At 33.8% G+C, this 72,089-nt stretch overlaps 1 protein-coding gene and 2 long non-coding RNA genes across 14 annotated transcripts; all 3 read right to left on the reverse strand.

Moving 5' to 3' along the window:
* Window positions 1–6,345: 6,345 nt before the first annotated feature.
* Window positions 6,346–11,913, reverse strand: LOC108486803 (uncharacterized). 12 transcript variants are annotated; one of them, XR_008284066.1, is made up of 10 exons: window positions 11,753–11,913; window positions 11,431–11,516; window positions 11,254–11,312; window positions 10,363–11,143; window positions 10,165–10,206; window positions 9,928–9,968; window positions 9,794–9,818; window positions 9,143–9,236; window positions 8,739–8,847; window positions 6,346–6,749 (listed from the first exon to the last, which is right to left on the reverse strand). It is a non-coding gene; the product is annotated as an uncharacterized LOC108486803 (long non-coding RNA). The 12 variants fall into 12 exon arrangements; XR_008284067.1 differs by lacking the exon at window positions 11,753–11,913 and adding an exon at window positions 11,617–11,750; XR_008284070.1 differs by lacking the exon at window positions 11,753–11,913 and having other exon boundaries at window positions 10,363–10,442; window positions 11,022–11,143; window positions 11,431–11,746.
* An 18,733-nt stretch (window positions 11,914–30,646) lies between these two features.
* LOC128293977 (uncharacterized) lies at window positions 30,647–37,205 on the reverse strand. The gene is made up of 3 exons (XR_008284142.1): window positions 37,073–37,205; window positions 36,319–36,366; window positions 30,647–30,728 (listed from the first exon to the last, which is right to left on the reverse strand). It is a non-coding gene; the product is annotated as an uncharacterized LOC128293977 (long non-coding RNA).
* Window positions 37,206–40,007: 2,802 nt separating this feature from the next.
* Window positions 40,008–47,698, reverse strand: LOC108486440 (cullin-4). The gene is made up of 17 exons (XM_017790495.2): window positions 47,045–47,698; window positions 45,824–45,939; window positions 45,379–45,725; window positions 44,360–44,540; window positions 44,038–44,160; window positions 43,667–43,954; window positions 43,407–43,532; window positions 43,169–43,270; window positions 42,918–42,971; window positions 41,955–42,061; window positions 41,777–41,837; window positions 41,555–41,686; window positions 41,301–41,438; window positions 41,121–41,201; window positions 40,861–40,941; window positions 40,668–40,748; window positions 40,008–40,399 (listed from the first exon to the last, which is right to left on the reverse strand). Exons 1-17 carry the CDS (start codon window positions 47,355–47,357, stop codon window positions 40,286–40,288), a joined length of 2,445 nt encoding a protein of 814 aa, XP_017645984.1. The 5' UTR covers window positions 47,358–47,698; the 3' UTR covers window positions 40,008–40,285.
* Between the last annotated feature and the right edge of the window lie 24,391 nt (window positions 47,699–72,089).

Raw genomic sequence — 72,089 nt, forward strand, 5'->3', positions numbered from 1 at the left:
ATTTGACATGCAAGTCCTCCTTTGACTACATGCACTATTAGGTCCTTATAGATTAGCCTTTCACTTTTCAAAAGTGTCACACAAGTCCTACTAACTGAATTCACATGCAATCGGCTAAATCGGAACTTGAAATTTTCACACATTCATAATTACATATCCTAGACAATAAATATTACATTCAAACATTTCGGTGACTCGGTTTAGCGGTCCCGAAACCACTTCCCGACTAGGGTCAATTTTGGGCTGTCACACAGAGAGTTACACGGCTGGAAGACACGGGCGTGTCTAGAGCACACAGGCGGTGTCCCCTGTCTCACACGGGCGTGTGGCGCTGTATTAGGGAAAATTTCTCAAACTTTTCTAAAAGTTCCCGATTTATTCCTGGTCTTTTTTTTTATGGTTGTTTTGGGCCTTGTAGGCCCATGTTAGGGACGAACTGTGTATGTATGAATGAAGTTGTTTTAAGGAAAAATTTTATAGCCTGGCTATTGCATGAATATATGAGTACAAGTTTGGTAATGCGTCGTACCTTGTCCCGGGGTCGGATACAAGTAAGGGTTGTTACATGAATCAACCAGACTTATAGTAATTCCATCTAATATACTTAGCCAGCTTTCAAATATGATAACTATTGCATCTGAACATGAAAAATTTCATAAGCCTCTAAAAATAATAGAACTTATAGAGTACCCAAAAGATATCGCCGTAATATCCCTGATTATAACAACTGCATTTAAATATTTGAGCAATTTCCTCACTATTCCACTGACTAATAAAGTCATCAATAATCTTACATTATTCAGTTCACTAAAAGAGTCAATTTGAAAGAATTTTCGGCTAATCCATTCTGTAAATATCATATCTGGATAAGTCGTTCATTCATGAATAACTTTTTCCTTAGCAATGACATCACATATTCAGAATAATCTTCAGAAAAATTTGATATCTCTTTTAATACCGTCTTTACTTACTAACCCATTCTCATTCTGACTACGTCATTAATCATTCAGCCTTTGAACTCTTTAGTTCCACATTCACAAGCCTAATCCATATAAATATTGTGAATTTCTTGTATAACACTATACTGGTAAGGGGGTGGAGATCGTAAGCCTCAAAATTTAGCTTTCATAAATACACACATATCACTTAACGTGTATCATTAACATGTTCACTGTAAAACATTTATTTCATACCTTTACAAGTCCCCTTTTATCGTAAGCAACATTTTTACTCAGGCACGTGTGTATCACTTTCAGCAATATCAAAATTAGCTCAATTAGAAAACATCTCTGTCTATTTGCAAAACAATTTTCATGTTATATAATGGCATATATTTCTAGATTCACGTACGCTACGTTCAGTCCAAGAACCGACTAAACCTGGCTTTGATACCACTAAATGTAACACCCCTAACCCATATATGTCGCCAGAACAGGGTTACTGAGCATTACCGAAACTTTCAAAACATTTTCAGATAATTCCCGTAAAACTTCTATTCATTAACCGAGATTGTTCATATTGTCCCTTAAATGGACCCTTGAGGCCCAAAACAAGCATTACAATCAAGTCGGGACTTAATCAAAAACTCTAAGAATTTTTCGCGAAATTTTAATTTTTTTCCAAAATGCCAGGCTCACCACACCCGTGTGGTCCAAGGGACACGCCCATGTGGTCCAAGGTACATGCCCATGCTACTAGCTTTCTTTGACCCCGTGTAACTATCTGACTTGTGCACACAATCATGCCACACGCCCGTGTACTAGGTTGAATGCTTAATTAATTCATTATGAAATTAGGTGCAGATTTTACACGGCCAAGACACACGCCCATGTTCTAGACCCTGTAGCACACACGATTGAGACACACACTCATGTCTCTGCCCGTGTACTCAATTCTGAGCATTCTGTTTTCTCAAATTTAAGGTGTAGGGGACACACGGCCTAACTACACGCCCATGTACCTGGTCGTGTGTCACACACGGTCTAGACACACGCTCGTTTGTCTACTCGTGTGGACAAAATAAAGCCATTTCTAGCTTCATTTCTCACCCAAAATCACACCCATTATAACACTCTTTACCTGTACCCTAGACTGGAACTAGGTACGAGGCGTTACCAAGCATGTACTTGAACATTTTCGGGAAACACTGGTTAAAAAATTCAGTTCCAATTTGAAACCAATCCAATAACATCTTAATGTCCCTATTATGGGCCTACGAGGCCCAAAACATACGTTAAAAATGGTTCGGGACTAAACCAAGGACCTAAGAAAATTTTAAGAAAATTTCTAGGTTAATGTCTCACGCGCCTGTGTGGAGACAATGCACACGTCCGTGTGCTTTGGGACACGCCCGTCTCCCCTACCCTTGTGGAATTAATTGAATTTAATTCCTATTTCGAACCTACAGGGGTTTTCACACAGCTGAGCACACGCCCATGTCCCTAACCTGTGTCCCCCATATGGCCTAGACACGCCTGTGTGATCGCCCGTGTCCAAGAACTTGGACATTCTATTTATGACATCAGCATGCATTTAGGGGCACACGGACAAAACACACGCCCGTGTGCTAGGCCATGCCCTTCACAGGGTTGAGACACACGGCTGTGTCTCTATCCGTGTGTTTACTACAATGCATTCTGACTTAAAATTTTTAGGTGCAGAGGACACACGGCCATATCACACGCTCATGGGGCGGCCCGTGTGTCTACCCTTGTGGACCTTGTTAGGCTTTTTTCCAAGCTTTTGGTCACCCTCTATCATCCCTATACTCTTATAGATTACCATAATACATAACAAGGCCTAATTATACATCCCAAATGACCTTGATATATCTCATTGCACGTAAACCTCACCTCATTGGTTTTATACATGCTAGGTTATTCCCTTTTGTATTAAGGATTTCTATGTCTTATATGCTCATTATCTTAACTCATTGCCAATTATAACCTAGCCATCCCTTGTGATTTGGTGACATTACATATACTTAATTTTGATATGCCATATTTAATTATCACAAGAACATTTGGACATAAACATGCACAAATTTGTAGGTCATAACCTACATCAAAATGAGCCAATTTTCATGGCCATATACAAGTGAACACGTGTACTTTTATAAGCCTTCATGTTGGCTAATCAAATGACACATATAACAAAATAACAAAAGCCCTATACATGCCATTAAACAAAATAATAGTTTCTATATACCAAAGCTAGATAAGAAGATAGTGTGTTGATGCTCCAACCGTCTTCCAACCTCTACGAGTCCTCGAGCTCTGTAAGACAGGGAAAAGAGAGGGGTAAGCATTTACATGCTTAGTAAGCCCGAAGAACTGGAAAGTAAACTTACCGATTAGTTAGCATACATCTATATTAGGCAATGAAACCAACAAGCATGAATTAGTTTTCCCTGTCACATGCACTCAATTAACAAGTTAGTCTCATAACAATACACCATGTAAATTTGTCTTAGATGAGCTCATCATCCAAAAATTTTGTTTTTACATCTCATGTTGATCTCGTTGAGTTCCTCAAAAATCTCAATGGATTTTCCATTTACCGTCAAGTCATAAGAGCGATCATCTCAAGTACGCACTCCCGCGAACCTCACATCTTACGACGAGATTACCAGTCCAGGCTAAATCCCCCGCAATGTAAATCGTAGGGTGATGTAGAGATTACCAGTCCAGGCTAAATCCCTTATAGCGACAAACACCCTTAATGAGCTTGGATCTGAATTACCAGTCTAGGCTAAATTCAGACCCTAGTCGGATTACCCGTCCGGGCTAAATCCATTATGCACAAATATTCTTCGGGAAGCTCAATCACTCAAGGAACACCTATCCGGGATAGATCCTTTCTATATTTGAGATCAATGGATTACTCGTCCGGGCTAAATCCTTTTTCTGCAACACATGCAGGATCTCAAGTCATGTAAGTCATGGTTTATCCATCGAATTTCCCTTTTTACTTCAACCGGGACATTTATTATCATATCATTATTATTAACATATTTTATGGATTTTCATGCCATCATTATAACCAAATATCATGCATTCATAACACATGCAATTAGGCGTATTAATAGTTTACTTAAAGTTATTCGAACTCACCTGGTACTAATGTTGGTTCCACGTTGCGGTTATTCCGAAACCTTTCGTTTCCCTCAATCGACCTTTGAAATTTGTTCCTCAGGGTCTATAACAAAAAAAATGAATTATTAATACCTCACATTATACTTTTCGAGTCTAAATTTCACCCCCAACAAAATGACCATTTTGCCCTTAACCTTTCACATTATTTACGATTTAGTCCCTAGGCTCGTATGATGAAATGCATGAATTTTCTACATTACCCAAGCCTAGCTGAATGTTCTTTCCTCTTATGGCAGCCCATATTTTTCCATTATTTCACATTTCTACCACATATTTTACACCTTTTGCAAAAAGGTCTTTTTAGGGGTTTTTCATGAAAATCACCTAGAAAAAAATGTTTAACACACATCCAACTTTCATATTCCTCCATAAAACATCAAAGAATAAACACATCACACATGGGTCACTTTGCAAACATGAACCCTAACCCAAAATATGGGTAGAAATGGAGAGAGTAAGCTACCTGGATTTCAAAAATACGAAGAACATTAAAAACGGGGCTTGAAAGCACTTATTATTGAGGTTGAAAATGTTGAAAACCCTAGCTATAGAGGGCTTGAGAAATTCGGCTAGATGAGGGAGAAGAATGGCTGATTTTTTCCTTCATTTTCCTATTTTATTTCATTAATTAGCCAAATGACCAAAATGCCCTTAAGCCATTTCTTTAAAATTTTATCCATACATTCCCATTTTTGTCCAAAAACTTAGAAATTGAGAAAATTTATCCTTAAGGACTTCTAATTAATATTCTAAAGCAATTTCATACAAATTGCTTCTAGAATCCAAGTTTTGCACTTTATTTAATTTGGTCCTTATTTTCCAATTAAACACCTTACTCATAGAATTTCCTCATGAAACTTTAACGCATGCATATTTTCATATTCTAGACCTCATAATAATCATAAAATAAATATTTCAATGTCGTATTTGTGGTCTCGAAACCACTATTCTAACTAGGCCTTATTTTGGGATGTTACACCTATAACCTACACTTGAAACACACATCCAATACCAATCAACTCTAGCATTCAAATTAAGGAAATTATATCATTCATCATGGTATATCATTTCATGCATACATTTCTATAACCTTACCTTATTTAAGTCCACAAGTTAGACATAGTTTGATCAACTACTTAACATATATGTAGCTACTATAGTTTGACATTATAAGTTTATTAAAACAAACTATTACTAGTCATTCTAATAGCTAGATTACAAGCATCATTCACATTTACATGCCAATATGGCCAATATATCCTATACATGCCATTACAACAATAATTGATTTGCCATATTGTACCGACATGGGCCGATGGATAGTGTGAGTGACCTCCGCCAAACTTCCAATCCAACAAGCTTCGGATTTACTCTAAAACAGGGAAATAAAACTAAGCATAAAATGTTTAGCGAGTTCGTATAACATGGTACTTAACTTACAATTCATTCTATTTTGAGGTAACTATGTAAGGCATATTCAATCAATTTGCCCTCAAGCCCTACACATATCTTCATTGCCCTTGTTAGTCATATAATCCATAATAACATCACAAACATATATGGCATCAACAACAATCAAGTTTCATGCATATATGCTTTCCACAACATGTATAAATCATCTTTTTATATTACAAGTATAATTTCATAATAGTTCATCTCAAGTTCAGATGATTTCATATCAGACCTTTACCCATATTACGCAAAATATCAAGGTCACGATTAATACACCCAAATTGTACAAGTCTATAATCAAGGATGTACATCACTACAGTAAAACTGACTTTTAGCAGCGTTTTTGTAGGCCTATAATAAGCGCCGCTAAAACTATTTGCGACGTTTTTACAAGCGCCGCAAAAAGCGCCGCTAAATTTTGCAGTGTTTATGTGAAAAAACGTCGTTATAGAACATGACTTTTAGCGGCGCTTTTCCCACAAACGCCGCTAAAGAACATGACCTTTAACAACGCTTTTCCCGCAAACGCCGCTAAAGAACATGACCTTTAGCGACGCTTTCTCCACAAACGCCGCTAAAGAATTTGACTTTTAATGTTGCTTTTCCAAAAACGACGCTAAAGAATTTGACTTTTAGCGACACTTTTCCAAAAACGCCACTAAAAGTCATTTTTTAAAGGTCATAAAAAATAAAAAAGAAATTAAAATATTATAAGAACGCCATAAATCCATTCTCATCCTTTCACCTGCTTAAGCAAATCCTTTAAAAATGTTATTATCAATACATACATCACTCCATTCTTTGGAAATTCATAAACAATAAGATCAATGTTTTTCACTATATCTCATGCAGCAAGTCAAATTGCCTTTGCTTACATAAGATTCCTTTAAAATTCAAACTAGTTCATATCAACTTGCTCAAGTGGTATGTATGAATTGCAAGATCAACACCTTATTTGAACTTACAATTCTAGGAAAGCATAAAATGCAATTCCATGAGCGTGCATTTAAAGTGGCAGAAAAAATTTACTGATTACAGTGCAGTCTAAGCTCCAAATATAGCTCTTGTGTGTCGCTTGATTCTGAATTCTGACGCTCGATCCCAATGAGTTGCTGCGATGTTTCTTGCTCCTTGAATGTGAATCTTGTAAGAATGTAAGGAACTAAAACAAGTTAAATTTTAAAACACAATCATCACATGGCACATAAACTAAATTTTAGCAACTAAACAATTCATTTGCAGTACTTAAAAACTTCAATTTACAACATTTAAACAATTCAATTTGCAGCACTTTAACACTTCAATTTACAACAATTAAACATTTCAATTTGTAGCACTTTAATATCTCAATTAACAACATTTATACTCCTCAATTACAGCGTTAAAACATCTCAATTTCTAGCAACTAAACACTTCAATTTGTAGTACTTAAACACTTCAATTGAAAACATTTAAACACTTCAATTTACAACATTCAAACACTTCAATGTGCAGCACTTTAACATCTCAATTAACAATATTTATACACCTCAATTACAGCGATAAAACATCTCAATTTCCAGCAACTAAACACTTCAATTTGCAGTACTTAAATACTTCAATTTACAACATTTAAACACTTCAATTTACAGCATTTAAACACTTCAATTTGCAGCACTTTAACACTTCAATTTGCAGCAATTTAACATCTTAATTAACAACATTTATACACCTCAATTACAGCGATAAAACATCTCAATTTCCAGCAACTAAACACTTCAATTTGCAGTACTTAAACACTTCAATTTACAACATTTAAGCACTTCAATTTACAGCATTTAAACACTTCAATTTACAACATTTAACACTTCAATTTGCAGCACTTTAACACTTCAATTTGCAGCACTTTAACATCTCAATTAACTACATTTATACACCTCAATTACAGCGATAAAGCATCTCAATTTCCAGCAACTAAACACTTCAATTTGCAGTACTTAAACACTTCAATTTACAACATTTAAGCACTTCAATTTACAGCATTTAAATAATTCAATTTACAGCATTTAACACTTCAATTTGCAGCACTTTAACACTTCAATTTACAGCATTTAAACACTTCAATTTGCTGCACTTTAACATCTCAATTACCAACATTTATACACCTCAATTAACATCTCAATTTCCAGCAACTAAACACTTCATTAGTGATGCACTAGCAGGTTAATTAGAGCCTGAAATTGCTTCATTAAAAATTATAAAATATACTTCAAACATTTTACTTTAGAAATTGAGGGTAGTAAGCAGTTTATTAAAAAATTAAAAAAAATTATATAAGATTTTTATTATAAAATATTTAATAAAAAGGTAAAATTACAAATAATTATTATTAAAATTAAATGAATATAATGAAACTTAACCAAACCAAGAGTTATTGATTCATTGAAGTTATCAAAACCTAAATAGTTTTGTTTTTAATTTACGACAACATTAAACTGATTATTTTACTACAAGTAAGATACTGGTAATTGATTATGTTGACTAAATGCCATTTGAAACATAAGTATGATGACACAGTAGCAGCAGAGATATGAATATAAACATGCAAACAGATGCATGTAAGCCTGCAAACAAACACATCAAGAACATGCACATGTCCATTAAAAGGTCATATTTCTTTTTCTTTCTTACAACAAGGAAAAATGTCAAATCTATTTAAAAGGAACAAAATTAACAAGACGACAGTCAGAGATAAAGAGAACAAACAATTTAAACAAGAGCAAACTCAATTATCAATCTAAATACAAAAGTAGAAGTTATCAATGCTTGCTTGGATCAAAGTCATCTATGAACTATGATTACCATTTTTCCTACAGCCATACAGACAACACACACCAAAAAAGAAAAACAACAATATATTTAAAAAAACAAAGTTAAGAATAGATGTTGTAGATCCATGGGTGACACCATATTCATCTGCAAAATATGGAATAGCTTTGTTCTTTTTCCCCTTTTTTTATTACTATTAGTATCCACTAGAGGACCGGTGGTAGCATAGCAATATTAGTTTTTTTTTAATATATAAATAAACAAAAAAATAAGATCATAATGTTTTGTATAACCTAAGATCAGAGAAATGTTTATGGCGCATACCTGAACTTTGCATCATTCTTAGGAATTGAAGGTAGCCTAGTCAGCCTTCTGGTAGAAACACTTCCTCCAAGTTTTAAGTGATAATGATATATCTTATTATCACTAATGCCTGCAGCCAGACACAAAATTGACTTTATTAAATACATAACGAAGAATTTAACAGAAGGGACACACACACACACACACATATCCATGTATATATATTTATATTGTTTAATATGCTCTAACTGACAGAATAAATGGACAAATTTTAATATTAAAAAGAAAAGAAAAGAAGCATGCCTCTTGACACCATTTCAGGCACTATAATAAGTTGTTCATCCAAATGAATTATTTAAATTTTAGATCATAAATACATATTAAAAAGCGTAGTAAACTTAAAGCAGAATTGAGTCATTCACAACCCTGTATTATCGCCTACACGTCAAGTAGCTAACAACTGACAGGCAATACGCATAGCGTAGTGGTAACCACGTTAATCCTCCAAAAAAGAGATCCCTGGTTATCAATAAGTAAACATGCAAGAGCATCAATTCATTTGCACAAACATTAAAAAAAACAATCATTCAAATCATATGTATATGCAAATTGAAACTTTTTTCCTTGTTAGTATATAAAAAACCAATTAAAACAAGATACTAATTTAAATATTTATACAAAAAAAATGATAAAAGACATTTAAAGCATAATGGAAGAATAAAAATAATGTAAAAGCATCTTATTACATTCTCACAACAAAGCAAAAACTTGAAGAAAAATGATTAATTTGAATATCTTTTAACTCTTTCATGAAAGATGATATTTTACCTTTGGTTATTTATGATAATAATATGCATCTCTTCACATGAACACCAATAAAATCACAAAAATTTCTTCCTAATAGAAGAAAGAAAGATATCTTAATCAAAACTAAAAATTGGCATTGGTTCTGCCACTAACCATTAATCCTTTCCTCATGAAAAAAAATGAAAAAATGTCGCAGTTATCTTTCAGTACAATATCTATAGTGTTGGATTCCAAAGGGGAAAAAGTATCTTTTGAGTTTCATCTTTAACCTCTGCAGCTTCGATTGGATTTTTTCTGTTAATACAAGAGAAAGATCTTAAGACATTTTTGCTTGACTATACCCCTAATTTAGACAAAGAATGTTGGAAAAATTAGTCACGAAATTAGCACAAACTATACATACCTGATGCATCTTCTTTTCTGCACAAAGTCCATCTGCACAAGCTGGGAAAATAAAAAAAAATATCACACAAAATTATACCTAATATTATCAATGAAAAAAACAGTCATTAAAGTAAGAAAATTTTATCTTTCTGACAGTGAATTTTTTTAAAAAAAATTGCAAGAGAAATTAAGATATATTGTCAATCTCGTTTGCAGAGCTTAAAAATTTAAGATCTGTTTAAAACAGTTGACATACTTCAATCTCTAGGTTCTTCTCAATCTCCACTGTTTTCTCCATCTGAAAAACCAGCAAGGCAAAACTAATGGCATTAGCTGATGCTCTGTTTCATATTTTGTATTTACTATATGGTATTACAGTGTTCTAGCCTCTAAAACCCTCCACTATATAAACATAATAAGGAAAAAAAAGAAAACACAGGAAAATGATAAAAACCTTTTGTAATGCAATTCGAGCAGCTTCTCTTTCTCTTTCCCGTTGCTTTTTCAGCTTAACCTCTGCCTTCATTTTTGCTGCTGCTTCAGTAACTAAGATTTAAGCTTCAATCTTTGCCTTTTTTTGTGAAGGTTCAATCATCATCTATAAGATCTCAAGGCACACTATTGCCTCACAAATACTTAACCAACTTAAAACTACTACTACTAATAGGAACTGGTCCCTGCATGCACTAGAAGGACTAATATTCCTAATCACTCAAAACATATCTCAAATTACCATTAAATATAGATATATATCAAGCCAACCAAACAAATCATTTCATTTCTTTCATTCAAGGATAACCTAAAGATATAAACACACTAGCACATCAAACATGAAAGAAAGCAAAACTGTGGAATTTGGTTTCAAATTTATTATCGTATAGGAAGGCACATATTGCATCATCCTGATAAGATTGAAATGGTAGACACAAGTAAGAAAACAAGCTAAGTTTTTTAACAGTTCATAGATTAAAGCAGTTTAAAATCTATAATGGCAAGTAAAAGAATTTAAGTGAACAAGTTATTTGATAGAGAGCTTCACTTCATCTTTTTAATTCCATTTGATGAGAGTATTAGAAGACCTTTTCGTTGTTAGCAGTCAAAATAAAACTTTACATGATCCAGTAGTGCCTTCTTCTGAGCTTTCAGAATAGTGTCTGCAAAACGACGTTTCAGCATTGCAGCACGGAGAGCCTTCTTTGGTGAAATTGGCACATCAAAAGTAGGAGTTGGCAATCCTAATCAAATGATAGAAAACAATATAAATCAAAATCAAAGGAACCCTATTTAGTTTCAGAGATTTACCTCACCAAAATATTTGTATGATTTCTATAACTAAATGATATACCATGGCCTAAGAACATCATATTGAATGACCCACCAACAACATTCTCTTCAATCTCAATCCTGCAAATTAAAGAAATTAAATGAAGTTAAAGCCAAAAACTTTGACCAAAATTAATGAAAAATATAAAAACCCAATTTGAAACAAAACAATTCAGCCTTAAAACAAGTGTATACAAACCTGAAATTTGACCCAGCTCTCTCCTTCAACCTTTCCAACTGTGCCTTAATATACTCTGCTGCTTCTCTCAAACCCTGACGCCCTTCCTATTGAACAACGAAAACCCATAATCACTAACATAAAGTCCTACTCTAGCACAGCAATAAATTTGAATTTTTCTTCCATTTCAGCTACCCCAGAGGTTACCTTCAATCTAAGCAATGAGAATAAACTAATAAGAATAGTAATGATTTAAAGCTATCCAGTAAAATTGAAAGGAAAAAAAAAAGAAAAAAGTATAGGACATGATGGAAAGAAAGCTAAAAGAGATAAGCCGTCGCACTTGACGACCATCGATTTCATGTGCTAAGACTCTGTGACATCCCTAATTTAACCCTAGTCGGGAAGTGGTTTCGGGACCGCTAAACCGAGTCACCGACATGTTCAAACGTAATATTTATTGTCTAGAATATGTGAAAATACATGTGTGAATTTTGAATTCTTTGATTTAGTTAATTTGATTGTGAATTGAAAGAAAAAGGACTCATGTGAAGGATTTAAATATATGTGGCTATTTTAAGAGGTTAATAAAGAATGAAGTAAAATAAATGGAGTTGCATGTCAAATACTCCATTTATTTTGGATAAGTGTTGACCATGACAAGTTATGGGCAAGGGAAACATGTTTCAAACATGTCTAGCTAATGGATTATGTAAGGAGGAATAAAAAAAGAAGCATGGGAAATAAACTAATGAAAAATTAAAGGAAGAAAACAAAGAAAAAAATGTGTCCATCATTCTCATGCATGACCGAAAAAAAAAAGGGGAGAAGGAAAAGGCTTCATACTTTGGTTCTTCTTAGCCGTGTAGAAGAGGAAAAGAGGAAGAAATTCAGCCACCTTGAGCTGGAAATTAAGGTAAGAATTCAAGTTAGCTCTTTAAATCTTAGCATGGTTTTAAGCTAGATTCTAAGCCCTTATTTAACCATGCCAAATCTTTGAAAAATTATGGTGATATGAACGTTTACCACGGTAGATGTTAAAGAAGATGGTGGAAATGTTGTACACATTTGATTAGTAAGTTAGATGGATGAAATTTGAACTAGTTATCAAGTTCTTTAGGTAACCCATGTTGAAATCTTGGTTTTTGAATAAGTGAGTTTTTCGGCTAGGGTAACTAACAAGGGTGATGATTGTTGTTTCATGCTAAATCTAGATGAACAATAGTTTAAGAGGAGCATTCGGCCATATTATGAGATTGTGATGTTAGTGCCGAATATGAAGATGATGAACTTGAATAAGAAATATTCGGCTAGCATGATAAGTATGGATTATCAAGTAGTTGAGATAATTGATGAGTGAAGTGGCTAATGGGGACCCTTAATGAAATTATGCTAAGGCCGAATGTATCAAATGCTAAATGTGCTTATATGTGTGTGTGTGTGTCATTAGTAGCTAATGGCATTCGGCATTGTTTAACTAAAATTAGAAATGAATGCTTGAAAGTTAAATATGGTCGCCCTAGTGACCAAATGCGTTAAAAGCTAATATATGGACAAATGATACGAATAAATTGACCTTTGAAATGTATATGGTTGCCGTGTGTATGTGTGTCGATTGAGAAGTAAATTTGTTTGATTTAGCTCAAGATCTTAAAGGAGGCGTCCAACAAGGGAAATCGAAGGTCATCGAGTAGCCGATTTGGAACTATTTTACCTAACACAAGGTAAGTCATTAAGCATATATTTGGTGTTGATTTAAATGATCATAATATATATGCAATTGTGTTTAATGAATTGATGTGTAAATGAAAATGTATGTGTATGGAATGATGCCATTGTTGAATGTATAAAGGCAGCAAAATGCATAAGGTATTGGTCACGGCACTAAGTGTGCGGGTATAAATGGACACGGTGACAAGATTGGCACTAAGTGTGCGGGTTTAAATTGTACAGCACTAAGTGTGCGAGTTTGATTCTATAGCACTAAGTGTGCGAGCTGAAAATATATAGCACTAAGTGTGCGGATTCACTATATGCTCTTGTATTACACTTGGCACTGAGTGTGCGACATTATCGAGTTAATCCGGACAGCGAATCGGGTAAGTACCTCGAGCTCATGACGAATAGAGAATACGTTCATGCTTGGGGTTGAATTTGGTAAGCCTTAAATCTATGTGATGATTGAAATTGTATGGTTGTGCTGGAAAATGAGTTAATGTGTAAAAATGTTTGATTATCTTGTTGTGTAGAATATGAAATGTGGATGTATGACTTGGTACGAGATTGGACCGAAAGGTCCGAGGTATTATGGTATAGACTCGATATGGACGAGTACCTAGCCTCATTTGTTGTACATGTAGTAGTAACTTTATCGGTGGATTAATGAATGCTTATGACTTCTCGAGTTGTAAACTCACTCGGTGTTTTCTTGTCACCCATTTTAGGTCTCTCGGACTCGTATTGTTTGCGTGATCGGGGCCGTCGTTGGAGTCATCACACCGGCTGAAATCTTGTGGTATTGTTTTTGTTGTTGAAGAACATTTGGCATGTATAGGCTATTATATTTTGTCGAATTGTGGGTTGTAAACTTTAAGCCATGTGAAAATGGCCTATGTGGTCGTCGAGTGGGATGCTAGAACCTATAGCCACGAGTCTTAGAAACTCTAATTTTGATAAGGTGGCCATAATTTGTGTCATGTATGATGGATGATTAAGGCCAAGGGAAAATTCATGAAATTGGCATAGTCTACTGCAGTAACTGTTGCGGACAGCAGCAGTGAGATGAGATTGAAAAATCACTAAAAATAGTAGAAGTAGAATTAAATAGTGATTAAATTATGTAACTGAACCTTGATGAATCTATTTTATATGGACGAAACAAAACGACCATATGAGCAGTATACTGAGAAATATTAAAGTTCTCGTGAGACAGGGCCAGAACGGTTTCTGGGTCCCCTGTCGCGACTTTGAAAATTTACCATAAATTATCCAGAAAGAATTAGGAGTCATGCCTTATATGTACAGATTCCATTTTGAGTCTAGTTTCATTATAAACAAACGGCACCAGTATTAAAGCCCTGTACAGAGAGATATCCAAGTTGTAACGCGCGAAGGTCAGAGCAGTCGATCCCTGTAACATGGGTGACTTTAACTAATAAACTGTACCAATTGGCCCAACCAAACCTTCTAAAAATAAATCCATGGATGGGTATATGAGTCTAAATTCAGGGAAAATTTACGAAACCAGTTTCCGAGTTTTGAAACTCGAGATATGATTTTTAAGGCGACGGTGACGCAGTTTGCCAGCTAGGCTGGAAATGTGAAAAATAGTCTGTGTGACACATGAGAGTTGGTCTTAGAACCCCTCGTGTCCGACTCTGGCGACGGTATCGGGGATGGGATGTTACAGACTCGAACATGCTCGATAGCTCTGGCTTCAGAGAAATGATCGAGAGGCGCGTCGATCCCCAAAGGCGTGATGAACTTGGTTGACATTACGGAGTGAACAAGGATGGACATGATACTGTAGAAATCAGAGTATTTTATACTAAATAGAACATAAATTAGAGTTTTTATATACAACCTATGGCACTACTTTAGGAAACTCTAAGTTAGGAAAGATACTAAATAGGAGATATGATCCCTTAAAATAAGGGATTTTAATAAAAAAAATATCTACAAAATATTCCTAAAATATTTACAGAATATTCCTACACTCCCCCTCAAGCTGGAGAATATACATTGTATAATCCCAGCTTGAATAAGAATTTATTAAACATTGGTTTTGGCAAAGCCTTGGTAAGAATGTCTGCAATCTGTCCTTCTGAAGGAATGTAAGAAAGAGTGGCTGTCTTTTTGTTGACTTGATCAGCAATAAAATGCCTATCAATTTCAACATGCTTTGTTCGGTCATGTTGAAGCTGGGTTCTTGGCAATCTGAATGGCGATTGATTATCACATAAAACTTCAAAGTGATCCTCCTGATTTGTGCCAAGTTCTTTTAGTAATTTAAGTAGCCAAATTCCTTCGCATATCCCCAAAGCTAGTGCTCTAAATTCACTTCAAGACTACTTCTTGAAACAACAGATTGTTTCTTACTTCTCCAAGTTGTAAGGTTACCCCAAACAAAAGTTCAGTACCCACTAGTGGATCTTCTTTTAGTGAGATCTCCAGCCCAACTAGAGTCTGTAAAAATCTTAACAGTTCATCTTGTGTCTTCTTAAACATTAAGCCGTGTCTGGAGTTTTCTTCAAGTACTTGAGAATTCTATTTGTCACGCCATATGCTCTTCAAGAGGATTAGTCATGTGTTGACTTATCACATTTACGGAAAAGTTATATCGGCCTTGTCAAGGATAAGTAGATTAGTTTCCCAACTAACCTTTGAAATTTCTCTCTGTCTACTAAGGACTCATCTTCTTTATTGAATCTCAAGTTTGCCTCCATTGGTGTATCAGTGGCTTACGACCAAGAAAACCGGTTTCTTTGAGTAAATCAAGTACATACTTTCTCTGGTTGATCACAAGTCCTTCTTTTGATCTTGCCACCTCCATTCCTAGGAAATACCTTAGCTTTCCCAAGTCCTTGGTTTCGAATTCCCTATTTAACAACTTCTTCAAATTGCTAATCTCTTCCTCATCATCTCCAGTAAGAATGATGTCATCCACATACACAATTAGGATAGCTTTCTTATTTGTAGAAGTTACCTTGATGAAAAGCGTATGATCGGCAAGGGACTGCTTGTAGCCATTTTGAAGAATGACTTTAGTGAACCTCTCGAACCAAGCTCTGGGTGATTGTTTTAACCCGTATAGAGACTTGTTGAGCTTGCTAACCTTGTTGCTACCTTCAATAGACTTTGAGCCAGGTGGCAATTGCATATAGACTTCTTCCTCAAGCTTGCCATTAAGAAATGCATTTTTTACATCAAGTTGGTGTAATTTCCAATCACAATTTACAGCCAAACTTAGGAGTACTCGAATAGTGTTAAGCTTTGCCACAGGTGCAAAAGTTTCTGTGAAGTCTATCCCATATGTTTGCGTGAAACCTCTGGCCACTAGTCTAGCTTTGTATCGTTGGATCGCCATTGGAGTTATACTTTACAGAAAGATCCATTTACAGCAGATGACCTTTTTTCCTTGAGGAAGGTCAGTAATGGTCCAAGTAGCATTTTCTCTAGTGCACAAATTTCCTCTTCATGACCCTTCTCCATTTTGGATCCTTTAGAGCTTCAACTATGCTTGTGGGAACTCGTTCTTTATCCAAAGTTGCTATAAATGCTTGAAAAGACGGCATCAATGAATTATAACCGATAAATTTTTCAATAGGATGCTTGGTGCCTTTGTCTAACCCCTTTTCTAATAGCAATAGGAAAGTCATCTAGAGTAGTGGACTTCTTGATTTCTTCTTTCATTTTAAGAATGGACCCAAATCCAATTCTCGGCAAGAATCGATTGCAAAACAGTCTCGTGGATATGTCTTCTTTTTCTTGTGTAGACACGAAGTTGTTTGGGTGGTGGTATTTTTGAAGATGTCAATTGGAGTAGGTGTATTTTCGGAAGAGTGTTTAAAGTGGGTGTAGGTGAATTAGTCATAGGTACTACAGGAGAATCAATGGGAGCATTCACAGGTGACAGATCTGCAGGTAATGGCGAACAAGATGGCAATTCTGAAGGTTGAGAATGAAGATTAGGAGGAGATACCTGTTATGGCTGAAAATCACTCCATGTTTCCCCTTGAATTTCAGCCTGAGTGAAATAGGAATCCTGCTCATAAAATGTTATATCCATAGTGGTGAAAAATCGTTTAGAAGGAGGATGATAGCATTTATAACCCTTCTTAAGTGAAGAATACCCAACCAATACACATTTTAAAGACTTAGGATCTAACTTGGACTTATTAGGAGCAATATTTTGGATAAAAACAATGCAGCCAAAAATCTTAAGTGGCGAATGGAGGAGATAGGCTTAAAATGAGGAAAGTCTTTGCAAAAATATAGATTGAGGCGTTTGAAATTTTAAAACCTTACTAGGCATCCGATTGATTAAATATGTGGCGATTAATAAGGCTTCCCCACAAATATTTAGGAACATTAGTGGTAAATAGAAGAGAACGAGTAACTTCAAGAAGGTGCCTATTTTTCTTTCGGCAATGCCGTTTTGTTGTGGGGTTCCAACACAAGAACTAATCGAACTATGCCCTTTTCCTTAAAAAATCACCTAAAGACCTAGCAAAAATTCACGCCATTATCGATTTAAAGAGCTGGATTTTAGACCCAAATTGAGTGAGAACCATGTTATAAAATTGCACAAAACACTAGCAGTTTCAAATTTATCTTTCACAAATAAGTCCAAGTTATCTCTTTGTGATCATCAATAAAAGTGATAAACCACTTACAATTATCAGCATTCTTCACCCGAGAAGGGCCCCAAATATCACTATGGATCAAAGCAAAAGGGTAAGAAGGCTTGTATGTAGAAGGAAAATAAGATGATTTAGTATGTTTGGCAAGAGAGCAAACTTTGCAAGAAAAAGAATTAGGCCTTTTATTAATGAATAGAGCAGGAAACAATTTTGCAAGGTATTGGAAACTAGGATGGCCTAAACGAAAGTGCCATAACATAACAGTATCAACTTTTCCTAAAGTGTTAAATGACTTGGAGATCTCGATTTTAGGAGAGGTAGGGAGGATGTAGAGACCATTATGCAAGCTAGCCTTACTAATCATCTACTTCGAGTTCAGTGCCTGCAAAGTACAATCACGATCATTAAAAATTACAGAGCAGTGCAAGTCTGTGGACAATTTACTAACAGAGATGAGATTACACGCCAGATTTGGTACAAAGAGAACATTTTTAAGTGCAATCTGTTCATTGAGAATAACGATTGCCATGTCCTCTATTTTGCACAAGGTACCATCACCGTTTTGTGACTTTACCAAAGGTATGGAAAAAATTGTGAAACAATGCCTTGTTACCAGTCATATGATCCGTAGCACCAGAATCGAGGATCCAATTAGGAGTCAACTGGGAGGAGAAAAATGTAGTAGAAGAAAGGTTACCATCTGGATCTTTTATGACCAGATTACCCTCACAAGACCCCTGAAACTTTCCAAATAGTTTTTGAAGTTCAGCAATCTGTTCTTTAGTGAAACTAGTGACAAAGGTGGCAACAAGGCTTGATTTATTATCTCGATAGTGCTTGGACTTCCAGTCCTGAGGCTTACCATGAAGCTTCCAACACTTCTCCTTAGAGTGGCCGGGCTTTTTGCAATGATTACACCAAGGTCTCCCCCGTTTGGAAGAGGGAGATGATTGATGGGTCAGTAAGGCAGATCTTTCAGAAGTGGAATATGGTTCATCAGACAGCATCACACGCCTTCGGCTTTCTTCCTTCTTGACCATAGAGAAAGCCTCTCGAAGGGAGGGAAGAGGAGAAATAGCCAGGACCCTGCCGCGAACCTCGTCTAGGTCTTTATTTAAGCCTTGGAGAAATTGAAAAAGTCTTCGTTGAGTAACAATTTGCTGATAAAGAGCAACATCTCTTGGATCTACCCAATCATAATGTGCATACAAATCTAATTGTTGCCAAAGAGCGATAAGGGTATTGTAGTAGAGAGTAATGAGCATGGTTCCTTGTTTAAGGGTGGTGCTTGATCTTCAACATGATATAATTTAGCAATGTTATCCGTTCTAGAGTAGGTTTCATGATTGCACTCCAAATTTCAGCGGTACGTGGTGTAAAGAAGAAAGTTTCGCTTATACTCGAGGTCATGGAATTAAGGAGCCAAGTCATAACGACCATTGTCATGCATCCACTTAGCAAAACCAGCATCGATTCTGATGAGGCTTCTTGATTTCACCAAGAACGTAGTCCAATCTTTCTCGCCCAAGAGAAAAATCTTAACCGATTGGGACCATTCAAGAAAATTGTTGCCATTCAATCGATGGCGGTGATAGTCGAACTAGACGAATCGATGGAGCATCGGAACCGAAAAATTTTCGGATTTGAAGTAATCTCCAAGTAGGAGAAGGAGTTTGGACATGGTCTAGGTTGAAAAAGAAATCGTAACCTAAGCGATACCATGTAGAAATCGAGTGTTTTATACTAAATAGAACATAAATCGAGTTTTATATACAACCTATGACACTACTTTAGGAAACTCTAAGTTAGGAAAGATACTAAATAGGAGATATGATCCCTTAAAATAAGGGATTTTAATATCTACAAAATATTCCAAAAATATTTACAGAATATTCCTACAGATACCATACATGACCGCCAATGAGAAGAGGAATTTAAACCCCGAAACATCTATGCCATCGAGCTTTAGCGCCATTACCTAAACCAAAAAGAAAACCCAAAGTGAACTTCACAAAGAAGATTACCTTCCCTTGTTTTTACCTCAAAAGAAAGCACAGAAAAGTCAAAAGAAGGGTGTATAATGGAGAAGGGAAAGAGAGATGGATGAAGTTAAAGGAAAGTGTAGAAGAAAGTAGCTGGGGGTGGTTTTGTTTTGTTTTGTTTGTATTTTTTCAACACAGCAAAGCAGAAAAGAGAGTCAGGAAACTTGAAGAAATGCATCTGTAGGTACCTGGGCTCAATGGTGGCTTGGCATAGATAGACCCCTGGGAACAGCCACACTACCACTATCACTACCGGTGCTATCAGACACATTGCAAATTAGCTTCAATAAAGAGCCCTAAAGCAGAAAGCATATTCTGCCATTTCATACCTTTTTGTAAGCTTTTTCCTGCCAATTCGCTCACACAGTTCTTCGCTCTGCTTTGCGTCTAAAAACATTTTGTGCTTTTTTTCAGTTTCTTATTTTCTTTTGTTTCAGATCGAGAGAAGAAGAGTAGCTAAATTTTATTTGGGGATTTAGTGCGAGCGACATAGATGAGAAAAAGAGGGAATAACGAGCAGGTAACCAAAAGTTATTTTCTTGGGAGTGAGAGGGATTTTGATTTCCCTTTTTTTGGGGTAAAATAATTTTTCTATTTTTTAAAAAATTTTGTGCTGAAATTATTATTTTTAGAATTTTTTAATTTTGAATATTAAACTTTTTAACTGAAATATAGATTAAAATATTTAATATTAAATTTTTAAGTTTTATTTTTATTTTTATTTTTTATTTTTAATTTTAAATTTTTTTGAAGATTTTTATAGTTTTAAATTATCATATAAAATAGAAAAGGAAACTTTAATGAAATAAAATGAAATCGAAGAATTAAAAAATACAAAATAACACAACAATACAAGAATTATTCTTTTAAGTATGGTCTGTATTAGTTGTTTAGATTTTTATATAAATGGCATTTAATTAAATGTATACACCTAAATTTTGATAGAGATACATCTCGAATTATATATGAATTTCGGTTTAATGTGTAATTGTAGACTAAAATTTTAATTGTGGTTTAAATGTATAGTTGAAACTTTAATTTTGATTTAATCATACACATTTTAAAAATTAAATACATCAATATATTTTTATATTGAGTAAATATAAATATTTTTATATCAATAATTGTGATAATAATTTACAAGAATTGGATCAAATTAAAGTTCATGTATACAATTGCACACTAAACCATTGTTCATGTATGCTTTTGGGATTTAACCCATTTTGATATATATTTTTAAAAATAATAACTTATATTTATCTTATTTAGGTTTATGTTATAAAAAATCCAAGATACACAAGTTAAGGGTTCATCATATTTACCCTAAACACTAAAAATAAACCTCAAACACCAAACCCCAAACTCCAAACCATAAATCATAGACCATAAACCTATACCATAAACCCTAAATATATATGTATTACAAGGGACAAAAGTAATTAAAAAAGAATCTTATTGCTTACCTAAACCCTAAAATAAATTAATTTTTTGTCACTTTATCAAAAACCCTAACCCTTAAACTTTAATATCCTAACCCTTAAAATCATGAACAGTACTAAGATCCTAACTATAAAACAATAAATCATAAACCCTAAACTCTAAACCATAAACCCTAAAATCAAAATTCCAATCACAAATTAATAAACATTATATCATAAACCCTAAAACCCCAAACCATAGACATTAAACCTTAAATTCTAAACCCCCTAAACCTTAAATCATAAACATAATCTCTAAACCCTAAAAACCTTACACTTAACCCCTAACCCCTAAGCCTTAAACCCCAACTCTTAAACCATAAACCATAATTCCTAAACTCATAATCCATAAACCTTAAAATATTTAACATATAGATTAAAAAACATTCAGTCATATACAAAAAATCTTTAAATTTATTTTAAATAATAGTATTTTCATTTTTTTCATTTTTAACAAATATTTTTCTATGTTTTTACTTTCAAATTTTTTTTACGTGTCATTATTTTTTCTGAAGAATTTAAATATCCAATTAAAAATAAATTGTATTTTAATATAAATAAACCAGTTAAACTATAAATAGACGGATGAAATGTTTTGCGGCGTTTTTCAAAAAGCACCACTAAAACTCGACCTATAGCTGTGTTTTTACAAAAGCACCGCTAAAGCCACTAAAAGCTTAATACAAAACGACGACATTTTTCAAAATTCTTTTGCGGCGTTTTTTAAAAGCGCTGCTAAAGCCACTAAAGGCTCAATACAAAACGACGGCGTTGTGTTAAATTTTTTGCGGCGTTTTTTGAAAAGCTCCGCTAAAGATCAAGCATTAGCGGCGTTTTTTAAAAAGCGCTGCAAATACTTAATCTTTAGCGACACTTTTCAAAAAACGCCGCTAAAGTCGCTGAAGCTCAGTTAAAACGACAGCGTTGAGCATAAGTATTGTGGCATTTTTTTAAAAATATAGCAGCGTTTTTTAAAAAGTGCCGCTAATGTTCGTTCTTTAGTGGCGTTTTTTGAAAAGCGCTGCTAATGCTCGTTCTTTAGCAGCATTTTTCATTCAAACGCCGCTAAAAATACCGCTAAAAACCTGTTTTGCTGTAGTGCATGCTCATCAAATAAATTCCATGTACAATATCATCATTTCTTATTTCCATATAGCAATTATCACGTGTCATCATTTTCATGTATTTAAGGTCAATATGTGTAATAACTCATTTCTTATTCTTATCTTCTCATGTCAAGAACTTTTACCCATTAAATTTATCTGAAATATCATGGATACACAGGTAGTACACTCGTTGTGTACAAATCAGGATTCATTAATTCATATTCAATGGTACCTATAAGGTATTATTTCAAGCAGTACACTCTCGAGCCACACATGTATACAACAGGATTACCAGTCTAGGCTAAATCCTTTTTATGACATGCTCTAAGGAGTTTAATCTAGATTACCCGTCCGGGCTAAATCCAATCCATAACATATGCTCGAAAGGACTTATATCAAGATTACCCGTCCAAGCTGAATCCATTCTGTAATGAGGTCAATAAGATTACTCGTCCGAGCTAAATCCCGTTAGCAACAAATGCAGTACCTTATTCATTTCAGGAAATCACATATCCATCGATTTTACATTTATTCAACCGAGATTTAAAAAATTTTCAGGTATTATCAGGCATGTGATTATTTCATACATCCATTACATTCATATAATTAGAGTAAACACATTCCACATTCATTTCAAGAATATAAGTAACATTTTTATCATTTATCCTTTATCGGGCATTATCGTTGATCGGGCTTTGTCAGGTATATTTTCAATGTCATATACATATAAGATACTTATACAATTCACAAACACAACATCTAATTCAAGCATATAAAATACGCAATTTAGTTACACGAACTTATCTCGACAAATGTTCGTGTACGAAAAATCTACTAATTCGACATTTTCCTCTTTTCCTCGTTCTCGCTCTGAATTTGGTCTATCCGGATCTATACAAGTAAATTTAACATCAATTTATCATATTCCATATTCAAGTGGACTAAATTTTCATCTCAAGAAAAATTACCATTTTGCCCCTAACTTTTTCATAAGTTCCTATTTCGTCCCTAGGCTCGGAAAATGAAATTCATGCAATTTACTCCCTATTCCAAGCCTAACCAAAATTTTAACATAGAATTTACATCACATATATTCTATAAATTTTATAATTTTTCATCAATTTTCACCACTTTGCATTTTAGTCCCTAAATCATGTTTTCATCAAAAATCACTTTGTAAAAGTTGTTTATCTATCAACAACCTTTCATTTTCTACCATAAGTTTCTAATTTTCAGCATATTCATCCATGACCCAAATTTCATACATTGATAACTTTTCAAATTAATCCCCCAAATAGATAGATTAAGCTATCCCGGTTTGAAAAATATCAAAATTTCTAAATCAGGCCAAGGAAACTTACCCAATTTGGCCATGAAAGTTTCTTCTCTCTCCCCTAGGGTTTCCATATATTTTTGGGGAAGAATATGATAAAAAAAAGATGATATTTCTTTTTTTATCATCTTTTAATTAATTAAATTATTTCATTTTCCAATTTAGCCCTAGCCCTTTTTCTAAATTTCCATGGATGAGTCACCAAAATGTAACAGCCCGATTTTGGGCCTAGTTGGAACAGTAGTTTCGGAACCACTATTCTGGGGCCAGAGAAATTATTTTTAATGATATTTTATGTGTTATAGCATGATTATATGAGTGCATGAAAGTTTTGGTGAAATAATTTTAGCGATTTCATGCTTAATTGGGAAAAAGGACTAAATCGCGTAAAGGGAAAAAGTTTTATTTTGCTAGCTAAATATATTAAATAGCTAGAGAACTAAAATTTGGGGTGTTTAAAATAAAAATAGACCCTAAATAGGGTGCTAGGCTGGCCATAGAGAGAAAGAGTTTTAAAAGTCAAAGTTGTGGGTATTAGGTAGCTTATTTGGCATTAAAATAAAACAAAAAGAAAAAGATGTCAGCTTTTCATCTTTCTTCCTTCCCCCACCGAAAATACTAGCAAAATAGGGGTTTTAAAAGCTCAAAATTTCAGCAACTTCCATCCCTTGCAAGTAAGTGATTTTGATGATCATTTTTGTTGATTTTTTTTGTTTTTGGGACCCTTGTAGCATGAACTAGCTAATGGGAAGACTATTTTGTGAAATGGTTGATAGTCTAGGGATTTTCCATGAAAGGATTTATGTTGTTTGCTGAATTTTTATGGAAGAAAATGAGTCTTGGTTGTGAAATAAACAACTTTTTTGTGTAATAAACAACTTTTGTGGAAGGATTTTCATGGAAAACACCTAAAAGGGCAATTTTGTAAAAGTTATAAAATAGGTTGTAATTGTGTGAAATAGTGGAAATTTGGGGTTTTCATAAGAGTAATAATTGATCGATTAGGCTTGGATAATAGAGAAATTTGATAAAAAATGATTTTCGGGCCTAAGGGTAAAATGGTCATTTTGTGAAAGTCTAGGGGCAAAATGGTCATTTTGCCAAAAATGTGATTTTTGATTTTCAAAATTTATTTGGTGATTAAATGAGTGAATTTCATCATGTTAGATCAAGAAAATCGAGATTTGGGCTTAAATCGAGAAAGCGCGTGGGTAAAGACAAAAAGAGAATAATTACCTGAAATTGCATTTGAGGTAAGTCCGTCTGATTAAATGAGAATGATATTTATGCCATTGTTATTATACTTGAAAATATATCTTGCCATGATTGTGTTAAAGTTTATGTTGATGATATTGTATATGAGAAAGTGATGTCAAATGTAAATAACATTCATGTGTTGATTGAATGCTTAGAGATTTGATGGAATATGATATTCCATTGAAACGAGTAAGTTGTATGTAAATAATACAACTACATTGTTATTATATGTGTTCAAATTGATATAGCATGAACTACTTGGTTGTGGAAATGATTATGTATGATGAATATTGAGATAGTAGAATTCCCGTTTGAACCTTAAGAAATAATTCAGATATTCATGCCATGACATTCGAGTTCTTTGTGTGCTAGTGTAAGACCATGTCTGGGACATGGCATCGGCATTGAAACAAGAGCTAGTGTAAAACATGTCTGGGACATGCATCGGCCTCAAGATGTAAGCCAGTGTAAGACATGTCTGGGACATGCATCAGCTACGAGATGTGTCAGTGTAAGACCATGTCTGGGACATGGTGTCGGCCTCGATTTCGATAGTCAGTGTAAGACCATGTCTAGGACATGGTATCGGCAACCCTATGTTTGAGGCTTAATGAATATCCGATAGCTTTCTAAATGGTTCAACTGTAAGAGTTACAATTTAAGCTAAATGAAAAATGTTATGACCATATTGTGAGTGGTACCGGTACTTACATGAAATTGATGAGATGTGAATTCAATTCATGTTATATGATTAGTAAGGAATGAATATGAGCATGTTGAGTAACACAGTCATGTATGCCAAGCTCATGAGAAATGATTTCAGTTTATGATGCACATTTTGTGAAGATGTAAATAGGTAATTCATGCTTATGAGAATGACTTTGTGATGACCTTGTAATTATAGGTCTATACTTATGATGTATGAATATGTAACCTTACCAATGTTGGGGTGATAAACTTAGTATCGTTAATTTACACTAAAGCAGTTTTGGATAGCAGCCATAGTCTGACTTTGAAAATCCACCAAAAATTGTGGAAATTGAGTTAGAGGCTGAATAAAATATTTAAATTGTTGTGAGACAGAGTCAGAATGACTTTGAAATCCCCTGTTCTGATTTGAGAAAATCATTGGAAATTTTACAAAAATATTTATGAGTTACAATTTATATTCTTAGAATTCTTAATGAGTCTATTTTCAAAAGAAATAGACGGGAACATCATCCGAGTCTCGTATTATGAGATAATTAATTTTTAGTGAAGAGGGGTCAGAACTGTCAAACAGCAAAAAAGGGTAACTTTAAGGAATAAAATGTACTAATTGGATTAACCAAAAATTATGAAAATTTTATGGTAAGAATATATGTGAGTCTAGTTTCAGGAAAAATTAGCGGAACTTAATTTGGAGTTCCGTAGCTCCAGATATAAATAATTTAATTACTGTGACTCAAGAAAACAGCTTGACTGGAACATGAGTAAAAATGCAAATAGGGTTGTATTACCATGAGAAGCAAGTTGATAAATTACTTATTATTTTCATACAGTCTTACTAAGCTATAAATCTTACTCCCTTCCTTTCCTTTCCTTTAGTGTTTTTAGGTTAGCTCGGGGTTGGAGATCATCGGAGGCAGCATCACATTATCAAGTCGCTACCTTTAGAATAATGAAGTATATATTAGAAATTTTAAGTGAGTCGCATGTATAGGGATCTAGTTGATTCACATGTATTATTTTGCTTTGGCCAAATGTGTTGGCTATATTGAGTTATATGTATATGGCCATGAGATATGTCTCATATTGATTATGGCTTGTAAGCCTAGCTATTCATGTCATGTCTAATGTTTATAAGGTGATTATGTTTGTTTGCCATGCATGGTTAGTAATATGACATGTGTGTTGGATGTATGCTCTATGACCAATTGAGGTGGTCATAGCCATGTAGTAATCGCACGTTATAAACACAACGTGATAATGATTAAACTTGAATGCTTGATAGATAAGTTGGTAACCATAGTATAATGGTAAAACTGGTCATCAAAATGAGAAGTCTTATGAATGTGAAATAAGGAATCTAGACTTGGTATTGCATGAGTAGATGCATTACTTGTAAGAGGACATGTTAATGTTAAGGATTTGTATTAATAAAGAGTGTTCAATAACTAAAATGATGCCATGATTTGCGATTTTGATGTGCATAAGGTTGTAAGAGATTATGGGTAACACGAAGGCTTGGAAAATAGCCTAAGTGTTGGCCACACAGGCTGAGACACGGTCTTGTGTCTCAACCGTGTGAAGGACACGGCCTGAAGACACGGGCGTATGGCCCAGCCGTGCGGTTCAATGTGCATGCTAATGTCATAAACAGAAAGTTACACAGCCTGAGGACACGGGCGTGTCCCTATGTCTATACGGGCGTGTGACCCTGTTTCATGGGAAAACTTTCTAAGTTTTCCTGAAACTTCTCAAAGTTCTCGGTTTAGTCCCGAATCAATTCCGATGAATGTTTTGGGCTTTGTAGACCCAAATAAGGGATGACATGCATGTGTTTGAAAGGTTTTAAATTAAAAGAGATTTAATGGCCCGGTTTTTGCATGAATGTATATATTTAAGTCCGTTAATGCCTCGTACCCAGTTCCGGCGTCGGACATGGGTAAGGGGTGTTACACCAAAATATCTACATACTTTATTTAATGGTCTAATTACCATATAAGGACCTCAAATTTTGAATTCCATAGCTATTTAATCCTTATAGCTACTAGAATTCAACTTTTGCATTTTATGCGATTTGGTCCTTCTCGTAATTAAGCACATAATCGATAAAATTTTCTTATCAAAATTTTCACATGACATTTAATAAAATAAAAATAAATTTATTTTCGGTCAGATTTGTGGTCCCGAGACTATTGTTCCAATTTCACCGAAATTAGGCTGTTACAGGTGGTGTGTAGTTTTGTTTTGTAACCAACTTTTGTAATAATTTACATCTTTCGATCTATCTATATTTTATGAGAATTGTCACCTATTCCCAAGAGATATGCTAAGTTTAAATGAGTAAAAGTTTATGAGACTATCTTTACACGTATACGCCAAACTGCATCGGATGATGTTTGAATGCTACTAATGAAATAGAAACTTTTATATATGAAAAAGCTACTTTTGTGTTTTGAGTAAAATTGTTAACATTTATAAAGCTTCCGTCGAAAGTTCGTTTTCAATTATGTTTTATATTACGCGGTGCATCACTGATTTGATTGTTTTGTCATTCAAAATTTTAGGTTAACGCCCCAGTTTAGAGAGTATACGTCAAAACCTCTAAAAAAATAATTAATCAAGTTTAAGCCTTCTTTCAATGTAACGCCTCAATCCGCCAGTTGAGGATCAAGGTTTTATAGTAATAATTCATTTTATTTTTATACGATAACAACGCAATTCAAATTTATCTTATAAAAACATAAATTATATATATTTAACAAAGTTATTTTATATAAAATAATTAACGTGCTTATTGTATGTAAAATTTATTATTCTATAATATTATATGAATTAACGAAAATATCTTTTATTGTTCATTATTATATTATATTTACAATTAAATAAATTTTAATCTTTCTCATTAAGTTTATACACCTAATACTTATATTCTAAAATATTTATTCAAAAACTCAAATATATTATACTAAGCTCAAACCCAAATAATATACTCATTGTTACCCAAACTCAAAATAAATAATTATAGCTCAAATCTTAAGTCCAAAGTATAAAATAAAATAAACCTAATACCCAAATACAATTTGTAAATGTTAAAGTTCAATTCAACATTTAATTTAATAAAAATAATATTTTATTAAGATATAAATTTTTAATAATACTTTATACATTGCAAGTTATAATTATAAACATGTATTTTAAGATACTAAATTATACACAACTATTGATGTTATATCTTTTATTATAATCTATAAATAATAATGTTATACAAATATTAAAACTTATAAAATATATTATTTCATTATATAATACTATACCACATATTATAATAGTAAAGTAGGACATAATATATTTATTGTTATTGTTGTTGTTGAAATACCCTCCAAGTCCCTATACTTTTCTTACATTTGAAAGTTAGCCCTCCTATTATATTATATGGTGTTATATCATGTCAAATAGTATATAATATATTAATAGTTTATATATATGCATCAATGATTAGACATTATAATATCATGTAATATTATATCTTTTATTATAATATATAATATAATATTAGTTATATATAATAATAGTACATTATATATTAATTATTATGTATTATTATATTGGTTGAAATATGTTTTAAGTCCTTATACTTTTTAGACATATGAAAGTAATGGGTGTCAAAACCACTAAATATAAATTCCTACGACAGATATAACAATAAATTGAAATATAGAGCAGTAGGGTCAAATCCATAGGGACTAGTTATCTAATTTCTCCTTTTCTTGTGACCAGATTCACTGTCGCGGCTATAGTCGTGCCCACGACCTATGCGTAGTAGTGCTGAAGAAAAAAGAAATAAAAATGAGGGGTTTAAATTGATTAAGATAATAAAATATGGAAATCTGAAGTGTAATAAAATAAAATAAAAACAGATTCAAAAATGTAAAAATAAATTTAAGAAAATAAAATATTTTTAAGCTTGGCCTTAGCCTTAGTGTACTCCAATCTTGAATCGATCCTTGAAATAGATTTTCTCTTCCAATCAATAAGTTGGTTATAGCAATCGAGGATCCTTCAAACTGCCAACTCTTCCTCTTGTAGTCGATCCCGATATCACCTGCAAATCGACCCTTTTCAAATTTTTAACCATGTGGCAAGTACTCGTAATTTAAGACTTCGACAACCTTGTGATCTGAAAAGCCCAACTCGAGTTAATGGCCTCAACCGTGTGAGTCATTTAAATCCTATCACTGTCTCCTTTGACAGAATCTAACTAGTTTTTTCCAATTGAATACGCCAATTTATTCGCGGGATTTTGAATACAACACCACCGACTCAACTTCCCAACTGTACCCAAACAATTCCAACCCAACATACGCTTTTTGAATTGAAATTGAATCAACTTTAAAGGACGGATATGTACTATCCCATAAATTGAAAGAGATAGCGAATACTGAATTGCAAAGTGTTTAGTGTGGGTTCATATCTCATGATTACTTTGTTGAAGCAATAACCGGGCTAAGACTAAAAAGGTTTAGTTAATCATGGAAAAAATCATGCTTGAAAATAAATGGTTTAAATGGAATTGTAGAAAGTGGGAAGGGGCAAGGCCTTGGAAGGCAATTAAACCAAAAGGTTGAAGTCAAAAGAAGCATAATTGAATGGCAAAGACGCAGGAGAGAAAAAAAAATAGAGAATTTATTAAATGCTAAAGGCAAAGTGTGTGCTCAATTGGCTATAGACAATTTAGCTAAATTTTTCCTAAATATTATCACTAAATAATCCTAAATATTATCACTAAATAATTGAAAATTTAAAAATCAAATTTAAACTATAGATTAAATTTAAACTAATTACAGAGTTGTAACAATATCAAAAATCCTTCAATCTTTATGCAACCACTTTTGAAAAAAAAAAATCTTCAACTCTTCAATCTTTATCCAGTCATTTTTGTATCTTCAATCTTTCAATCAATCCCTTATCTTTGCTTTTTGTTCCAATTTAGCCCCCTTTTGTAAGAGTTTGAATTCAGCACACCAACTTCATTCCTGATAAGAAAAATCCAAATTTAATAGCATTTATCTGATAATTAGCCAAAAATAAATACATTAAAAATATGAAATCATCTTGCTATCAGAAAGCTAACCCTCCTACTATATTATATAATGTTATATCATATCATATAGTATATAATATATTGATTGTTTATATATATGCATCAATGATTAAATATTATAATATCATGTAATATTATACATTTTAATATAATCTATAATACATTTTATTATATATTATTTTTATTATTATACTATTTGAAATATGCTCTAAGTTCTCATACTTTTCATACATTTGAAAGTTAGCTCTCCTACTATATTATTTGTTATATTTTATCTTATAATATATTAATAGTTTATAGATGTGTATCAATGATTAAACATTATAATATCATGTAATGTTATATCTTTTATTATAATTAGAGTTGTCCATGGATCAACTCACCACTCGAAAAATGGGAGTGATAAATGTCAAAAGTAACATATTTTAGCCTCATTCGTAGTGCATTTTTTAGTGATTATGTGACATTAATTGTGAAATATATACTCTTAATCCTTTAAATTCATGTTTTGAAGCTTAATAGAGCACTTGGGAGCAATAGGAGCGAAAAACGAGTGCAAATTAAAACATTGGAGCAGTTTGGAAGCTGGACACGGGCAACAGAGTTTCACACGACCATATGAGCCATACAGACGTGTGTCCAAGGCTTGTCGATGTTGGGAGCCATGTGTGCTCACAGCTAAAATGTGATACTCAGATTTCCATAAGGACTCTAATTTAAAGGAATTGTTGGGACTTAATTGAATGCATAATAAATTGATGGACTCTACTAGGAATTTTGGGAAAATTTTGTGACTATTGGGTAAATAGTTAAGTTTCAATTCTGGTTTGGTTAGGATGGAACTGGCTGGTTCCATAGTTGGAGACATAATGATTACCAGTGATTGGCTAAAAGAGATTGGGAAACCATGTATAGGAGTTATACATAAGTGAAAGTAGATATTCTTGCGATAGAAAATCCTCCTCAAATTTATGTCTACAAATTTCTTCTTACTTGCATTGTCTTCTTCGTTTGTTCTAAAGAAGAGGCGAACTTAATAGAGCTCTGCATGGGGCAGAAGTTGTGAAAATTGAAGGCTAGAAGTTAAGGAATTGTGAAAACAATAAGCCTTCTAATCCTTCTATACTCGAGGATTTGAGGAAGGGAGAGAAAGAGTAAAGATTCCCTATTAAGTTTCTTGTAAAGTGGGTTTTGAGTTTTAAGGTTTAAATGCTTTCAATTTAACCAATATAAGGTTATCATGCTTAGTTTCCAGTACGAAGGAAACTCTGGTGTTGGGATAAGCTAAGTTGACAAGGAAAAAGGATTTAAGGTGAGTTTTTTACTCTACTTTTGGGTGATCAATGATGTAGTGTCTTCAGTTGAATTAGATTCATGTCTATTCTGAGTTGTGTCCTACACCATGATTGTGTATGAAAGTGATGAACGGGTATGTTGTGGATGCATAACCTCGTAAAAGTATGTGAATGTTTGTAAGAATGATTGTTGATTGTTTGGTGGTTACCTCATGGTGTTTGAATATTTGGCATACTGTGTGTTTATAAATAGCGCCTTACTTTTGTGTGAAATGCATGTTCATGTTATATGTGAAGTACAAAGGAAATTGCCCTGCCGGAGTAGATGGAAATAGGAATAATTGGCGTATTTGATGAATGGGTGGATTGAAATGGGAATTCAAGGGAGTTAGGCGGCATCGTGGAATGATATCCATTGCCTCACTAGAGCAACACCATGAAAATAGTTTATTAACTCCATGGAGTGGCACCACAACAATGGTAATCATGTCCTTCGGGGTGACATCGTGGAAATGATTTATAGGTCTTTCGGGGTGACACTTCAAAAGAGGTTTATTGTGTAAGACCATAGCTCGACTATGGCAACAAATAGAGTCTACTAGGACAATAAACATGGGATTATATTGTGTGAGACCATAGCTCAGCTATGGCAACAAATAGAGTCTGCCAAGACATTATAACTGGAAACACAAAAATATATAGATGTTTTTAGTACCTTTTAAGCTTTAATTCATGTAGTTTCGTAGTACTTTTTTATCGAAATTTATACATTAATTTTAAAATAATTAATTTCACTTAAATTATTATCATATTTAATTTTAATTATTTTTATAATAAATTTTCAGAAATTTGGTTTATTTTCACAATTTTGCACAAAAGGTGAAAATTGGCTCGGCAGACACCTCGAAAGGCTCGAATCATTAGGGTAATTTTTGCATCAAGTGAATCAAAAGCATGGCTAAATTATTTTTCAGCCAAGGATGGTCCAATAATGATTATTATACATACTTTATATTTAATTCTTATCCGACATTAATTGTGTCAAAAATTAATATAAAGCCTGAAGAATAAAGTGGCCCAATGTGCTAAGTATAGAAGACTGAACCACCAAGTAATTGGGCAGCCCAAAACCATCCTATAGCTGATCCAATCAATTGATCCAATCATCTGATTTTCATACTTGCAAATCAGCCCTTGAGCTTCCCCTAAATGCTATTCAAACCCCTCCTCTTTTTGTGCCTTTCACTTTTTGCCTCAAGCTAAATATAGAAAAGTTTGAACATTCAAACTTGCTTAATGCATGGCCGGCCAAGGGAGCTTGAATGGATGAAACTTAGTTGCTATTTTTAGTAGTCATTCCCACCTATAAATACCCCTACTCCCTTATTCATTTCACACACTATTCATTCCCACACATCACTTTATTTCATTCACTTTCTTTTTTCCATTCCCTTCTTTGTTTTACTCTTTTTCTTATTCATTCCCTTGTCAATTTCCCTATTGAAAAAGAGCTTTCATCCACCTTGGAGTAGAAGCATTCAAGTGTTCATGAAGGTCTTGGATCAACAGAATAAGTAGACAAGGAGAGGAGTGCACTAGTCTGGCTTTAGAGAAATATTGGATTTCCTTTCTAGTTCCCTTCTCTTTACTTTTCTTGTTTATGTTGTGATCGTGAACATGGATATTTGTTATGTTGTTATTCTTGATTTAATTAAAATGACTTGAGTTTAATTTGTGTTATATTGATTGCATTTTATCCACTTAAATTATTATAATCGTGTTCGTTTTGGAGTTCAAGGTGAGATAAGGGGACAAGGTGAGGACTCGTAATTATGGTGAATTCAGAGTTAAACATTACCAACTGTCGTCAATCCAAAAAGGCAAATACAAGTATCAGGGATAAGGCATATCATAAATAGGGTATAAGGAAGTTAGAAACATCAACATGCTGGGATAAGACCTATACGAGAATACCTCTAGGAAGATCATGGCTACGACCAATCCAATGATTAGCTCCACCAATACACAGCTCAAAGAAAATGAGGCATTCGCTATGCCAACTAAGTCTGTGTATTTTTCTATGGAATGCAGGAAGTTTTACTTTGTGCTTAAAATATCATTCTGAGCTTATGAAAATTACTGTCTGAATATAGGGTAATTAAAAACTCTGAAATCAAGAGGAGGGACCAAGCCAGACTCCACCAGAGTGAAGAATTATAAAGCAATTGTTGTATCATGTATATAGAGAGGCACCCTAGAGGCCATGCCTCAAGGTTTAAGTTAATTATATATGTATTTGAAATTAATTTAAAGTTGGTATTTTGTTGTTGGGAATCTAAATTTGTAAGAACTTATTACTAGTTTAGTACGAGTTTTAATATATTGGGATTTTGAATTTAAATGTTTAAGAATGTAATTACAACAGAACTAGAAACATCATAAGTTATTTGGGTCTTTGTCTTTTTAGTACCCGGACTTGTAGAACTAGTCGGGTATAGGGTGTTATATAAAAGTTACAATTTATAGGTTTTTTTAGCACTTTAAGAAGGTATAAATAAGGAAATAAAAGAGGAGGGAAGCAACCATCATAGAACAGTAAGAAAATTGCTCGAAGAACACCATAGAAGTCGATTTTCGGAGCGATTTTCAGAGCAATTTTCCATCAAGATTCAAGAGTCCAAGTTTATTTCCAAGAGAGTTATCATGGATTTGTTTTATTTTAATGGTTATATTGTATTTTTTGTGTTCTTGCAAGTATGAACTAATTTTCTAAATACCTAGGTGAGATGAACCTTAGGATGGATTCTATTGTTTGACTTCTAGTTTTATACAATAAAACCTTATTTCTTTGTTTTCAATTATGAATGCTTAATTGTTCTTGGGTTGATAATTCTAGAGTATTAATCCATGTTTGATGTGCATAAGTTTGAGGTTGAATAGACCCTTCTTGTGATTAGATCTTGCATAATGGAATTCCATGCAATCCTAAAAATAGGACGATATAAATCTACTGGATTAGAGTCAAATTTAATAGGGGGATCCATAGAGCAAATTAATGTGATAATAGGAGTTTTAATTAGAAAGAAATTCCAATTAATCAACCTAGAATTAGTTGCTCTTATGCTCGAAAGAGATATTAACATAAATTAAGAATTTCTACGAATCAAAGAAACTAAGAAAATAAATTGCATGAACTAGATTGAGAATTATAGATGAAGTTTAGGTGGATTCTTACCTAGGTATTGTTTTGTCACTTGGCTGATATTTGATTGTTTTTGTGTTTATTTCTTTGATGCATTCATTAATTAACTTAGTTAATTTTAGTTTTACTCAATCTTTTGAAAATTTTAGTTTTACTCAATCTTTTGAATAAGTTAATAATAGGAAGACGATAATTACTAATAATTGTAGTCCTTGAGGGAACGATATTTGTGCTCACTGTAACACCCCAAACCCAACCCAGTAGTTATGGTTGAATTCGGAAAGCTACATTGGCCACCGGAATGGCCCAAAAAAACTTTCTTGATTTCAAACGTATTTTTTTTAAACCATCCGCATAGTTTGTTCAAAACTAGTAAAATTGAATGTTCAACTTTGTTTTCAATCTCATTTCAAAAATCATTTGTCCAAGAAATGGCCAAAATAAACTTTCGGAATTTTGAAAAAATATGTTTTAAAACTATTGGCTTATCAATTCAAAACAAATGAAATAAAGCGTTTATTTTAATTTTATAAAACCATTCAAATTTCAGGAATCAAAATAAATAATATCTCAATTGTAATCATTCAATCATTTATTCAAAACTATTTGATTTTCAATCATACTTTTAAATCATTTGTCTTTTGTTCAAAATTGGAGAACTTGGTTATTTGTCATTATTTTGAAAATAAAACATATTAACAAAATAAATCGATGTCTTTAGAAAACTCATTTGTAAACATTAATAATTTTGAAAACTAAGTATAATTTTATTAAAACTCATTTTTCAAAAATGTAACGGAAAATTGTGCTATTGACAAATTCTATTTTAAAAATCGAGTTTCAAGCGAAATCTTATCAAATACTAATTTATGCAGTTTTTAAAACTTAATGTCATGCAAGCAATTTATGCAAATCAGAATGAAAAAATCTCCAAAATAAAGTATCATGCAACAGTCCATACACAAACTTATTAGAAACCTAAAATATCAAAATAAAATTTAATTACTTTAATTTAAAAAGACTACCGAGAAACTCCTTCAAATGCCGTCATCCAATGCTAACCTCGGGGTTATCTGTAACATCAAAAAACTATAGGGGGTGAGCTATAAAGCTTAGTGTGAGGTTAACATAAACGTAATCACATACACATAAACATACACGTTATACAATCATAATAATCATATCAGTTTCATATAACTCAATATTTCACACTTATACTATGCATGATCATGTTAATGCACATTTTGTAAAATGATGCAGATTTTGTGAAAACAGTCTTACCCATCTCTGCTACACACCAAAATTGAGTTTCTCAGAACTCGTCCATCCAATAACACACCAATTGTGAACAGTGTCACAGTAACGTAGATAAACTGCCAATAACTTCCACCTTTCACACATCCCACCCCATGCATGTGTTATGGCCAAAATCACTCAAAATCATATAGGCATGTTTAACATGCAAATCACATATGTACACATGGTACCCAAATTCACATTTTATGATCATGTGAATATCACATATGCCATATGATCACATAACATGAGAATGAGATTTAAATTTTTTTTTTCAAATCAATAATAATCATCAATATCACATAACATGTTTTTCACAACATATACGGTTTGGAAAACACTTACTTGACATAGTTCAGAATGATGGGTTTATCTTTTTTTATGGATACATAATGTATCCTCATCAATCAAAATAATTTAAACAAATGACATTTTATCAATATAAAACAAAGACTTAATTTTGTTTAGTGTTAAAACTCACACCTAATCATAGTAATTCCAATGTGGAAACTCCTTCTAACGCCCACTTCTCGATTTAATTAGATCTATCTCAAATTTAAACATAAAATGAATAATCCATCATTAAAATACCCTTGAAAAATCTTTGATAAACAATTACGCTTTGGCTTCTATGACAATACTTACTCTTCGTTAATCCAATATGATTCCACTCTTTGAATCATAGGAAATTACACGCTTGGAATTGATCATTCAAACAAGAAACACCAAGTTAGGAATATGTCATTCGGTCACTATATAGGGATTAAGAGGTTTTGAATAAAGTAAATATTCCAAATACTTACGATCTCACTAATTGGGAATTGATACGGAAGAGAAGATGACTGAGATTTGGGAGCAATAGCCACAATATCTAAGATATCAAATACTAAGAAGAACTAATAGAAAATAATGAATAATCTTACTATGATAACTAATAAAATCGCTATAGAGAGGAAGGGAAAACACTATTATTTTACAGTTGTTTTCACAGCGGTGGATGGCGGCGATCACGATGGCGGACAACAAAAAAGAGAAAGGTTTTTTATGCTTGCGAAAAAGAGGAGAAGAGAGAAGAAAGAGGAGAAGAAAAATTAGTATTAAAAATCAGTGGTGTAAGGTGGTCATCACGATGCGGGAGGGTGGTGCTAAAGGTAGCGATGGAGAAAATGAAGGAGAAAAGTGGCGGCAATATGGTGGTCTGATGGTGACGATGGTGGTTTAAGGAAAAAGAGTGGTAGAGGAGAGTAGGAAAATAATACAAATGGTGGTTGATGGCTAAAGCAAAAGAAATAGGGAGGAGCAAAAGAAGGGGTGGCAAAAATGAATATGAAAACAAAAGATGGACAACCAAAGGTGTCATTCACCTTGTCCAGGTTCGATGTATGATACACAAGATAAGGGTCAAGAAAATAGGAATGTAAAGGGGAAAAAGGAGCAAAAACGGGATCATGTGAGTGAAAAGGGGGGTTTAATGAGGGAAGGTTGACTCACACACAAGGAATGAATTTTTCCCCATACATGGTAACTAGGTTAGATGACAAGGAATGTTCACACTAGCTAAAGTTGTCAAAAAAATTAAATAAAAATTTGGGAACGTGGGGAATTAGACATAGAACCTTTAAGAGATTAGCTAAGCACTTAACCACTTAACCACATTACTCCTTACAATCATTTTAACAGAAAATATTTAAAAACAAGGGATGGCCTTTGTTAAGGGTTTAAAATAAAGTTGTACTAAATAGAAATTAACGAGAGGGAAGGAATTCAAATTTAGATCAACAAGGACAACTCCACCACTACTCAATCACTATAATTGATATTTATTTATTAATGAGAAAAATATCATCTAAATAAAAAATTCGGTCGCGGCCACTCTCAGTTCATTAACCCAATTTCTACTAATCTGGTTTTTGAGATGTGACACTCACCATAACTATACTATTAATTAATAATTGCACTTGCTTTAGTCAATTTATTAGTTAGTTTAGTAGACATCAAGAAGGGCTTGGGTAAAAATATTGGCCCGAAAAATGGGCTTGAGAAAAAATAAAGCTCGTTTAGAAAATGGGTCGAGCCTCAGGTAAGGTCTTTTTTGTCCCGATCTTGGCTCGACTAGGCTCGAATTTACAATAAAAAAATCATGTTGTTTTGCTGTTGTTTTGCTATTGTTTTTCTATGTTTTGTTGTTTTCTCACTTTTTGCCACTGTTTTGCTAGCATTTTACTATTATGTTACTGCTATTTTGTTGTTAATGTTAGAATATTGTATAACACTTGCTTTATTGTTAATATTGCTACTATTTTAGAGATATTTGCTTATTAAGTTGCACTTAACTTAATGTTATTTAAGTATAAATTTTTATTTATTTATTTTCAATTTGTTTGGAAACATTTATTTTAATATTTTGTGTATTTGGTATATTACATATATTTTTTAAATTTATATAATAATTAAAAAATTAATACAAGCTAGTTGGGCCCAAATCTTAACATTTTTATTTGGATTGAGCTTGAAAAAAAATTTAGACATTTTTTGGGCCAGGCAGGGTCCGAGCCTATCAATTGGGCCTAAAATTTTGTTAAGGCCCAACTCGAGCCCTGACCAGTACATGGACAACTCTAATTATAATCCATATTGCAATAATAGTTATACATGATAGAAGTACATTATATGTTACTTATTGTATGTTATTATTTATTATTATACTAATTGAAATATGATCTAAGTCATTATTTTCGTACATTTAAAAGTTAATCCTCCTACTATATTATATAATGTTACATTATATCATATCATATCATATCATATAATATATTTATAGTTTATATATGTATATCCATCGATTATTAAACATTATAATATCATGTAGCATATCAATTTAAAATCAAGTTAAATTAATTTTGGTAATAGTTATAAAATATATTATTATATTATCATTAAAGATTAGTTTTAAAGCATTTAATAATTATTAATTTTTATATTTATTATAAATATATAATTATAATAGTAAAAATATTTTATATTAAATTAATGTTTTTAAAATTTTATTTCACTTTATAGTTTAACATAAAAATTTATTATTAATTACTTTTCCTATTAATAAAATTTTAATATATATTCAAAACAAATATTTTTATTTTAATTTTAATTTAAGTAATAACATAAAATTATGTTAATATCGAATTTATTAACACAAACCAAATTGATCTTGGGCTCAGAACTACCAAATTGATCTTGGGCTCAGAACTATTACGAGCTCCGGTTTCTCGGGCTTGGCTTTATTACAGGCTCAAGTTTTCTCAGACTCGAATTGGTAACACTCGAATTGGTAACGATTCGAGTTCTAATTGACACGGGCAGCCAAAACCCTCCTGCCTTTTACTAGTTACAGCAAAATCAAACAAGGGAAACCCACAAAAACATCCAAAAATGCAGCATCTTATTTCGAGTGCCTGTAGTCTCGTATGGTCTGTCAAGTCTGTTAAAAAAAGTATCAAAACAGATGCTAATATGCTTTACAATTACAGTATCGATCGCAACAAAATAAATACTACAAGCTACTGTACATGGATCTGACAGGGGATTTCAGCTCCAGCCTATTGGATAAGACTTATCCAAAGCTTCCCGTGTCATTTACAAAGGAGATATCTATCATCAAAGGAAACAAAAGGATGAAAAGAATAAAATAAACTAAGGCTATGCCAAGTAATTGTATATTTGTGGGTTGTTCTTGTCCCGCTCCAGGTACTCCCTGTCAATGAGAGATTCGATCCTTTTCTTCAAATCAGCCGGTTTTATGGGAAACTTGAGCTGTTCAATAAAAGAAACTTATTCTCAATACAAGTACGTTCAAATGTAACTTAAAAACACATTATCCACTTTGATGTTTGATCCCTTTGTCTGGAGATCATCAATTGCAAAGGGTACAGAAGAGTTGTAGTGGCATGAATGCATGATAACTCTTTGATAAAAACCAACTTCCACTTTCATTTATTTTTGGCTACGATTGTGACTAGATGTTACTCGGAACTCTCTAGAGATATGTTTGTTAGAATGAAAAAGATAAGAAAATGCTTACCTGTTGGAAGAGTTCAGTTATCAGAAGAGTGTGACTCAACACCTTCCTGGTCTTCATTATCCGAACAATAGCAGCATCAACCTGCAATAAATCAAGCAACAATTCGTACATTTGGTTAAGCTGAACATGAGATAGCCTTCTGTTCTCTTATTTTACATTTTTGATGGATGGATAAAGGGAGTGAAAGCTGAACCTGATATTGACGGTCTTGAAATACTCTTTCAGTAGTGCTTGTGTTCTCCTCCACTGTCTCTTTCATCTGGATAGCATTTACCTGCATTGCAAAAGGAAAGGTCAACTTGATGCCTTATCACGTCAGTGAAGCAAATTCACCAAAAACCTTCTATACGGGAATTCAGCGGAATGGCATAGGAATAAGCATGACAGGAATTCAGTTTGATCTTTCAAAAAAGTATTTACCAGCCGACATCTTGGAATTGCAAATAAATGTACCTTTATACGATAGAGAGGAGCAGTAAATCCATCATTGAAAATGAATGAGTCATTATCTTCTACATCCCTCCCTTTTGGCAACTGCGACACACATTCAGAAAAGGGATAAAGAAAATGAAATGTAGGAAAACAAATATCATACCAACTAACCAGCACAAAAGGCATGGTAAATGGGCATACCTTTTGTAGGACTCTAACTTTCCCACATGCAAGGGACTGCAAGGTCCTTCTCAATTCCTTGTCCTCTATGCCAGTAGAGTCCTTAATGTCTTGAAAGCTAAGCTTTTGGGCATCGTTGAACAACATCAGAACTACAGTCTAGAGGGAAAATGGAGAAAACCCAGAAAAATGTTAGAACTTGTCTGCTCCCAGAGAAAATTCGAAAAGAGAACATAGTGACAGAATAATCATCACTGAGACAGCAAGAGACAAACCTGGAATAAGGAAACTGCCAGCTCCTTTTTACCTTTTGGAAAATCAGCTTTCAAGACACAATGACCTAATGAATTTTGCCACATTAGGCGCCTCCCACTGTACTTACTCAAGTAGAACTCCTTAAAGATGTCCTGTTACACCAAATTCTCAAAAAGTGTTACAATTAACTTGTTTTACAGGTGTCTAACAGTTGACATTTCATCCCAAAGACCAAAGCAAACCTGATAGACATTAAGTTCATGAGGAAGCCTAACATCCATGGGTGGATATGTCGGCCAGTACCTGCACCGTCCAGCAACCAAAATAGAATTAAATACCAACAAAGTAAAATACCTCGACAAGAAATTAATTAATCATGCATTTATGGTTTAATTCAAATAACAATGAAATAAGATTTACCCGGTTGTCAAGACATGAACACTCATCTCAATTCCAGATGGAAGCTTTGTTCTGGCCTGGGATGACTGCTTGAATGATTCATTTATCTCCTTTGATAGTTCAATATCCTGTATAAAAATCACAAGAATTCACATTCAATACAATTAAGGTTCATTTTGCAATTTATATAACGCATCAAAGAAAACAGGCATGTATATCCACACAGAAGAGAAAGAATTCTGCCTGAAAACCAATAAGAGACATTTAAAATGAAAGAATCGTCCAACTTCATCCTCCCACGTCAAGTTCCATAGATAATTTCCAGAAAGAGCAAGAACTCTTTGAGATAAAACCACAAACAGAAAGATCAATCCATGAACATAGGTGATTTAATTACAACCACAAGTCCATAGCTCTTGTTAAAAAGAAAAGGCCCATAGTTCTAATCTGTGGCAACGATTGCATTAATATCACAATCAAATTTATCTCATGTCTCTAGTTTCCTCAAACTGGAATTCAAGTGCAAGTTGCAATAGAATCCAGTCACATAGAAATAAGTATTAGACAAAGTCCAAACATTTTGCAGATTGTTAAATCGGCCTTGCCCAATAGCCAAGTAGGTAATCCAAGATATAAAAGATCAATTCTCTTGCACTCCTTTTCTTCTCTTCTCACATGATTCTATTACTTCAATAATTATTTGCATATTATATCCTCAACGAACAATTAATTTGCTAGATATTATTACATACTAATTGCAGGATTAATTAATTAAACTCGAGGTGTGAGGGACAACGATTTGGAGTTAATAACACTACCAAAGGAGTAAAAATATCCTTAGCGGTTATTGGAGTTACTGGATTGCCCATGTTTACAGAACCCAGAAGGCAGGAGTTCAGTATATCCATGATTAGAAATTCTAAAGGCAACATATATTGAAAACATTTCTAGGAAAAGTTTATATAAATAGATATAGTGGCAGACCTTGAACATTCCTTCAAGTTTGTTTGTAAATTGACTGCCACACTCAGTCTTCAGCTGCAGCATCATAACAATGTAACAAGTCAATACAATCTTTAGACAGAAAAAAATACCATTTTGTTAGAGTTCAACCTAAAACTAATTGGTAATAGGTGGAGGAGTCCAACTTTAATTCAAGGCCACAGGAAATCTAATACTTACAAATGTGGGATAACACCACTTAACACATTTGATTCAAAATAGACTATACTGACCTTGGTAATCATAGATTTCTCTGCGTCAATAGAAGCACTCTTTCCTAGAAGCAGCCTTTTTGCAAGATCTTTCTTATAAAATGCTTCAAAGACATCTTTGCCCTTGATTACCAACAAAACATCATTCAAATCTCTAGCGTTAATTTGTAGACGATAGAAAAAGAAATACACAAAAAGAATACTTTTATTTGACACAAACCTAAATATAACATTCTTATTGGGAAAACATGAACTCTACCTGGATGAACCTAAATAAAACCAAAGCTTTATCAAGTGTACCCTCTAATTCCTCTTCCGAAGTACCCTTATTACCAGAACGAAGCTTTTCATCCAGGAACTTTGCAATCAGCTCAGCAGGTCGGTTCTATTAAATATGGCACAATGTTGAACCATCAGTTGTTTTGAAAATATGGTAATCTAAAATGAGGAATATTACTTAACAAGAATGTAGTTTAAAAATAAAATGATCTCCCAATATAAAGGACAAAAGATGGCAACCTGACGAAGATTAATTAGATGCTCAAAGGAATCCTTGATGGTGTTGCCAAATGCCTCATTCTTGGAAAAGCTTTCTTCCCATATTGAGTCAAGCGAAGCTTTGAATTCTAACAAGGAAGGCACCATGTCCTTGTCTTTCTCTTCATCCATGACAATGACTTGCCCAGTTCTCCGAATATATGAACTTATTGCCTGCCGGAGTGATTCAAGAGCATTGACCCTTGAAAACAGTGAGTACATTCTCTGAAGGTCCTCAATACGACGTCCATCCATCAGCATCACAAATCCCTGTGGAAATTAGAAATATATAAAATTATTAAAATTATGCAAATACAAGCAGGTATTCAAAGTTCAGTGAATCACGGTCACACCTTATCAAGAATAGCAGGTATATGCCGTTCAAGCAGTTGCTTTTCTGCTGTTGCTATAAGTGGCTTTCTTGTAAGAGCATCCAGGTAGAGAACACATCTTTCGTGTTCTTCATGCAACCTCATCTGCATGAATACACCCAATATATCACAAACATAAATTTACCATAATTCTTAAGAGGGATAAACATGCATATTCCACACAAAAATGGAATAATATGATATATTAACATTGTTATTAGAAGGATAAAATATGTACAATTCAAAATACAGAACACCACTGCACCAATCACTGCTGATTGCAAACATAAAATATGAAAAGCACCTCTACATGCTTCAGGTAATCTGGAACATCAGATTGCTGCATGTATTTCATTCCTTCGGCTGCATAAAACTCAGACGTGCACTCCAGGAATGGCTTCTCAAAGCTTTCAGAGTAAATACCTAAAGCAGTAAACATCTTCAAAAGATGGTTAAGGAGAGTCCTATCAACCGCTTCACCTAACCTGCATGATCAAAAACACAAAAGCAGTGGGTGGGTTCCAAAATGCAAATTCAATAAACACGGGAACATCAGAATTGAGCATCTGACATCATTCACAAACTTAGGTGGCTAACTCAAAATAACAAGAGAAGATGTATGAGATTTAAAAGCAATAAAGCAACATGATAATGAATTCCCCAACAATTTCTGGATTTTTCAAAAAATAATTGTATCTAAAGATGATTAAAATGAGCTATAAAGAAAATGATTGACAGTAAGCTACAGTTAAATTGATCAGACATTCTAACCGGCCCTTCAAGAGACTTCTTTCCACAATAGAAATATGTTACCACCGCTTCCTAGCCTTTTCCAGGTAACTAGAATTTTATGACATAGGCTGGTAAAACCATAGAAGTAAACCAAAGAAGGGAATAAGGACATTAAAACAACTTATGAGTTAATTCAACTTGACTGATACTCAACATGTTGCAGGTTGACTTTTTCAATTTTTACCACCACTAATTCTTGTGCAGAAAATACAGCCTGATATCAATTTGGTTTGAAGACATTTAAAACAAGCTGAACATAGCATTAGTTCATCTAGTAGACTTTCATCTGCCAGTACAATAGCAACCAATGGGGTATTTTTTTTTCAATTTAATATTCGTTTTCACGCAAGACACCAAAAGATGGATGGTTCATCCTTAAGTTTTGCAACACCTAATGATACCCAATTTGTTACAATATCCATCTATAACTATCATGCATCTTTGGCATAGGTTAGGTTGAGACTTTGAACATGAAAAAAAAGACTATGATAAAGGAGCTGTATATTTCAAATTAAAATTCATTAGAATTACCTCTCACCCTCAATCATTCTCAAAAGACCCGTGACAGTTTTGTGCTCAACTTCAGGAGCCATGGAAAGATGTTTACGGAAGAGCTGCAAGCCCATATCCCACAATGAACGTACATTCGGGGTTTGTTTAACATATGTTCTGTCTAGATACAAGGCTATACCACGAATCATTAACATCTGATCACAAAGATCTTGCCAACATTTCTCAACAAGTGATAAGAAAACAACCAAATCTGGGCTTTGCCCAACCAAAGATCTTAGTGCTGAAGATATATGTTCTTCACACTCTTTTTCAATGCGTTGATAAAGGCTTCCCCCCATCTTGTGCAGGCAAAGATCATTGACAGCCTGAAGAGAGCATGTTCAATTATCAAGAGGCAATATTGCTCACGTTGCAAATGGCGATAATAATCAAAATAGAGAAAAGAAGAATATGTGAGACTTGCCTGGTAAAGCTTCTCCAAGTCGCAAGAATCTGGTTGCTTCAAAAATATGGCAATAATGGCTGACTTCAGCGTTGCCCATGTCTCCACCTCAAAATTCGTAGGCAATGTTGGTTTGGCTGAAAAAACCAAGACAAGAGGTTAAAGTTGTATCAGAAACCTTCCTGAATATGGTCCTAAATTGCTTTCTTGTAAGCAATGCCCTTCTAGTTTCCTACAATTAGTACACATAAACCACATAGAATCGGATGTAATTTGATTTGAAAATATAAAACAAACTTCAATCCTCATTACAATTCCTCGCAAATAAACTTACTAATAATAGTCACCAGCTAAATAAAATCCATTTTTAGTTGTTTAGGAAGAACTGGTTATACTTATGCAAGTATGCATCATAGATGCTTACAGAAAATGGTCTAAAAGAGGACAGTAATGAACTTTTCAAAAAGCTCAGGGGTTTCAGAGGATAGCTCCAAACCACATTCACGCAACATGTTCCCTTGATAAATTAACAAAGAAGGCCAAACTGAAAAACCATCCAAAAAGGAAGTAAAGAACGTTCAAAGCTTTCAAGTAGAGCTACATAAGTAGTAGTCCCGCACCTCAAAGGTAAAAAAACATAAAATGTAACAAGGATTTTGCTAACCAGTGTCCTGATGGCACTCTTTGAGGTTACTTTATATAGTAACATCTTTCATCAAAAGCACAGAAAATGATGAAACTATCCTAAAGGCACTCATTTAATAACACCCTTTAAACTAACAAATCAAGCAGGACCCAGACCTAGTTTAACATGAATAATCTTGCCTCCCAAAAATCGATGCCAATTTCAAATTATAATAAATAAAAGGTAAAATCTTAGCAAATGGTTGAAATCGTGGCCGCATTACACTGGAAAAAATGAACACTTCTGATGATCAGCTAATAGACCTCTATGAAACATTAGGGAAAAGCTAGGATAGGATTGAAAGCGCTAGCCTACGAATAGATCTCAGTAAGACAAGAAACAATAAAATGATTTAACCCGTAGGAAGGTCCTAATTTCTAAATTCACCTCTATAATCCCTAATTTTTCATTCCAAAAGCGACCCAACAAACAAAGTCACTCAAATTCTAAGACCAACTCTCAAATCAGCTAAATAGGGCAACTTTACAAATGACCCACAAAATAAATTTCACAAAAAAGAAAAAAAGAAGATAGAGATCAAGAAACAAGAACCCAACCTTTAACGAGTTTGATGACAAGCTTTTTGGCAGGTTGAGGAGGGGTAGCCTTTTTGCGAGACAAATTAGCGGCGGCGGGAGCACAAGCATCGGCGGACTTGGAATCATCGTGGAGGGGCATAGATGAAGGGTCAAAAAGGACGTTGTTATCGTCTTGGTTGTTATGGTGGTGATGGAGGCCGTTTCTGTTTGGGTCGAGGGAGCAAGCAACGGCTTGGGACTTGGCTTTCTTCATTGGAGGTTGGAAATGAGGCGAGGAAGAAGAAGAAGCAGTGGCGTTGGTTATAGAGCGTTTGGTGGGGGGGAGAGACATGAAAGTGATCAACAGAGCATTGTAAAATCTTCAGCTCCTTCGCTTCCTTTTGATTTGGGATAATGTTGCCTTAATAATGCCTTATACACACAGGAAAAAGGAGGAAGATTTGAGAAGGCAGCACATCAAAGTAGCAAAAGATAAAAATTTGAGCGTGAGAGAGCAAGAGAGAGAAATACTATAATAAAAAATGGTTTTCTTTTTCTTTTTTTCTTTTGTAGGTTTTACTTATTTTTCTTTTAAGCGAAAGAAACAGGTCTGCTCTTTTTTTCTTTTTTCTTTTTTTTTTGATGGTTTGGTGGTGCAGGCTTAATATTGTTCCTTTTTTTTAATACTAAATATTCGGGATTTATTGTGGCTGTCTCTTCCAATTAATACCTACTAAGTACAACCTGCAATTTTTTTTCCAGCTTAATGGTTTTGATTAGTTTAAATAAAATTATAATATTTAATTTTGAATTATAGTTTTAAAAGTTGAAATAAAATAAAAACTGATAAGTACACATTTAAAAATAATTATAATTTAATAGAAATTATGATAATTACATATTTAAAAATAATTAGAATTTAAATTATAATTATTAATTAAAATTATACTAATTTTAAAATAGAGTTACTACTTGAATAGAATTCTAAGTATGAAATATAAAAAAAATTTGTGATAATTATAAAGGCTAAATGCTCAAATTAGGTTTTAACCTTTTAGGGGTTGCTCATATAAGGGTCAAACGTTTCGAAATGCTCATATAAAAGTCTAACATTTATAAAAATGTTAAAATAAGGATTCTCATGCACTTCAATCCAATTTGAGTAAAAATTAGGTGAATTATAATGTATTTAGAATAAAATTCATGATAGTTGAATCAAATATTGATTGAAAATAAAAGAAAAAAATAAAAACATAATTTGAGATCTAATATACAAAATGCGAGAAGCTGTTATTTGAGCACTTTCAAAAATATTTGGCTCTTATTTGAGCACTTTCAATAACTTTCGTCCCTTATTTGAGCACTTTGAAAGGTTTAGCTTTCAACTAAGCATTTTTGTAAAGGTTAGACCCTTATATGAGCATTTTGAAAGGTTTGGCCATTATGTGATTAACCCTTAAAAGGTTGGCCCCCCAATTTGTAACCTAAGAGATAAGATTAAATAGTATTTAAATCTTTTAAGACTCTCATCTTGTAGATAAGCATTAATCTTGGTTGTCGATCTAATTTAAATTATACCGTTGGATCTGAGGGAGCTCAACTATAAATAGAGGTTTTCTCCCTCATTGTAATCACTCACATGTACTTCATTCAGAGTAATTGAATACTTTTGAGAGAATTTACTCAAACACCTTGTGTGCATTGCTTTCTTGTGCCATTTTTCGTTTGTTCATTGCTTTTTTGCTTTAGTGTTTGCTTCCACGAGTTTCGATTCTCAGAGAATTGTTTTGAGAATTCTTACCTTTAAAGAGTTAGGCTAACTTAGGTGGATTTGAAGAAAACCAATCACCTAAGGTCGCGCAGTTTGTCAAACTAAAGTTCTAGCCTCATGATTGTTAGTATCAAAGTCACAGTTTATTTAGGCACTATTGAGATGAGAAACAAAGCTAAAGATCCTAGTGTCCCAATGGAGACTCGTGGGAGGACCAAGGAAGCGAGTAGATCGAGGGATATGATGTTGGCTATGAAAGGTGGAGTACTAAACTTAAGAAATCTGTGGGTAGAATTTTGCTTTGAAGTTAAGATGTCTTGAGACAATGTGTAACACCCTAAACCCATCCTAGACGTTATGGCCGTATCTAGTGATGTCACATGAAAAGGGTTTTGAAAACTAAGTCATCGCAATTAAACCATTTCAGTTCATTAGTTCACATTTATTCTTAACAGATTTCAAAAAGTTTATTCATCTCTTAAGTTTCTATATTCATTATCAAAACAATAATTTATTTGCCTAAAAGACATTTAGAGCAAAAGCTTTAAAAAGAAACGTTGTTTTTAGAAAACCGTTGCTTTTGATAAAATCCGAGTTATCACGTTTTGTAGTTTTAAAATCATAAAAATGTAGTCTAACCCGAATCAAAATAAAACAGGCTGTAAAGTCTGTATTACAAAAATATAACCCATAATAAAAATATACCGAACATAAAAATTAAAACGTAATCATAACCAATTTGAACATGTGGTCACCGAAAGGCTCCGCTGCACCTATCTGCCTAAGACTGTGGATTACCTGTACAGAATAAACAGAGAGGAGTGAGTTTACATAAACTCAGTGTGTAACCCCACAGAATTAAGCATGCACACAAACAGAATATCAGAATCAGTTAGATACAAAAGCGGGCATTACAAATATAGATGCAGGTTTGAGCCTAAGCCCACCTCAAATACAGATATGCACATCAGAATCAGAAATTAGATAATAGAGTCCTACTCCCATCCTCTACACACCATCTCCGACCATCCCTACACACTATGTGGGGTTTAAAACACCCACCCAGCCCCGCACACCATATTGTACCGATGCGATACATAACAAATATGATTTAGCTATGTTGCCAGATAATAGGCATAATCGCCTTTCAGAACACTTCCTCCAATATACATCATCCCATCCCCAATAACAAATATAAAAATATGAAAATACAGATAAACAGTCTAACATGCTCACATGCTTAACTATAAGCATACATAAACAACAGATATACAGATAATAGAGTAAGTAGGCATGCATCAGTATCCCAATCTGTAATGCCCCCGTACCCGATACCATCATCGGAGTCGAGCACGAGGTGTTAACGGACTTAATTCATTAATTAAACAACTCAAACAATTTATTTTTAAAATTTCCAGACAAGCTGGCTAACTGCGTCACAGTCGCTTAAAAATTTATATCTCAAGTTCTGAAACTCAAAATTAAGATCTGTAAATTTTTCCTAAAACTAGACTCATATATCTATCTACTAATTTTTTTCTAAAATTTTTGGTTGGGCCAATTAGTACAGTTTATTAGTTAAAATCTCCCCTATTTCAGGGTTCGGCTACTCTATCCCCTATGCACTACGAATCAAATTTCTTTCTGCACAAAAATCCAATGACTATGCCGTTTATTTCACTTAAAAATAGACTCAATAAGGAATTCATACATATAAATTGTGAGTCCTAATTATTTTTACACAAATTATGGTGAATTTCTAAAGTCAGAACAGGGAATCCAAAAATTTCCCTGACCCTATTTCACCAAAACGTAAATATCTCATAAAATACAACTCTTTTATCTATTTTCTTTCTTCCACATGAAAATAGATTCATTAAGCTTCAATTCCATATTTTATTCATCATCTAATTCTATATCTATTATTTTTAGTGATTTTTCAAACTCACGTCACTGCTGCTGTGTGATTCTGTTTTATAGCCAATTTCACCATTTTATGGATTTCATAGATTAGTTACCACATAAAGCATATGTGTTCTCAAATATAATCTCGATTAGCCACTCCAATAGCTAATCATTCTCAAACATTTCCATGCCATCCATGAGCTATATCATAAGATTATATGCACAAAAGGATTATAATGTTATACATGCCATATTCTCCCAAAATATGCAAGCCACCATACCGAGATGGTCCGTTGATAGTGTGAGCGTGCCTCTGACAGTCCTGATCTCCAAATTGGCTTGTCAAAACTACAAGGAATGGAAGGGAAGGAGTAAGCATAAATGCTTAGTAAGTTCACATGCAAATAACAAATAACTTAACAAAGCAATTATACCAACCAACATTAGCATAATATCACCAAAATATATATCACATTTCTATTCATCATTCATCGTCTTACTACATTATTGTTGTCGTATCAAGTCTCAACTCGAGGGTTAAGTACATACCTGTCCAAAGTGCCCATTCCATAACACTTACCAATACGTCACTTGCATCTTGAGTATTCTTCCATTTCACTAGAATTTTACCCGTTGAACACATCGGAATATAACTCGGATACATGGAAAGTTTGCACATAAGTGCCACATATGTAGCCAAGCTACCATGTAACCTGCCCATAAGCGAACTCAGACTCAACTCAATGAGCTTGGGTGTTTGCATCCATAAGTGAACTCGGACTCAACTCAACGAGTTCGGATGCCTAGTTACATCTCACGAACTCGGACTCAACTCAACGAGTTCGGATGTTCGCATCCATAAGTGAACTCGGACTCAACTCAACGAGTTCGGATGCCCAAATATCCGAATCTATTCCTAAGGTTCAACGGGACTTTCCTCATTCGTACTCCTTTACCATTCTCCTTGGAATACCAATGATGATACTTCGGTAGTCTTTCACATTTTTCACATAATTCATAAAATTTTTGCATGTTGTCCAACAATGACCACAAAGCATAGAATTGCATGATAACAATCATAATATCGTATAAATAGCATTAAATGATTTAAAATAACGGTTATATTACAATATTTACATATGAACTTACCTCGTATGCGAAAATGGTCATTTTTACCATTTTGTCCACAACTTAGTATTTTACCGATTTTAACCCAAATTTCGATTTTCCTTGCCCTATCATTTCAAATATAGCCTAATTAGGACTCATATTATTCAAATCAACCCAAAATCATATTTTGGCAAAATTATAATTTTTCCCCTAAACTTTTACATATTTACACTTTTTCCCCAAATCTCGTAAATTAAACTTCATCCTATTTTCTTATGTTTTATGATATGCTGATCATTTTTCCCTTCTACAGAAACATCCAATTCTCACTCTAACATGTACTTATGAACATTAGGTATTTTTACCGATTATGTCATTTTAGTCGTTTTTCCGTAAAATCACTTAGCAAAAGTTGTTTAACACAATCTCAAGCTTCATATTCTACCATAAAACATCAAAATTCATACATATCATCCATGGGTAAAATTTTAAATATAAACCCTAGCTCAAAATATTGGTAGAAATAGGTAAATCGAGCTACAAGGATTTCAAAAATGTAAAGAACATTAAAAACGGGCATAGAAATCACTTACAATCAAGGCTTAAAAGTGTTGAAACCCTAGCTATGGTGGAGAGCAAAATTTGGCAGCAACTTATGGAGAAGATGATCATTTTTGTGTTATTTTTCCCATTTTATTTCATTTAATATCAAAATGACCAAAATGCCCTTCCTTATTAAGTTTTCAAAAATTCCATCCATATCCAATTTTTGTCCATAAACTTAGAAATTGGTCAAATTTCTATTTAAGACCTCCTAATTAATATTTCAAAGCAAATTCATACTAGAAACTTCTCGAATGCAAATTTTGTAACTTATTCAATTTAGTCCTTAACTTTAAATTAAGCACTTTATGCATAGAATTTCTTCACGAAATTTTCACACAATTATGCAATCATATCATAGACCTCAAAATAATCATAAAATAATTATTTCTATCTCGGATTTGTGGTCCCAAAACCACTATTCCGATTAGGCCCTAATTTGGGATATCACACAATCAGATCAGTAAATCAATCAGTCAGATCATAAGTTTAGGGTTTATTTAGCCCTTACCAACCCTACAGTAGGCCCACAGTCGTTTAGGACGACCCGTGCAACCTTAGGGAAAATTTCAGAGAATTGGGCCCACATTGTAACACCCCGTACCCGAGTCCGTTACCGGAGTCGAACATAAGGTGCACACAAACTTAACTTAATCATTTTCACTGTCCATTTAAAAATTTCCAGACAAGTGGTTCTTTGCGTCACTGTCGCCTTAAAAATCATATCTTGAGTTTCAAAACTCGAAAATCAGTTTCGTAATTTTTCCCCTAAACTAGACTCATATGTCCATCTACAGATTTTTTTCTAGAATTTTTGGTCGAGCCAATTAGTACAGTTTATTAGTTAAAGTCTCCCCTATTCCAAGGTTCGACTACACTGACCTTTATGCATTACGAATTGGATATCTTCCGGTACAGGTCTTCAATACTGATGCTATTTGTTTCTTTAGAAACTAGACTCAAGGAGGAATCTATACATATATGGCATGACTCCTAATCATCTCTGGTTAATTTTACAATGAATTTCCAAAGTCGGAACAGGGGATCCAGAAACCGTTCTGGCCCTGTTTCACGAGAACTTTAATATCTCTTAACATATAACTCATATGACCGTTTCGTTTCTTCCATATGAAAGTAGATTCATCAAGGTTCATTTACATAATTTATTCACTATTTAATTCCATTCCTACAAATTTTAGTGATTTTTCAAATGCTCACTACTGCTGCTGTCCGTATCTGTTTTCAAGGTAAACTTTACCTATTTCGTGGTTTCCATGGACCAACTAGAGTTTTGTCATACATAGGTCCACATATACTCATATTTAGCCATTCCAATGGCTGATCATTTGCCCAACACTTCCATTCCAGTCCATGCTCACATCATGAAACCATACATATATACATAAACACAAATAGTCTAATGCCATACCCCACTTTTACGAGCCATTTTCGCATGGTCATACACACATACATCACAAAACGTATTTGAAAAACAGCGAAGGGTAGTCCTATACATGCCATATCCGGAGTTCAACTAAAAGAATACCAAAAGGGCTTTGATAGTGTGGATGACTTGACTTCGATGATCCCGAATCCGATAGCTAACGAGTAAAATCTATAAAACAGAGAAACAGAGAAACGGAGTAAGCAATTTATGCTTAGTAAGTTTGAGCAAGGATTCGGCACAACAAAAGCATAGCAATCATATAGCTAACGGATAATTTCAGATGCACAAATTCTCAATGTCATACTTATTTCACATTCCAACCCCTGTATTCATACATAAGGGATCATCTTAGCCAAATACTGGAAGCTCATTACTCGATCGGCGAATATCATTCAAGGAATCAACTAATTTCAAGCACATACGAACATACCTCATTGCTGGAATTTTTCAAGCGTATTAACTGAAATTTTTACAGCAAGAACGCTCGTTCTCGAATCACGTACCTTCGGAATTTAACCGGATATAACGACTCGCTCAAATGCCTTCGGGACAAACCCCGGTTATAGTAACTCGCACGAATGCCTTCGGGACTTAACCCGGGTTTAGTAACTCGCACAAATGCCTTCGGGCTTAACCCGGATTTATTAACTCGCACAAATGCCTTCGGGCTTAACCCGGATTTATTAACTCACACGAACGCCTTCAGATCTTAGTCCGGATATGGTCACTTAACACAAAGCCTTCGGGACTTAGCCCGGACATCATTCAAATAGCCAAGCACAATTATCAATAAATCATGACACATTCGTATTTCATTCTCATTAGCAAAATTCAAACACAAGTCACTTATCACATTTGCAATTTCGGCTCAATAGCCACACACAAAGAGCATGATCTGATCAAATCATAATCTAAGTTCCATTACTCGAGAACTTACCTCGGACGTGGTCGAACGATTTCCACGGCTATTCGACGACTTTTTCCTTCCCCTTATCGGATTTAGCTCCCCTTTGCTCTTGAGCTTAATTTAACAAATAAATTGGTTTTATCATTTGAGCATCGAAAGAGGAATTCAAGGTACTTAGCCCACATATTTTCATTAGACATTAAAGTCACATATGTACGGAAATCATGAATCAACTCAACACATTAGTTAGTACTCTCCTTAGCCGGATTTTCTAAGCCAAGAATAGGCATCAATATGCTTGCCTCTAACCGAATGCATGCACACCATTTCCCCTCATGTGGCCGAATATGCATGTCCATGTTGAGGCCAATTATACACTTAATACCACACAAAAAAAAAACAGCATACATTTTACTAACTAACGCATTCCATATTGTAACTCAATACACATCTATCATTTCCTTCATAACCAAAACATCATCACAAGCAAATATACACCTTGAAATAGTATATATGTCATACCAATACATCATGTGCAAACATATATTCATGTAGGTGCAAGGGCCGAATCTCAAGTTGCTTATATCCAAATATAAACGCATATCCAAAGCTCAAATCTTACCTACCATGCAACATGCATGAATCATACTTATGGATATATCATGGCTGAATACACCACAACACCATACCGTTTCAATTTGGTCATGGTTAAACAAAGAACTTAGTATCTCATTCAAAAATGCTAAAAGAAAATCTAAGAGTCCTCAATCCCCCATCACATGTATCATTATCAAGCTTGATATTTAGCATGCAATGGCATTAACACCACATCCACTTTGGCGAATATCATTCCATGACATAGCAAAGATTTGAACCATGGGCTAATAAAACATCAAGCTAGCAACTAAAAACATGCATGAATCCCATGGCACAACCTCAAACATACCTTAATCTTGATGCAAGTATAGCCAAATCTCTTCCTAATCCCTTCCAAACCAAACATGAAGCAAAAATTCCTTCCTTCCTCTTTAGTATTTTCGGTCAAGGGAGAATGAAATGGATGAGCAAATTTTTTCTTTTCTTTTCTTCAATACACGGCAATGGGGAGGGAGAAGCCTTCACACACATTTTTTTTTCATTTTTTATTACCCATACCCCTTAGTTTAATGTTTCTCCTAATGCACCAACAAAACATGTTTCATGACATGTTTTGCCCATACTCCTTGTCATGGCCGCCACCTCCTATAAAAAGAGGGATATTTGACATGTAAGGCCATTGTTTTGCATGCATGCTTTAATTAGTCATCACACATTTCCCCATCATACTTTCAAAGTTTTCTACTAGGTCCTTTCTAGTGAAATTCACATTTATAACTCTAAATTAAAACATCAACAATGTCACACATGAGTTAACACATATTATAGGTAATAAAATAAATATTAAATTATTTTTATGCCTCGGTTTTGTGCTCCCGAAACCACATTCCGACTAGGGTCGTTTTAAGGCTGTCACACACATCTCGTGTGATTGACCCGTGTGGGCCCACACGCCCAAATTGGCTTTGCCCGTGTGGCCCACACAGCTTGGCCCAAATAATCGGCACGCCTGTGTGTCATGCCTGTGTAGCCCACACGGCCACACTCGAACCACCACATGGCCGTGTCTCGAGCACGGCCTGGCCTTTGTCGATCACACGATCGTTTTGTCGTACACGGCCTACCACACGGGCGACCACACGCCTATGTGGCGTCGACAGATTGCAATTTTGGCTTTCGTCGAATCCTGTTTTTCTTCGTTTCGAGTACACACCTGGTATGTTTTCGTAGCAAATGCAGTCCCAAGCCTCCAGAACCTATAATTGTCCAACAAAATGATTATATTAGTCGCTTGAGAGTGCGGCTGAATCGAACCATATCGAAACAGGCACCCCTAAATTTACCAAGATCCTTACCTTCGATCGCACTACGACGAATTCACACTATTAGGACACGATTAGCAGCAACCTCCTGGTCCACTCCTAAACATAAATCGAACTCTATTTAGCCAATAATTCATTAAATCCAAACAAGAATCGCACCGATCATACTTACCGGTATCGAACGAAAAGCACCAATACTAAAGAAACATGAAAATTCGGCAGTAGATAGATAGCCAAAACAAAAATAACAACAATAGTACAAAAGAGAAACGGCAACGAGCAAGGAGAGGAAATTCTCACGTCAAAAACTTTTGGGAATTGGAGGAGAGATGGAATTATTAAAAAAAATAGAAAAGATGTGATACACATCCCTAAATTCTCTCCCACTAACACTACAACTCAGAATTCAACTTCTACCCAAACTCTATCTCTCAAAACCGAATCAAAAATAAATACCACGTTCGCGCAAGGATTCGAACACCTGACCATCAGCAAATTAACACTCCATTTAACCTCTAAACGAATAGGCCTATTCTATTAAGATTTTACAAACAATTTAATATAAGCCCACTCCTCAAGAGCAAGGCTTAGTTCAGAAAAAAAATATCAAAATTTGCCAAAGGTAAGACTTGAACTTGGGACCTCTCACACATACCCAGAACACTTAACCACTAAAGCAGATACACAATTGTTAAAATTATCCAGAAATAGAAATAGGAATTTTGGGGCGTTACACAATGAACTCATGTTTTGAGACTTACCTTCTTACGTCTCGAAACTGGTCTCAAGACATAATCCCCCCGGTTCCAGACCTCTTACTTTGATGTTTACTTATCTTAAGACAAATGATCACTTGTCTGAAGACATGGCAATGTATGTCTCAAGACATGCTCAACATGTTTTATACATTTTCCTATGTTTGTTTCATGGAAAACAACTTGGTTAACAGAAAATGACTTATAGGTCAACAGAAGATAAACCCTTTTTTCCTGTAAAATGACTTACATTTTTTAAAAACAAAAGTCATTTTCCAAAAAAGAGCTTCTTTATAGGTGATTTTATTTTTATATAAAAATTAACTTAAGTCAAGCTTAATATTATTATATTAATAATAATATTTTATTTTCATTTTAAAAATATTTAAAATTAATAAAATATTGATATAAAATATTATAATTTTTAATATTATTAAACATACATATTTAATTATCTATATCTAATCATATAATAATCTATTAATATAATTTATTATTTTTATAATTTATTTAATATTTCAATTTTATTTTAATAATAAATTTAAATAATATTTTTCATGTATTATTGAAAAATATTCAATATTAATATTTTAATAATAAATATTTATTACAATTATGAATATATTAATAATAAATGTTTTGTAGTATAAAGGTTAAAATATTCCATAAATCTATGTTGTAACACCCTATACTCGACTCAATCGTCGGGTCCAAACTATAATGTGTCACATTCATTGCTGGAGCAACCACGATCAATTCACAATTAAAATATACAATGTGTATGATAAAATCAAACAAATATACATTTCTTTTAAACAAAGAAAAGAAAATGAATCTAAGTTTCATTTATATATATACATCCCGTAACATACAACAATTCCACCATCTATTATGGTCATATAAACATTTCAATTAAAACACCATCACCTGTCTCACACATTTATCAAATAACGAGGATTATAATTTGCATACACTTATATATATATATATATATATGCATATCAACCATATAAATATATATACTACTAGAATATAATTTATAACTTTTGATTATAACATCATTCAACTACCATGAAACCTAACCTATTAGGTATATGCCAAATATAAGTAATGTTGAATTGCAAAGACAAGGATTGTAGATTGGATTGTCACACCCCAAATTTGGCGAGTATGAGAAAAAGGTGTATAGATATGAAGCTATTTGTTTGGCGCACTATAGTAGCATAGTCCACCAATTTACAGACTTCTGGTGAACTAAAGTTTGGCTTAAAGTATCTGCCATAAAAGTATCTAAGGATTTATTCTCGTAGTATTCTTCAATTGAAGAAAGAGTACAACAACGGAAGAGTACTCCTCAGAGTTTTGGTTAAGCATGATGTGCCTATTAAGTATATGTTAAAGCTATAAGGGACTAAAATGTCTTTAAGGCCACGCCATATATGAGTTACCGCCATAGGTATGGTACACCGGTTTGCTCGAACAAGGTGTAAGATGGATTCTGTAACGTGATTGGTTGGGAGTCAACTGAATGGATTGACTGATCAAATAGCATCGACATCAGATTTTCTTTTATATTTTCTTTGATTTTTGTAGGACAATCAAGGGACAATTTCTTTATACATTTGACACTTATCAAGATCCATTATAAGGTACTGGGTATATATATATGGTAAGAAGGGGACATTGGGATGGTTTTCTTTTTTTTCGTTTTACGCTTTAGTTTTTCATAAGATTAAATATTCTCTACTTTTTCGTTAATTGGAAGCTGTGGTTTTTGGGGTAATCAATAGATGTTTCAACCTCCTAGTAAGTCTGGTAACTCTGCATGTTAGGATGTTGAAAGAATAAGGATGTTAAAAAGCATATAAATAGTAAATATGAATAAGAGGCCCTACATGAGGGTCGTCTGTAATTGAAATGATAGTAAATTTCCAGTTAATGGGTTTTTAATGGTGATTCCATGTTCTTTTAAGTTGTTGTTGGTTCGGGAAGGACGGTCGGGTTTAGAACTCTGATCTATAGTAAAGTTAAGTTTTAGATAAGTCTTTATCCTGACTCATACATGTTAATTTACAATAGAACGTAATATGTTGAAGTTATCTCAAATTTTTGGTAAGTGTAAGTGTGTGAGAAGTATCATAAAGTTGTTGTATGGATAAGAAGTTGTGTGGTATTAATGCATGTGAAATCAAGTATGTAAAAATATGAACTAGTCATGTGTGTGAAAGAATCTGAGTAAGTGTATTTGGTGTTAAATGCGAAAAACATCCATTTGTGATGCCTACAGTAGGGCAGGTACATTGCTAACCGGATTGGCAGATCACGGTGACAACGAGAATACTCATGGTGTAGCTTTCAGTGAGGTGTAAGCCGGATTGGCAAAACACAATGTGAAGATGTGTAAGACCATGAAGCTGAGACCTATGGCATGGTATGATAATGAAAATATTCATGGTGATGCATTCAAAGAGAAGAGGATCAGACTGAAAGATCACGACATGAAAATATGTATAAGACCATGATGGAGAAACCCCATGACACCTTCTGAAATAGTCTGTCGAGATAGTAAACACAATATTCTTTATAAAGCCTTTGTGGCATAGTCTGTGATGTCTGGGTGGCATATTCTGTAATGCCTATGTGGCATACACAGTGATGTCTTCGTGGCGAAATCTAAATAACTACCTTTGTGGCAAGATCAAGGTAAGTTAGAAATTTCTCCATTAGATGACTCTATGGTAGAAATCTGAGTAAGTTTGAAGACATATTTGTCTGATTAATCTTGTGGAGAAATTGAATATGACATAAAGGCATTTCCTGAAAGAGTTTTCAATAGTGTTTATGGAGGGTAATTTCGCCATAATAGTTTGTCGGTACAGGTAATTTGGTGTATTCATAAATATGCGTGATTTAAGGGTTCATCATGTCTGAGTTTATTTACAATATTTAAGAAGTAATCTGAGTTATCTGGCATCTACCAAATCTGAATAATTTTTATGCTAGGTATAAGGGTTATCTAGAGCTTAAGTTGTCCGCCAAGTTGGGCATTTTCGTGATATGTAACATGGTTGCCTGGAATTCTTTTAGATGACTTAGAATATGGCATTCATCAGAGGAAGTTAGGATTTGAGGTTGTTTAAAGATGTGATCTGATTGGTATTCTTAATAGTTGCCAACTATAGTATGAGAGTTTGCTAAAGGTAGGATCTGTATAAAGATCAACTTAAAAGATCAATTAGTATAAGTATCAGCCGAGAATAACATCTGTGAGAAAACCCTCCTAGGTGAAGTATTCAACATCTGTTTGAATGAGAATCCGTCAAAGGTAGGTTCTATAATAACCCTAACCCGTATTCATCGTCGGAACAGGGTTACGGAGCGTTACCAAAATTTTTCAAAAAATTTTTCAGATAATTCATGTAAACTACTATTCATTAACCGAAATTATTCATAACATCCCTTAAATAGACCCTCGAGGCCAATATGAGTAGTAGAATCAAGTCGGGACTTAATCGGAGACTCTAAGAATTTTTTGCAAAATTTCAAATTTTTTCCAAGTTACAGGGCACACACGCCCGTGTGGTTTGAGGGACACACCCTTGTGACCCTGGGACACGCCCGTGTGACCCTGGGACACGCCCGTGCTATAGGCCGTGTTCGACCTTATGTAACTTTCTGACTTGTGCACATGGCTATGCCACACGCCTGTGTGCTAGACCATGTGGTTAATTAAATTCTTTCAAAATTAGGTGCAGATTTCACATGGCCAAGGTACTTGCCCGTTTTTCAGGCGGTGTAGGACACGCGGCTGAGACACGCGCTTGTGTCTCTGCCCGTGTGCTTAATTTTGAGCATTCTGTTTTCTCCAATTTAAGGTGTAGGGGACACACGGCCTAACCATATGCCCATGTACCAGGCCGTGTGTCACACAAGGTCTAGACACACGCTTGTGTATCTGCCCATGTGGACAAAATAAAGCCATTTCTATCTTTATTTCTCAACCCAAATCAAACCAAATTCCTGCACCAAACTTACATCCAAACACCAACCAATCCAAGGATTGCATTCAAGCAATTTATTACATCTGATATGATAAATTGTTACATGCATTCATGTTTTTAAACTTACTTTTTTATAGGCATATTCATTTAACCTTTCTCAATCAATCAATAATAAATACTTATGTTACCTCTATAAAATAAATTTAAATACATATATGTATGTACCAAAACAAAATCATCACTAGCCATTCCTGTAACACCCCTAACCCAAATTCGATTTCCGGATTAAGGCTAAGAGGTTTTACCGAACTAAACATTTAATTATCTCATTCACCGTGTCAATAAACATAAACAAAGATCAAGCTGAAATACATACTGATATTTAAGTTATACGCCATTTTCGTATGGCCAAAATATTTACAATTTCAAAACATAGTTATCATCAGCCTAACCTATACATGCCATATCGAGTCCAAAATATAACTGTACCAAAAAGATCGATAGTGTGATGAACTGCTGATGATCCCCGAGTTGGTGGCCAAAATCAACAATCTATAAAACAGAGACATAAAGAATAGAGTAAGCTTTCAAAGCTTAGTAAATTTTAAGCATCACAAACAATTAAAGACTTATCGAAAATCGAAACATTCATTTAAACAGACTTATTCTCAATTCAAATTGCTTCATGGCCGAATACACATAAACATATACATAGATTTCTCAGCACATATTTTTCTTCTACTTAAAATTCATAAGATGCATTTAAATCAAATAATCTCATATATTAACAACATTTGACCGAACAGGTCATTGTTTTACTCAGAGATATAACAATCATTCACACTTAAGTATCATTCTTTAATATTAATAATTCACAAAATCATTGACTGAATGTACATGAGTACATAAAGAAATTTTAACATATAATTCATATACAAATATACCATGACCGATTAAATCCTTCTCATATTCATAAATATAACCATCAATCATATTTATATATATATATTCTTCTTTGATGCTAATGATTCACTTCGAAATTAATTCACCGATGAGTAAGTAATATGTACCTGAACATTTTAAATGTATAGTACTTACTCGACGATGGTTTATTGCAAACATTCAATATCGTAATCTTACTTAACTTACTGGCATTAAGCCTGTCAGGTCTTAGGACTTGAAACCAATTGCCAGCACAAGCCTGCGGGAATCTAAACCCAGTATAATACCAGCTCGAAGCCTGCGGGACTTTAGCCCGGACATATTTCCAGCACGTAGCCTGCGGACCTTAACTCCGGATATAATTCTAGCACATAGCCTGCGGACCCTAAGTCCGGATATAATTCCAGCACATAGCCTGCGGACCCTAAGTCTGGATATACATCACTGAATGTCATGCATACTTATTCGTAAGAAAATTCAATTCAAATAACATCTCTCAATCATAGTTCATTTATTCCATTCGAATAATAGCATAATATGGGACATTTTCATTTAACTTTTGGCTCAATAACATACATAAGAATATATGTCCATTTTACTTTCCAAGCTTAACTTCTAATGTCTATTCGGCTTTAAGCCTTAAACATAAATTATTTGTCACTCAGCTATATTCAAATAAAATCAATAGATCGCAGTACAATTATCATACACATATCAAGACATTATCAATTATGTACTAAATGTGACTATTCAAAACTTACCTCGGATATACTTGAACGGTTGCGGAAAGGCTACTCAATTACTTTCTCTTTTCCCCTATCCAACTTCGACCCTCTTTGCTCTTGAGCTTATTTCAAGCTCAAAGTGACCGAATGCTATTTCCTCATTTTTCTTTTTCTAATATTCGGCTACTAAGGAAGAAGATGATACAAGCCTTTTTTGTTTTTCTTTTGTTTTTCTAATATCTTTTAATTTACTAATTTTTTATTCCATAAATTAAGCCATTACCATTTTATAATATTATTACATAACACATATTGCTTATCATCATTATCATGGTACCACTACTATTAAAGTGGAGAATTTGACATGCAAGTCCACCTTTTTGATTACATGCATTAATAGACCATTTTAAAATTAACCTATCACATTTCAAAAATGTCTCACATAAGTCCTATTTAATAAATTTCACATACAAAGGACAAAATCAAAGCATGAAACTTTCTCACATGCATTTACACATATTATAAGCATAGAATATAATAGTTAATTATTTTTATGACTCGGTTTTGTGGTCCCGAAACCATTTTTCGACTAGGGTCAAATTAAGGCTGTAACAATTCCAATGGCTAGATCACAAAAATCATTTACATTTACATGCCAATATGACCAATATAACCTATACATGCCATTGTAACCATAATTGTTTTACCATATTGTACTGACATAGGCTGATGGATAGTGTGAGTGATCTCTGCCAAGCTTCCAATCCAACAAGCTTTTGATTTACTCTAAAACATGGAAATAAAACTAAGTAAGCATAAAACGCTTAGTAAGTTCATATAACATGGTACTTAACTTACCATTCATTTTATTTTGAGGTAACTATGTAAGACATATTCAATCAATTTGACCTCAAGCCCTACAAACATCCTCATTGCCTTTGTTAGTCATATATTCAATAATAACATCAAAACATATATGGGCTTAACAACAATCAAGTTTCCATGCACATATGCTTTCCAAAACATGTATTCATTTAACATGTATGAATCATATATTTATATTACAAGTATAATTTCATAAAAGTTCATATCGAGTTCAGATTATTTCATGTCAGAACTTTACTTATATCATTCAAAATATCAAGGTCACATAAGTAGTAGTACACTCAAGGTGTACAAGTCTATAATCAAGGATGAACATTCTCATCAAATAATTTCCATATACAAATATCATCATCTCATACTTTCATATATCACTTGTCATGTATCATCATTTTTCTTGTATTTCAAACGGATACGTGTAATAACTCATTTTATTATTCATATCTTCTCATGTCTGGATTGTCACCTGTTGAATTTATTTGAAATACCGATGGATACATAGATAGTACACTCAAGGTGTACAAATCAGGATCCGTCAATTCATATTCAATGGTACCCATAAGGTACTATTTGAGAGTGTACACCCTCGAGCCACATATGTATACAACAGGATTACCAGTCTAGGCTAAATCCTTTTTATGACATATGCTCTAAGGAGCTTGATCTGGATTACCCGTCTGGGCTAAATTTAGTCCATAACATATGCTCGAGAGGACTAATATCAGGATTACCCGTCTGAGCTAAATCCTTTCTGTAATAAGGTCAATAGGATTACTCGTTCGAGCTAAATGCCATAAGCAACAAATGCAGGACCTCATTCATTTCGGGAAATCACATATCCATCAATTTTCCATTTATTAAACTGGGATTTAAACATTTTTCAAGCATCATCTGGCATGTGATTATTTCATACATCCATAACATTCATATAATTCAAGTAAACACATTCCGCATTCATTTTAAGCACATAATTAACATTTTTATCATTTATCATTTATCGGCATTATTATTGATCAGACTTTGTCAAATATATTTTCAATGTCATATATATATGATATTTATACAATTCACAAACACAACATTTAATTCAAGCATATAAATATACACAATTTAGTTACACGAACTTACCTCAACAATGTTCGTGTACGTAAAATCTACTAATTCGATATTTTCCTCTTTCCTTGTTCTAGCTCCGAATTTGGTCTATCCGAATCTATAAGACTAAATTTTACATCAATTTATCACATTTCATATTAAAGTTGTAACACCCCTCGCCCGTATCCGACTCTAGGATGGGGTTCGTGGTGCTACCTGACTTAAACTTAACTAATTAAACGAAACTAGGCCGTGAAATCTCAAATAATTTAAAACTTTTCTTTTCACAAACAAACTACCCCTAACATGGGCTTACAAGCCCAAAACGTTCATCCGGGGTGGTTCGAAACCTAATCGAGAACTCATGAAAAACTTAGAAAAATTTCATGCAACAAAGCTCCACACGCCCGTTTGGGTATGAGCACACAATCGTGTGCTAGGGGCACGCCCGTGTCCCGAACTCGTGTCTAAAAACCTGGGCATTCTGCCAAAACCACACGGCTCAAGCACCCACCCGTGACCTATAACCGTGTCATTCACACAGTTGAGACACATGGCCGTGTCTCTTGCCCGTGTACTACTAGATGCATACTGACTTTATGACACGGCATGGACACACGCTCGTGTTGTAACACCCCTATCCCGTAACCGTCGCCGGAATAGGTAAGGGGCATTACCGGACTTGTAACTCATGTTAGAACCGTAAAATTTTGAACTTTTCTTGAAATAAAGATCATTCATTTAAATAAGTACTAAGCACGACCAGGATAAAATTTAAACTTCTAAGTAAACATTCAAAAGATGCCATTTTCGCATGGCTTATATACATTAACCAAAATATTCTTCCACCACTAGTCTATTCTATACATGCCATAAAATAATTCAAAACATAACAATAACAAACGGTGGATAGTGATAGTGTGACTAGTTCTTGACGATCCCCGAGCACTGTAGCTTCCAAATGAGATCTATAAAACAGAGGAAACAAAGTAACCTGAGTAAGCATTACAATGCTTAGTAAGTTTTAAGCAGTGTCAACAGATAATAATCAAATTATAACATAGTTGTTCGTATCTTTGTTTCACTCTTCCTTCGGGCATACTATCCCTTTACCGAATATGCACATCTCATCATATACAATAGGCAGATAAATTTTCACATAAAAGTGAGCTCATGTGACATAGATATATTGTATAATTTCACATAACCTCTCACACTGATCCGATGTCACATAATCATAAGAATAGTCTCATAGATTGTTCACGTATGCATCACATAACTGCCTTATGATTTAGTTTAAATCAAGCTCACATATAAACTTGGAGTACATACCTGTTTAACCTTTCGCATTGAATATATTTATAAGCAATTCTTATTGCGAAGTCTTATAGCTTTAAACTCTACTCGGATTATCGTGAGACCTTTAGCTCGATGAAATCTCCACACGAAGTCAGTGGGTCTTAACCTGCACATAGTCACCACATATGGTCATCCGGTCTTTAATCCCGGGTTTACATCATAGAGTTTCATACATATTTATTCACATGTTACAACATTCACATCGACTATCATATTTGTAATTCATTTACCTCATCAAATATCTAATAAAACACACCTTCCGCCGTTTGTCATTTGGCCACAATATATATATATACACATCTCATACATATCTCACATTAGCCATTTGGCTTTACCACATATCCATCTCATACACATTTCGCATTAACCATTCGGCTTTCCCACATATATACACTTCCGCGTTCATCACATTGGCCATTCTGCCTTATCACATATATGCATGTTATTGGCCATTCTGCCTTATCACATATATGCATGTTTACATTTATCACATTGGCCATTCGGCCTTATCACATATGTGCATGTTCATATTCATCACATTGGCCATTCGGCCTTATCACACATATGCATATTCACATTCATCACATTGGCCATTCGGCCTTATCACATATGTACATGTTCACATTCATCACATTGGCCATTCGGCCTTATCACACAAATGCATGTTCATATTCATCATATTTGCCATTCGGCCTTAGCTCATATATACACATTCACATCCATCACATAAAATCCTAAATCAAAATATAAATTTTCATGTATTCACATCACAATTATCCAAATATACTTCACATACCACATATACTTTCACTTTGTCTTGGCTGAATCTACATCTATCATTTCCCAATGAATAATTCAATTTCAAGCCATACTATCATTTCATATTCGAATACTTATAAACTTACAATTTCACAAATTTTAATATCAAAGATCCATCTAACACTCATATATCTTTTATAATATCACAATTTAGAATTCACGTTTGGGTTTAATCAATAGCTTATGAGCAACTAAAACAAGTTTTATCCATGTTTACAACATAACCACAAATTCTCTACAAGTTGTTTTCCGAGCAACAATCGTTAAATTATTTTTAATCGGGGTTACGAAATTCCAAATTATGTGCCGCTAATTTTCCATGAAAATAGACTCGTATATCCTCTATCCACAAAATTTTCAAAATTTTTGGTTTGGCCAATCAATACCAGATTTTTCTCAAAGTTTCCCTATTTTATGCTTGACTACTCGACTACTCTTCACTAAGAATTTAATTTCTCATTGTACAGAATTCAGAATGTGTTTTTGTTTATTTTGTTTGAAATTAGACTCATTAAGGAGTCTAAGCGTAAAATTTTATCTTATAATCATTTTTGTACGATTTATAATGATTTTCCGAATACTGAATAGGGATTTTGAGCCATTCGACTCTGTCTCACACAACTTTGAAAATCTCATTATCGGCAACCCCTTTACTTACACGATTTCTTGTATCTGAAACTAGACGCATCAAGCTTTAATTACATAATTTATTCAGCCTTTATCTCAACTCCTACAATTTATGGTAATTTTTCCAAAACACGCTACTGCTGCTGTCCGTAGCAGATTTATACAATTTACTCTGTAAAGTTCTCATTCACATATTTAAAACATAATATCATATATGCCGTCATTTAGAAAAGTCATTGACCTTAACGTATATACATAATTCATATTCAACCCGTTTTAAAACTTAAAATTTTCAAAGGAATCAAACTCAATTACTTAAGAACTTACCTCGGATGTTGTCGAACGATTTCAACGGCTATTCGATCACTTTTTCCTTTCCCCCATTCGACTTTGATCCTCTAAGCTCTTGAGCTAAATCAAACAATTTACTTCCCAAATCAAACATAGTCACACGGCATCCATGTACATTTTAGAACCAATTCACTTGAATTAATTGCCCACTTAAGTCTCTCATCATTTCATTTTCAAATTTGTATATTTGGTAAGTCACATTAGACCGTTATACAAATAGCTTTGATACATTTTATACTAGCCGAAATGTACCATCAAGATATACTTTACTCAAATAATTTACCTTGGCCGAACATGTACAATGTTTTGTAGCTTAATAATTATAATATAACATCAAGTACTCATTTTACTCATGTGGCCGATTATATACTTAATACATTCTACAAATATGGTTACTTGTATTGACTAAATACCATTTTGTTTCAAGTTCAAAACTTGGCTAATACACATATATACACTAGTAATCAAATACTAACATTTGCACTTCACCTTAATAGCTAGCTTAGCAAACCTTAATTTAACATATAATTGCTCATAACACAATTAAAGCATCCTCTCCATTCCATCAATTCAAAACACATATATTACTCAATAATATTCAAAATCATATTCGGCCTTAGTACACACTTGTTAGCCGATTTTTCTCCATTTAGCAACTAATGCACATATGTGCTCATTTGTTAGACTCTACTTCACCTAACTACCATTTCTCATCCAAATAACATGAATAACAACCATATTTCTCTTCTACTTCCTACCATGGCCGAATGCTCAAGACACCATACCATTTCAAATTTGGTCATGGGTTAAGCAAAGAGCTTAATGACTAACTCAAAAAAAAATGCTAGAAATCCAAGAATCATCCTTGAACTTACCTTGATTTAGCTAACCACCATAGCTGAATTTTTCCAAGCTTTTCTCTTCTAGTCACTGCAATGAGGAGCAAAGATGACAACTTTGGTTTCTCCTCCCATTACCACATGTTTTATTATTCTTAATTCCTTATTTTATTTTGTAAACTAATAATGCTAATAGAAAATACATATTTTCATCCATGACCCATACCATGGCCGGCCACTACCTATTATAAATGGAAATTTGACATGCAAACCCCTCATTTTTATAACATGCATTAATAGGTCCTTATAGATTAACCTATCACATTTCAAAAATGTCACACATAAGTCCTATTAACTAAATTCACATGCAATTAACTAAATCGAAGCTTAAAACTTTCACAAACTCATATTCACATATTTTAGACAATAAATATTATACTCAAATACTTCGGTGACTCGGTTTAGCGGTCCCGAAACCACTTTCCGACTAGGGTCAATTTAGGGCTGTCACACGTGTGGCCTACCTGTGTGCTAAAATAACTTTAAAAATTTAAGTGTAGGGGACGCACGGCCATAACACATGCCCATGAGTGTTAACCGTGTGTCACACACGGCTTAGACACACGCCCGTGTGTCTTACCCGTGTGGACAAACTAGGCTATTTCCCAAGCCCTTTTGTCACCCATTTTGCACAACCTACACAAGATCATTTCAATATATAAATCTCATCGCAATGGGCACTAATTCATCCATAGAATAACATTATATGCATTCATCAAAATGAATAATAGCCATTATTCCAAGCATGATTACAAAATGAAGGGCTTTTAACTTAAGCCAAAATACATGAACGATTCTCTTAATACAATATCCTAGTCTAGCCCTATACATGCCACTTACAAAAATATAAATCAAACTATACCAAGTATTGCAGCTGATAGTGCGATTGATATCTCTAACTTTAAGGGATCCTTAACTAGCTTGATAACACTGAAAGAAGATGGAAAGGAAAGATGGTAAGCATAAAGCTTAGTAAGTTGCATATAAATAAATATACAACAAACAATCTCACCATTAGTCATTATACTTATAGCTCAAAGGTAAACATAATTTAACTTACTCATTATCATCTACTCGAGTCACATTCTCTAAATTAAGCTCGTTACTCATGCTTACCATATAGGTACCTGTACCACTCACAACATGATTATTCTTTCTTTATCAAAATTAATCTATAACTCTCATCATTGAAATGTTTGGAATGCTACTGGATATTTTATGAGCCTTCAACATGGGATATATTGCCGATGCCATGTCCCAGACATTGTCTTACACTGGCTCTCATATACGCGTGCTGATGCATGTCCTAGACATGTCTTACACTAGCACAACTCTTAGCTGATGCCTGTCCCAAACACTTCTTACATTGGCTATCTCTGTCGAGCCCGATGCATGTCCCAGACATGTCTTACACTGGCACTCATCTCTGTGCCGATGCCATGTCCCAGACATGGTCTTACACTGGCTATCATAGTATGGCTGATGCATTCCCAAACATGTCTTACACTAGCCCTCGTCTAGATGCCGATGCCATGTCCCAGACATGGTCTTACACTAGCTATCATAATGTGGCATGTCCCAGACACGTCTTACACTGGCGCATAAATCACATAATACCTTGGCACGAATATCCAGTTCGTATCCTAATGTTTCAACGGGATATTTCTATTATTTCAAATATTACTAGACATTCTCAATTCATAACTTAACAACTCATACAATATCAATTCAATGGCGATATGAATACAAGTATTAACAGTGTAGTCGTATCATTTATATACAACTTACCTCGGTTTACAAAAAGTACTTGGCTATTCGATTTAGTCGATTTGCTTGGGCTTCCCCTGATCTAGGTCCGGATTTGGTAAATCTTGATCTATAATAGCAATTACAATTAGTCACTAATTACAATTAGGCAATTATAAATTCACATCTTTGGTAAAATGACCATTTTGCCCCTATGCTCGAAAATTGATTTTCATCGAATTTTTTTGTATCTTAGGCCTAACTGAACTATTTTTACTCTTATAGCAACTTCAAATTCTCACTATTTCACATGCTTACTAACTATTTTACAACTTATGCAAAATAGTTCCTTTAGGTGTTTTCCATGAAAACTCCTTCACCAAAGTTGTTCATGACACAAATAGGACTCATATTCTTCCATAAAAACTCAATAAACATCACAAATACATCCATGGCAAAACCCTAAACTCTTGACCATTTTGTAAGATATCACCCTCATTTGAAAGCTCTTACTTCAAGGGTATCAAAAATGCAAAAATCATCAACAAAGGGTATGGGGATCACTTACTTGTAAGGGCTTTTAGTTGCTGAAATTTTTCAGCCTTCAAAACTCCATTTTTGCTGATATTTTCGGTGGAGAAGAGAGATGGAGAAGAAAGAAATGATAGCTAGGCTTTTAGGCATTAATTTATCACCAAATCATGACATCATCCACTTAATACTTTGACCATTTGCTTAAAATCATTCACATGGCCGGCCAACACTAATAAAAAGGGTGAAATTGTCCTTTAAAGCCCTCAATTTAATTTTTTTAGCTATTTAATTCATTTAGGTACTAAAATGCAAATTTTGCCTTTTATGCGATTTAGTCCTTTTTCGAAATTGGGCTAGAAAACCTTAAAATTAGCTCACCAAATTTTTCATACACTAATAAAATCATACTATAACCTCATAAAAATAATAAAATAATTTTTCTAACTTTAGATTTATGGTCCCGAGACCACTGTTCCGACTAGGCCCTAAATCGGGCTGTTATAAAAGTGGATTCAATTTACATCTTAGGCAAAATTACCATTTTGCCCCTAACTTTTTCATAAATTCCCATTTCGTCCCTTGGCTCAGAAAATGAAATTTATGCAATTGACTCCCTATTCCAAGCCTAACCGAAATTTCAATATAGAATTTACAACACATTTTCTATAAATTTCAGAAATTTTCATC

The sequence above is a fragment of the Gossypium arboreum genome, chromosome 6 (assembly GCF_025698485.1).
Source record: "Gossypium arboreum isolate Shixiya-1 chromosome 6, ASM2569848v2, whole genome shotgun sequence".
NCBI lineage: Eukaryota > Viridiplantae > Streptophyta > Magnoliopsida > Malvales > Malvaceae > Gossypium > Gossypium arboreum.

Excerpts from the sequence above, each read along its gene's own strand:
- LOC108486440 (XM_017790495.2), bottom strand. The coding sequence starts at position 47,357 with ATGTCTCTCCCCCCCACCAAACGCTCTATAACCAACGCCACTGCTTCT. Across the intron at positions 45,726-45,823 it reads ACTTGGAGAAGCTTTACCAG|GCTGTCAATGATCTTTGCCT; the intron begins GCAAGTCTCACA and ends TGCTCTCTTCAG. Across the intron at positions 42,972-43,168 it reads AGAAATCTATGATTACCAAG|CTGAAGACTGAGTGTGGCAG; the intron begins GTCAGTATAGTC and ends ATGATGCTGCAG.